Genomic DNA, 70671 nt, shown 5'->3' with positions numbered 1-70671 from the left:
CTCCGGCACATAATTTATTCATTGACAATGAACCGTGTCTCCAAATGTCTGCCCTTGGGTCACCTGGTTTTTCATTTTTATCCACTGTTTATAGAGTTCTCCGTCACAGGAGGATACTACACTACATACCAGACATCTTTTTTTCCTCTTATCAGCTAATCAAGTGGTGTAATTAATAGAGAAATCTACCAAATGAATTCTCCTACATTAAAGGTGGAGACACTGTCCTGCTGACAACTACACTTTTCAGGGAATTTATTAGAATGTAGGGAATGTAAAAACAGACTGACTTTAAACGTGTAAAGTTAATTCACTCACACTGCAAACCTTTCAGAGCATTAACTCAAACATTAACAGTTTGATCCAATCCAGCAGAGGAGGAGGAAAAGTGTCTGACTTACATGGTTTCTGCCTCTCTGTTGACTCTCTGATTATTATACTTGCCCATACTCTTTATCTTATAGTCCATATGTTATTACATCATATATTGTTAATGTTCTATGTCATAATGGTGTATTATTTAATGTGATATGTGATATTTTACACTAAGGCCAAAAAAGAAGATCATATCACTCCAGTCCTCAGATCTTTACACTGGCTTCCTGTCTGTCAAAGAAGTGATTTCAAAATACTTCTGTTGGTTTACAAAGCACTGAATGGTTTAGAACCAAAAAACATTTCACATCTTCTGCTCAGCTACAAACCATCCAGATCTCTCAGATCCTCTGGGACAGGTCTAATCTGTGTCCCCAGAGTCAGGACTAAACATGGGACAGGTCTGCTCTGTGTCCCAAGAGTCAGGACTAAACATGGGACAGGTCTGCTCTGTGTCCCCAGAGTCAGGACTAAACATGGGACAGGTCTGCCCTGTGTCCCCAGAGTCAGGACTAAACATGGGACAGGTCTGCTCTGTGTCCCCAGAGTCAGGACTAAACATGGGACAGGTCTGCTCTGTGTCCCCAGAGTCAGGACTAAACATGGGACAGGTCTGCTCTGTGTCCCCAGAGTCAGGACTTAACATGGGACAGGTCTGCTCTGTGTCCCCAGAGTCAGGACTAAACATGGATCAGGTCTGCTCTGTGTCCCCAGAGTCAGGACTAAACATGGGACAGGTCTGCTCTGTGTCCCCAGAGTCAGGACTTAACATGGGACAGGTCTGCTCTGTGTCCCCAGAGTCAGGACTAAACATGGATCAGGTCTGCTCTGTGTCCCCAGAGTCAGGACTAAACATGGGATAGGTCTGCTCTGTGTCCCCAGAGTCAGGACTAAACATGGGACAGGTCTGCTCTGTGTCCCCAGAGTCAGGACTAAACATGGGACAGGTCTGCTCTGTGTCCCCAGAGTCAGGACTTAACATGGGGCAGGTCTGCTCTGTGTCCCCAGAGTCAGGACTAAACATGGGACAGGTCTGCTCTGTGTCCCCAGAGTCAGGACTAAACATGGGACAGGTCTGCTCTGTGTCCCAAGAGTCAGGACTAAACATGGGACAGGTCTGCTCTGTGTCCCCAGAGTCAGGACTAAACATGGGACAGGTCTGCTCTGTGTCCCCAGAGTCAGGACTAAACATAGGATAGGTCTGCTCTGTGTCCCCAGAGTCAGGACTAAACATGGGACAGGTCTGCTCTGTGTCCCCAGAGTCAGGACTAAACATGGGATAGGTCTGCTCTGTGTCCCCAGAGTCAGAACTAAACATGGGATAGGTCTGCTCTGTGTCCCAAGAGTCAGGACTAAACATGGGACAGGTCTGCTCTGTGTCCCCAGAGTCAGGACTAAACATGGGACAGGTCTGCTCTGTGTCCCCAGAGTCAGGACTTAACATGGGGCAGGTCTGCTCTGTGTCCCCAGAGTCAGGACTAAACATGGGACAGGTCTGCTCTGTGTCCCCAGAGTCAGGACTAAACATGGGACAGGTCTACTCTGTGTCCCCAGAGTCAGGACTAAACATAGGATAGGTCTGCTCTGTGTCCCCAGAGTCAGGACTAAACATGGGACAGGTCTGCTCTGTGTCCCCAGAGTCAGGACTAAACATGGGACAGGTCTGCTCTGTGTCCCCAGAGTCAGGACTAAACATGGGATAGGTCTGCTCTGTGTCCCCAGAGTCAGGACTAAACATGGGACAGGTCTGTTCTGTGTCCCCAGAGTCAGGACTAAACATGGATCAGGTCTGCTCTGTGTCCCCAGAGTCAGGACTAAACATGGGGCAGGTCTGCTCTGTGTCCCCAGAGTCAGGACTAAACATGGGACAGGTCTGCTCTGTGTCCCCAGAGTCAGGACTAAACATGGGACAGGTCTGCTCTGTGTCCCCAGAGTCAGGACTAAACATGGGACAGGTCTGCTCTGTGTCCCCAGAGTCAGGACTAAACATGGGACAGGTCTGCTCTGTGTCCCCAGAGTCAGGACTAAACATAGGATAGGTCTGCTCTGTGTCCCCAGAGTCAGGACTAAACATGGGACAGGTCTGCTCTGTGTCCCCAGAGTCAGGACTAAACATGGGATAGGTCTGCTCTGTGTCCCCAGAGTCAGAACTAAACATGGGATAGGTCTGCTCTGTGTCCCAAGAGTCAGGACTAAACATGGGACAGGTCTGCTCTGTGTCCCCAGAGTCAGGACTAAACATGGGACAGGTCTGCTCTGTGTCCCCAGAGTCAGGACTAAACATGGGACAGGTCTGCTCTGTGTCCCCAGAGTCAGGACTAAACATGGGACAGGTCTGCTCTGTGTCCCCAGAGTCAGGACTTAACATGGGACAGGTCTGCTCTGTGTCCCCAGAGTCAGGACTAAACATGGATCAGGTCTGCTCTGTGTCCCCAGAGTCAGGACTAAACATGGGACAGGTCTGCTCTGTGTCCCCAGAGTCAGGACTTAACATGGGACAGGTCTGCTCTGTGTCCCCAGAGTCAGGACTAAACATGGATCAGGTCTGCTCTGTGTCCCCAGAGTCAGGACTAAACATGGGATAGGTCTGCTCTGTGTCCCCAGAGTCAGGACTAAACATGGGACAGGTCTGCTCTGTGTCCCCAGAGTCAGGACTAAACATGGGACAGGTCTGCTCTGTGTCCCCAGAGTCAGGACTTAACATGGGGCAGGTCTGCTCTGTGTCCCCAGAGTCAGGACTAAATATGGGACAGGTCTACTCTGTGTCCCCAGAGTCAGGACTAAACATAGGATAGGTCTGCTCTGTGTCCCCAGAGTCAGGACTAAACATGGGACAGGTCTGCTCTGTGTCCCCAGAGTCAGGACTAAACATGGGATAGGTCTGCTCTGTGTCCCCAGAGTCAGGACTAAACATGGAACAGGTCTGTTCTGTGTCCCCAGAGTCAGGACTAAACATGGATCAGGTCTGCTCTGTGTCCCCAGAGTCAGGACTAAACATGGGACAGGTCTGCCCTGTGTCCCCAGAGTCAGGACTAAACATGGGACAGGTCTGCTCTGTGTCCCCAGAGTCAGGACTAAACATGGGACAGGTCTGCTCTGTGTCCCCAGAGTCAGGACTAAACATGGGACAGGTCTGCTCTGTGTCCCCAGAGTCAGGACTAAACATGGGACAGGTCTGCCCTGTGTCCCCAGAGTCAGGACTAAACATGGGACAGGTCTGCTCTGTGTCCCCAGAGTCAGGACTAAACATGGGACAGGTCTGCTCTGTGTCCCCAGAGTCAGGACTAAACATGGGACAGGTCTGCTCTGTGTCCCCAGAGTCAGGACTAAACATGGGACAGGTCTGCTCTGTGTCCCCAGAGTCAGGACTAAACATGGGACAGGTCTGCTCTGTGTCCCCAGAGTCAGGACTGAACATGGGACAGGTCTGCTCTGTGTCCCCAGAGTCAGGACTGAACATGGGACAGGTCTGCTCTGTGTCCCCAGAGTCAGGACTAAACATGGAGAGGCAGCGTTCAGTTTTTATGCTCCACATAATTGGAACAAACTCCCAGAAAACTGCAGGTCTGCTGCAACTCTCGGTTCCTTTAAATCAAGACTAAAGACTTTTCTCCTTTCCGCTGCCTTTCACTAAATCATTTTAACTGCATGTACTGTATTTTAACTTCTCCTGATTTCCTATTTATTGTCATTTTATCTGTGATTTATATCCAATTATATGTGTTTCGTCCAAATGCTTTTAAATGTTCAGTGTTAAAAAAATTTGACTTGACTTGACTAAATTATAATACTGTGTTATATTGTTGCTTTCAGTCTCCAAATAAATGTGTAGAATTGAAATAGTCTTATTTCAGATTTTGTTGTTGTTGTTGTTGATAAATACACATTTATATTAACTGTACATGCAACAAACACTTCCACTACTTGATTTGAACTGTCATTTATGGACTGTAATGTAAGTAATGTTCAGTTGGTGAAGCTGGTGCCCATTTTAAAGCGTTCTGTTGCCTAGCACATGCTAGGCATATACTAATGATGTTAATTTTTTAATAAAAAAGCTTTCAGTGGTGAATTCTAATATTTCACTCCTTGCATTTGAGACTAAACTGTGCATTTTCGGTTTGTGATGCAGAGGTTTCAGCTACAAGATTTAATAACACACACATGTAACTATGATAATTTGAAGACACTGACTTAAAAGAGCTCGAAGATACATACAGAATTGTCAAAAATGGTACAACCATCCCTGTCTCCCCTACACTGTTTCCATATTGACACCACTCACTTTACTGTCATTTTGTGTCTAAATACTAATACTCTTGTATTATATTTTAGAGTGTATGCACCTCTTGTTGTTAATCTGTTGCTTTCTATCTGTATGTATTTCTGTTGGTTCTATTGTTCTGCTGCAACAAACAAATTATTGTTGGGGATCAATACAGGCATATCTTATCTCCTCCTATCTTTACAGAAAAAACAGCATATAGATACCTAACACTTATACACAGCAAATACAAAAACCCCACGTATAGTTTAAATTAACCATAGAAATACATTTAATAATGATAAAATATGTACACACAGCCCTGATCACACCGCAACAGACAGAAAACGCTCCTATAAACAGGGTAAAACCTAATTAAAGTTCTTAGCCTGCTTTTAAAAAGGGTGAGTGTTGGGGCACATCTTGTGTCGTCTGGCAGCAGCTCAGAGGGTAAAAACAGCTTCACTAGCTCATAATTTAATCTTTGAAAACATTTTTTTAAAGGACCTGACAGACTCTGGTCTCCAGTAACCACCTTTTTACATTCAATGCTTTGTGTGGAAGTAAAGTTCACCAGAACCTCCTTTGTTTAGCTGATTGATTTACTTCTACGCTCAGCTCCAAAACACAAAGCTTGTTTTCATTCTAATTAAAGTCTGTATGCTGGGGACATTATCATACTAATGAGGCAGGATTCTCAAGCGAGATCTACACTGCAAAGTCTCATAAACCTGATTATAAATCCTCATTTTACTCTAGACGTTGTTGTTGTTAATTGCGTTTCCCTTGTTCACAGTTACATCTATTTTCTTAAGAGGTAACGGTTAATATTAATGCCCGGATTACAAAAACGAGAACTTGCTCTGCAACTGGAGCTAAGCCTGTCATAACTAAACTAAGAAGATTTAAAATTAGAATAATTCAAAATAAAACATAAAGAAGAAATGTGGGAAAAGCAGCTTCCAACACAGTCAGCAACATGCATTGTATGTGCAGTGGACTGTATATTATATAAATATATATGTAAATAGTGCAAATAGACAAAACAACCATGCGGCAAATCGTGTCGTGCCGCAAGTGTTTCTATTCTGGAAGGTTTGACTCCATCGTTGGTCAGAGGTTGGAGAACACCAAACAGCAAACAAACGTTTTGCCATCGCTGTGTCTTCATCAGAGTCTAACAGAACAAAGACAAGGCAACCGCATTTATAGTCAACCTACAACAGGTGAGCAATTCTCACTGGATAATTGGTTGAACAGGATTTCAAATCTATTGGCTGATGAATCCACAAGTGGGAATTATCGTTGTCAGTGTCCAAGTGCCACGCCCCACAACCCACAATCACACCTTACAAAAGAATACAGAGACCTTTTAAAGTTACAAATATAACATGTACAGAAAAAAAAGTACAGCATGCATCACAGATTCAGTTCATCATTTAGTCCCGCTGTGTTTGATTATGAATCCAATGTGCCTCTCTGCAGAGCAGGAGACAGGTAAGTCTTCTTCTATTCACCAGAACTTTACTGACGTTACAGAGTCATGGTTAGTCTGGTCCTGGTTAGCCCAATAGCATATTCCATGTTTGTATTTATATTGCACTTTTTAGAAACAGGTACTGTTACCTCAAGTGGAAATCAATTCAATTCAATTTATCATTTCAATAAATGTCAAAAGAAAAATCACCTATAAAGCAGAATAGTGTGTTTTTATAGAGTGTTAAATGTATTTCGGACTGTTGTTGCATTAAAATGTAAGCATCATTTTTCTGTGAAGCATGTGATGCATTAGCTTCTCAGGATAAGCTGTTTCTTTCATGCTTCTGTGTACAATCATCAGCTGGGAAGCCAATCATATTCATGTCTGCACAGCTTTTTTTTTTACGTATTCTGCTCATTTTCAGGGTTGTTCTTGTAGTGCGGATTTCTTCCAGAACACGTTTACATGCTTTAATGTTAAAAAAACACGTTCTTTTTTTCATACCGTCTGTCTGAGACGCTCTGTTCTAGCGTGTGTCTCTTTAAGAACCCATCCTGAAAAAGCCCAGGGGGCTTCTGCATCTGTGCTCTCAGCTTCTCTGCACCGTCACTGCAGCCTGGGAATGACTGTAACGGCACTTTAGCATCACTTTCTACCTATTTATAGTGTAGTTGTGCAGGCTGGTCTCATTCCAATTTTGTATGATATTGTACGAAAAGTAATATACTACAATTTGTGTGTATTCAACGTGTTAAAATGAGATGACGTAGTATAAGAGCGCTGTTCTCTGCATAAGGAGGAAGGTTGGGGTGTTGGATGGGTCCCAGAACACAGGACTTTCACCCAGTGGACTGGTATTCGTGTCCCGGTAGTACGAAGTCTAACCATGACCTTTTTTTCTAATCCGAACCAAGTCGTTTTGTTTCCTAAACATAACAAAACATAACCATTGTGATCAACTTCCAGGCACCGCTTCGGGCATTAAATACTGTAGAACGTCATATTTCGGAAGATATCATAAACATTTTTGTGCATTACTTTTTGTACGATATCCTTCGAACCCGTTGATCAGAAAACGTTGAGTTGTGACATCAGAACTGTGCAGAAGTTCAAAGGTTTCTGTATACGGGCTGTGTGCATTTCTCTGTGGATTGAGCATTTTGATATATTGTTTTGACAGTATTTATAAAGCCCCTGGACCTGCTTTGTAAAGATTGAATGCATCTCTATTAAAGGGCATTAGATATCCAGCAGAATCCACATCCTTTGCCATAAACAGTCAATTCCCTGCATATAGTGTTCATGACTCAAGTATTTTCTTTTACTTTTCTCAACTGCTATTTGCTGTCTTTATTGATGTTAAACCCCAGTAGGGATCTAACCTTTAACCCTGATGGCGTTATAGTGCATTTGTGACCAGGATCCAGATCATCGGCACTTTACACTTCAGGCAGACACAACCTTTATGCACTCAGCAGAGAATGTGGGTCAAGGCCAAGACACCTTTCTCATAAGTGATCTGAAACGATGTCGTTGCTGATTCCTCATCTCACTGAAAGATAAAGCTACATCCCCCACCATCACACAAAGGGTAGTCGGAACAATCTTACGATATGTTAAATGTTCTCAGAGGCCCATTAAGTGATAATATCCGTTATTACAGCATCTCAGAAGCAGTAATGAAGCCTGTTATGTAACGCTGTGGGGTCCAGCCACAGTTCTTGGTTCACTTGGCTATTTTAACATGATGCTGGCATAAAAGAAATGAAACTGCCTTTGGGGGATAAGGCCGCATTTCATACATCTCTACATGTACTCTTTACAGAGGAGGAAGGGCTTCCTTTAGTGTGCACGTTGTTCAATACATCAACGAAAGCCATCTCATTCATCATTCACACAGCCAGCGAGCTTCTTCATATGTGGGTTAAGAGTGAAATGATGACCTTTAGCCGAGATCTGAACTCACACAAAATGAAAAAAGCAGTCAGGTTCGATCAGCAGAGGGGAAAAAAAGCATAAAGCGAGGTGTGATCTGACGGCTGACACGACTTCACATGCTGTAGGAAATCACCCGTTTTGATCTTGCAAGCTCAAGTACACATAAGTTGGGTTGTATAAGAGCTAAAAAAAATGAAGTACATTTACTCAAGTAGCTACTTACAAACAAATATAAGATACCTAATTTAAGCATTATCTTTCATGTCACTTTGCTTCTTCTCCACCACCACTTGATTGTTTTACTTTTAACTCCAGTAAAAATATCTGATAACTTTACAAATTAAGATTTTTGCTCACAAAACTTATGCAGAGGTTATAAAATATGCTGATTTGTTGTAAATTAGACTGCTCAACAGTGTATACAAGTGGATGATTGCTTCTAATGTGTTCTGAATATCAAGTACAGTGCCTTCAAGTCATTTTTCATGCAAAAACATTTCATATTTCCAGCTTCTCAAGATTTTGTGCTTAATTCATTTTTAATGTATTTTGTTCTGATGTCTGGACAAACACAAACATAAGGTGTCACTTTGGTTTCTGGGTAATTGTGACAGCATTTCTCATTATTTTCAGAATTGTTTACCAACCAAACAATCAATCGGTTAAAGGGATAGTTTGGCTTTTTTGAAGTGGGGATGTATGAGGTACTTAACCATAGTCAGTGTATTACTTAAACTAGATTACATTAGATTACATTAGCACGTCAAAATCAATATCAGTTTAAGTGTACGCTATATTTAGAATATTTTCGCAGCTTTACCTTGCGATCAAACAGCCCTGTTTAAGTTTATGCAGCAGGAACTAAAGCTGTTATCTGTGCTCTCATCAAAGCCACCAGACTCCATTGACAAATAAAGTCATTTTGTTAGTAAGTTTTGTTAGTCCCTAAACCTTTAAATCACAATAATCAACACAATAACAGAAACTAACCAACAGCTCAAGGCAGCAGCAGAACAACAACTCCTGTGTTCTGTGAGGTTAAATGACTGTTTTGTCAATGGAGTCTGGTGGCTCTGACGAGAGCGTAAGGCTTCACTTGTATTACACTGTCTGTGGATAAGTACCTCATTTGACCCCACTTCAAAATATCAGAACTATCCCTCTAATGGAGAAAATAGTTATCAGGTTAATCCATAATGAAAATAATCATTAGTAAATAGCTTAGATCAAGCTCCACCTCATCTAACTACAACAGTAAAATCCTACTTCAACATCCGTTCATGAGCAATAATCTAATGTCTAATGTAATATCATATATGATAGTAACAGTCACAGGGGACATTTTTCTGCACTAAGTACTTTCTGCTAAGTTCAGGTCAGTTTTTCTTACCAGTGTGCTGTAGTTTTGGGGCTAAAGGCCTCTGAAAAGAGTGCCGTCCTGCTCTTTTATTGAGATGTACATGGTGTTTTTTCTCCCCACTCAACCGTGATGGATAGTCAATGCTGCCTCAGGCTCTCGGCTTTATTTGTGTCCCTCGTCTTGCAAAAGGAAGGAATGTCCTGTAAGATCTGAAAGGTTTGAAGCAGACTTGAGTCAAACTCGTATATTTTTAGCATTTGTTCTGAGCTGCACGGAGAGATTAAAGGATGGTTTAGTGTTGTTTAGTGTCCTGTTTACTCTGGATTACTGTGTCAGAGTCCGAAAGGTGATTCAGCTCCTTTTTTAGATGTTTTTAATCACTGACGGACAAAATAAGCGAAAATACTCCAACCCATGAACTGTCCACTCTCATCATTACAACGACACATTTTCCTACTCTATAGTGGTTCAACCTCTATCCAGTTGACATTTGCTTTTCTCAACACCCACTGTCTCTTCTGACACTCTGGCAGTGACGTGCTTTACATTTACAGCTCATGTGTTCTTAAATATAAGCTGAATAGCAAATATAAAGAAAAAGAAGCAGAGAGAGCAAAAATAAATGCACAGAGGGAGATGTCACAGAGTAGCAGGCCTCCCACCCACATGGGTTGACTGACAGCTGCAGAGCAACCACAGTGATCTCATTTTTTATGTCAGTTTGTGATGTCCCAAGGCACTTTGGGAGATTTTTACTTGAGGCAATGCGTTTAATATGAGTAATGCAATCAAATATTAAGTGTTTGTAGACACATTTGCAGAATATAAAACGAACAAAATAAATAGATCAGTCAATAGATTTGAAATTCTTCATTCAAGCATTGTACTCGAACTAATTTACTCCTCGTTTAAAAGACCTGCGATATAATAAACTAACATCCTAACATCCTCATGTCATTATCCTTCCCATAATCTTCCAGTAATTCAGATCCCTGGGATCCTGTTCATGCTGTTAACTTGCTTCTTGCACTAAATAAGTTAATTGTCGCACAAAATTAGGATCTCCTGTTAATACAGACGATTGCAGGCATGTTCATGTCATTCAGGATGGTAAAAGGGAATGTTTTTGTAAATGCAAACTGTGTATCCATGCCCAAAGCAGATGGCTCCTCAGTGAGTGAGGAAGTGGCGCCACCTTCTGTTTAGCAATGAGCACAGGCCACGGTTTCAGTCATGCTCTGTTTTTCTGCTAGAAACTTGTGTTTTAGCCATAATTCAAAGTCAGGTGATTCTTATGTTTTTAATATTCAGCAGATCTCGGGACTCATAGAAAGCCTGTTTGCTGCCTCACTTATTGTTTTACCCTTTTACACACTAACTTACACACGTTTCCCTGCATGGTATCAATAAAATCTTATCTTGTTTCCATTGGAACATTTTCAATGATCAAGCTTCAACAATGTGACAGTAATAAAAAACACATAGAGGGTTTTCCATAAACGATATTTTCCTTGTTGTGAACATAAAACAAACAGTTATGAAACAAAGGAAATGGCGACATTACAGAAACAACAAAAACTCATGGCTGCAACACTTTGGGCAGATTCAGATTTATGGAAACAGCTGCTCAGTAATTTAGCAGATTTAAACAGTTTATAATATAATGCAGAGCAACAACGACAGACTTGGGCCACAAATATTATCATTACCAACTGAGCAAAGCTGCTCTGGGAACCTAGATCCTGATGGGCCACAGTGACCCCAGGTTCACTGGAAGTACTTTGTTTAGTCTGCCTAACTGCTCATTTTTTTTGGTAATATGCACCAATAAGATAGAATATAAACTGAACTTATAGGTGCCTTAAAGCAGTTCCTTCATTTCTGCAGAGTCTTTCAGCCCTGTCTTCTACTGTAGAATAATTTACAGGTGTTTACGTTGTTGTATGTTCGCTGCTGACTGTATATAAAAGGAGAAGTGTTGAATAATGAGGAAAAATACATACGTAAACAAATACTGCCACTGCAGATTAGTCGTCATGATTAAATGTGGATTAGTACATTCAAATCTGTGCTGCATACTCAAATCAATATCTAAACAGAATGATAAAAGCACAAATAATATCAGCAGTGGGGGAGGACATTTAGGTTGAGGTACTTGAGTGTTGTCACTTTACTTTATATACTTCCACTCCACTATATTTCTGTAGTTACTTGTTAATTTACAGATAATAATTTTACTTGGTAAAGTTTTATTCAAAAAATAGTATAGCATTGTATTATTATAATTAATATTATATATATATATAAATAATAATATTAATATATATATATATATATATACTATATATATATAGTATACATTTGTACATAACATAAAATATACAAATAAGGATAAAATATACAGATAAATAAGAAACGCGGCTGAGGTAATATCGCACAGTAGAGTTGTTTGTCAAGTTTTTTTAAGGTGCTTGGAAATTATATGTAATTGTGAATGTATTAATTTATATTTTGCATAAAATTAAGTAATGTGTAGCGGAGCAGAAAGTACAATATTTATCTCTGATCTTAAGTAAAAGGTCATATGAAATGGACCTCCATTTTACTTCAACACTACTGTTATTGAAAACCAGCTTCATTTCTATTAAGAAATACAAGTGCAGTGGTAATATATTGGTTGTATGCTCCTATATTTTCTGTTCCGTGTATAAACAGGACAGATTGCCCCCTCCCCTCTGTGTGTTTGTGTCCATGTGAACGGATTAGGAGCAAGGATTAGAGACAGATGTAAACCAGAAGTCTAGATCCAATCTAATTCCGCTGCCATCCCAGCACAGCACAGCAAAAAGTCACGGTGAGGGTCAAGATTAAGCGCGCCCCGCCTTCTTTTTCCAGCCTGACCTCAATCCTATTGGCCCGCCCTTTGATTGACGGCACTATCGTCCAATGGGCTTAGAGAACAGAACCGGAACCGCTGCGCAGATGTGTGTGAAGGAAGACAGCGCAGGTTTTATTTGTGAGAGCAGGAACAGCTTTGGAGAGGCAGTCACGAACAGCCGAGGCACCAAAACACGAAAGGTGAGCCTTATATCGTTTGACATGACAGTAAATGAAGCTTTATTAAGTGCTTGACTGCACTTAATTAAGCTTCATTGGATAAATAAGAGAGTGCCAACTCAGGAAACAGTGGTGACATTGTGTCCTATTATAAGTGTCTACTGTCCTTGCTGTTCCTGTGCAGCCTTTTTTTTAATGTATATAACCTTCACAGTCAGTTATTAAATACAAAAATAGGCTTGAAAGTACATTTTATAAGCTAGTTTGATATATTATAGTCAGTTATAGGTCTCTATTGTCCTTGCTGTTCGCGTGCAGCCTTTTTTAATTAATCTAACCTTCACAGTCAGTTATTTAATATAAAAATAGGCTTGAAAAGTATATTGAACGAGATATTTTACTATTTTATAGGCAGTTATAAGCCTCTTGTTGTTTGTGTGCAGTCTTTATAATGTATCCCAACCTTCTTAGTCAGTTGTTTTACACAAAACAGGCTTGAAAGTTATTTACAGGCATACATATATATGTATGTATAGGCTTCATTGTCCATATTTTTGTGTGCAATTCTACCCAACTTGTTTTGTCAGAAGCTTTACTCCAAAACTTGTTTGATGAGTTATTTCCCAAGCTTCCTGCGATCTGTTCGGCATGAAATCTGACCCGCCGTCTTTGAAAGCCAAGGAGGCTGGCAAGAAAAGGACTGTCATGATGACCTGCCAGTTTAGAGGTCATTCATTTGGCTCAGCTTTGCATAATTCAGCCTCGTGTCAAGGTGCTTTCCCCCCTCTCACACACCACCGTCCTTGTCTTGTTAATCTGCAGTCTCTCACCACTTTACACTTAGATGTATGCTTGAAAATAATACATACAAGCTTACCACATTCCTTTTTATCTGACACTCAGACTCTGTGTGTGTGTGTGTGTGTGTGTGTGTGTGTGTGTGTGTGTGTGTGTGTGTGTGTGTGTGTGTGTGTGTGTGTGTGTGTGTGTGTGTGTGTGTGTGTTAAACCATGGCCTCTGAGGGCTAATGATACAATGAGGAAGACTTTGCTCTTTGGTTTCTGCCCCTGACATTTCTTCCAGGCCGCTGCTGCTGCCTCCCACGTTTACACTAAACTTTAACGTACTGCTCTGTTTGACGTGGCCGGTGGTGACAGATTATAAATCCTGTGTGTGTGTGTGTGTGTGTGTGTGTGTGAAAACGTTCCCCCTGACTGAGCCTGACAACAGATTACTTCACCTGACTGTTTAGGTACAAACAAAGTGATGGTTTTAAGGTGTATTCAATACAAAAAAAAAGTGTGCTCAAGCTTTTTGACCCTGAAAAGCCAGAGGAATGAATGTGTGGGCGTGTTTGTAGTGAGACATTTGAGACGTTCATGCTGCACATTTGAAGTTAGGATATTAAACTGGAGTCTGAAGGTGATTAATCATTGACTAATCACCTTCTTTGTACTCAAGAAAACTTCAACCTTGAAATGAAAGAGTTTTGTCCTCCCCTTGAAAAAGGAACAAAGCGTTTGTGGCTGTTAAATGTTTCTCATACTGAACCTTTTACTTTTCCCCCAAAGCTGCAGCATGCCAGATCTTCACTTTCACTTTCACTTTCATTCATTAAAAATTTCCTCAAAGGTGTGTCTGACTGAGATCATTGCAGACAGTGAAAATGATGTTCCACTAATGTGTTTTTAGGTACTTTCACATGTAACATGTAGTAAAATGAAATAGGGAAATAGGGATAGTGAAAGTGGAAGCTTTCCTTTTGCAATACTACACTGTACAAATTACAATGTACAAAGTGTGTTTACACACTCTGTGTCCTTTTTCCACTTTCTTATTTCACAGATGTCATTTGCCAGTGACAAGCTGTACAATGGATACTTGCGGCGGAATATGCCGACAATTGTGACCAGGGTGAAAGTGAGAGAAATAATGGTCCACCTGCCTTGCTTGACTCCTCACGACAGGGTAAGTTTCATTAGCTACAAGTACCTACTGTAGGACTAGGAACGGGGATTGTTTGAATAATATTGGATTAATATCACGTATTGGCACTAGTATCCACATTTATCAATACCAGTGCCAAAACGATACCTGGTTACACTTAAAGTGTAATTCCGGTGCAAAATAGTCCCATGGTCTTTTTCTGGACTTACATACACGAAATAAGCCATCAAGACAGTTTTTTCCATGTAACAACTATTACCTGAGGAAAACGGGCGAGTCGCTAACAGCCGGACGTGGCTAACACTGATTAGCTCGGGCAGCACGGTAAAGGCATTAAAACAGCGTCTTTAACCACAAATACTGCTCAGAATAACAGCAAACCTCTGCAGCAGCATAAGAAGAGTCCTGACACATAAAACAAAGCACCAACAACGTAGTTAGTGAACCTGGAGTTTATTAAAAGAGTGTTTTAAAGACTTACCTACTGGCCCCAGTACCAGCTCCTCTCATAGTAAAGTCCATTCAAGTTGATTATCAAATAGAATCTAAAAGAAAAGAGCCCATTGATGCTTCGTTTTATGACTAGAGATAGTATATAATGCGGTGTGGAAATCAGAAAAAGACTTATTGATAATCACCGGATCAGAAGTGTGGCTGCCGTCCGGTAGTTGAATTTTAGAGATCAGTCTGGAAGTTTTAAAAATATTTTTAATGAGGACACTCAGATTTGGTTATTGTAAGGTGTGACAGTTCAGTACAATTAACTTTATTATCAAACTTCAGTCACTAACGAGAATCTACTTTAATTCATGTGTTTTTTCCCCTATGCTTTTTTCTTCTAATTGTAGGAGAACATAGAAGCAAAAAGAGAGACTAATGGGAACTTTGACGCCATGGTGCTTCTTCTCGACTCTCTGAAGAGACGAGAAAACTGGCCGGAGCAGTTTATCGAAGCACTTGAGGCGTGTGAGCAGACATCTTTAGCAGCTGAGATGAGAGCGGAATACAACGCTCTGAGAGGCAGTAACAGTGAGTCTTTAGATCAAGAACCTATTACTGTGCATTTTAGGGTAGAATGGAATTTAGTTTTTCGCTTTTGACAAGCAAATATAAGCATACCTCAAATTAATTTTCAGGTTCTCTATGATCTCAGTAGCATGTGAGATATTAAAGGAACACATAATGTTATTATGTATAACAGTTAAACCACAATTTTAGTTTCGCAAAAACAAAAAAACAACAACAAAACAATGTCTATTAAATGTTCTTTGTGTTTTGTTCTAATATTTCCATTATTATTTCATGCACTGTACTTCATGGTTGAGTGTGTTAACGATGAAGCACAGTAAATTGGACTCGGGATAGTATATTGCAGTCATTTGGAAACAAAAGTTTGCATAAATGTTCATATTTTAGCCACTGCACAGGTGAGCAAGTGGAGCTTTATAAGCTCATTTATACAGTTGAAGCAAAACAATTTCTCCTTGCTGTGTGACCTTTCTGTTGTCAGAAAGATGTCTGGAAGGCCTCGGTAAATGAGATCGGAATTACTGTATCATTACCGTGTCAGCTCATCCCTCAGGAACTTTAGTCATATTCATTCGAAATGGATTTAATGACAACATTGTTTGCTTTGCCCTAGATTCCAACCCCAGCTCCCCTCCAACGACTGTCATCAGGGCACATGTCCATCCAGCCCCATCTGCCAGTAATGTGTCTGTCCCAGAGAGTGGTGAAAACAGTCAGGCTGATGTTGTACCACCTGCTGAAGCATTGGCTCCTCCAGAACCCGCTGCCCAGGCCTCACCCCCTCTGGAAATCCTTGTGCAGCCACAAGGCCTCCAGAGCTCAGCAGCCCAAGTTTCTGAGGCTGTGTCTCCACCTGACGCCGTCCCTGAGCCTCCACAGGCAGCTCAAGTTGAAGTGGCACCCCCTCCATCAACACCTCCTCCTTCCCCTGTGACCCCACACACTCAGGCGACTGCAACCCCACCGTCTCAGAGGGAGACTAACTCTCACCCAGAGCCGGTGGAAAACTCTGAATCAGACATTCAGGACATCTCTGGTGATAATGGTGTGATCCCTGATGAGGTGAGCGCAGGAAACGGAGAGGTGTCTACTCAAGCACCCAGTCCTGTTGAGCAGTGTGAGACAGACAGTCCACCCAGCCCCGATCCTCTCCAAACAACCTCCCCAGCGGTCAGTCCACCACGGAGTCCATCTCCATCTCAGATAAACTCAGATGTGACCGATGGATCCTCTTTCCTCACGACGACCCCAGAGAGGCCTCCAGTCCAGGACACCACCCCTCCTGTGGACCTAAAACCTGCTGCTGTCCTGGAGCCTGAAGAAACGTCTGAACCTCCTGCTACACAGGTGAATACCAAAATATGCTCATTGAAAGGCTCACTTTATTTGTTTCAGTCCTCCTAATTTTACCTGGAGAGGGTGCCAAGAACACGTCCTTGTGAACTTTCTTTCTCTGACAATTACTTTACTAAAGCTTTGACTAAACCTCCATTTAGCTCAAAATGAATGATCTCAAGTGACATACCATTGTCATTATATTGGAGGAATCATCTATAGAACAACAGAAATACACCACTAAACCACAAAACTGATCAACTGTTCTGTTAATAGCAATGAAGTGTTGTGTTTCAGGATGGATTATTCCCACATTAATATATGACTTGTGGTTTTAAAATGTTCCTGAGGCCAAAGTCAAAGTTACCGTGTTGCGTTTTCCTGTAAACAAAGCAGATTTAAATTCAGTGTTTCAGACCAAGACACAGTGGGCCTCATTTATCAATCTTGCGTGAAAACGGGCGCAGATCTGAGCGCAGAATTGGTCGTATGACAGGACCCACGTGTGATTTATGAAACATTTGTATCGGACCAATCTCATCGTCATTAACATGCTACGCCCTTAAATATTCCTGGTTCGGAGGCCTCGCCCACTGAGGTCAAACATGCAGAGGAAGCTGGGAAGAAAATACACTTTTTTTCCGACACACAGATCTGCATCCTGAGATGGAGCAAAATAAAGATATGCTTTTTGGCAGTCTTAAGAGTGGAATAAAAGGGGCCCATAAAAACTCTGTATGGAAAAGAATAACGGAGGCAGTCAACCCGAAGCAGCGCTCCACTGTGACCCGTGTGCACCTGTGCGTGTGTGCGCACTGCTGAACCTGCGCTCCTGCTCTGTAGCGGGGTTTGCCAGCGGGGTTATTAGGTATTCCGTTAGAGGATAACCTTTGTCACCTAGAAGAACCATACCAAGATGTTAATCATCTGATATCTTGTTTGATTTAATGCAATTTATCGAGGATGTGACTTTGGCTCTGCAGTGCGCTTTCCTTTTCATTCATTCATCTTCAACCTTGTCGGGGTCGCGGGGGGCTGGAGCCGAGCTGTTTTAAAATATAAAAGAATCGTGTGTCTCCCCCCCCTGGCCGCCACGTTAAAAAGTGATAGCTTGGCATTACAAATCACCTGTACATTTATCGAGTGGTAGTTTTTGCGATTGATGAATGCGTAATCATTCATGGATGGTGCCTTCAGACGCACATGAGTACAATCAATCGCTACAACCACAATTTTTTTTTTTTTATTCGTTTTAAGAATACGTTTTGATCTGTTCTTAATATGTGACTGCTTATGCTTAATGACAGCTGAGGTTTGTTCATTATTTTCAGACAGATTTTGCTGTTCTGCACCGCAAATACACAGGCTCAAATGTGCGTACACGATCTCCGACCACACGTGAGATTTGATCGTAGCTCCCGCTCACGTCCAAATTGATAAATGCCGAAGTTTGCCAGGAAATGGTCGTACGCACGTTTTTCTGCCGTACATTCGTTTGATAAATGAGGGCCACTGTGTGTATCCTTAAAGATATGGTGTTGAATGGATTTCCTTTCGTGTAAAAACACTTGCAAATCAGATTTTTAAAATAATTTAAATCCTGCAGTTTTAAAATTCATGTTTTCTAGCTTGCCGTCTTTTTTTTTTACCTTTGCTGACACAATGCTGCACTTATTGGCTCGTTACAGCCGCCAGCTGTTTATCAGGGGAATAGTGTGACACCTTTGGCAGAAATATGTATTACGTAGCAATATGCCCATGCTTGCACATGACATACAAAAAATTATATTGCTCCTTTGTGCTATTCGTCGCCTGGCACTCCTCAGGTGACTTTAATGAAACCCATCACATACATTACTATGCAAAAGCAAGTTTTTGTAATGGCATTTTCACCTAACAGCATAATATTTTTGAATAGAAAACACACATACATCTGTACTAATGACAGGAATCTAATACAACAGCCCTGAAACACAGTAAATGTGTCTCTGTTGTACCACTGTGAAGCTTATAATGACCATATTTTGGTCAACAGTTTGTCAGAGAGGGACTGATTCAACTAAATGTATTTTTAAAGTATATTTGCTCTGGTCCAAATCAGTTGATGAGTTTGTAAACTTTTGTGTTTTCCGTGCAGGTTTTTGAAAGCAGCCCGCAGACAGAGACGGCAGCTACAACTTTCCCCCTGCCAGGTACTGCAATGGACGCCTCTCTCTGTGATGACGTGTGTATGAGCAAGCCTAACCAACTCATCAGCATCCACCCACAAAATGAGGACAGCCCTACTATCCCTGCACCCAGCTCACCGGTGCAGCCATACTCGGGTAATAGTGAGCGCCTGGAAATAAGCAATGCTCCCCCGGACGCTGTGACCCATCTCCCGGCATGCTCTGTTGTCAGCTCTTCCGTGAGTACAGTGTCTCCACTGCCATGCCTGGAAAACGGAATTGCTCTTAATCATAACGAACCGGAGGAAAACCAGTATGATTCTCCTGGTCAGAGTTTGGAAATGCAGGGTGTGCTTGAAAATGTGGTGCATGTATCCGAGGAGCCGTCTATCCTTAACCTAGACGGCCAAAGCTCGGCACCACAAGCTCAAGTCGTCAACGGGGAAGCAGCCAAAGAGATAACCTCTGCACCGCCACTATCCACCAACACTGTTGATACTGCATTGAGTGTAAACACCACCTCCTGTGAGAACTGCCAACCTTGTGAGCCTGCGCCCGCTCATATGTCACCAGAGCAAAAGTCACTGCATGATTCTGAGGAGAAGACGGCCTCTCGCACAACTAATACAAAGTATATTCTGACCGCTGCAGGAGTGGGGGCCTGTGCACTGCTGATGGCGTGGAGGTTTAAGAATTAAGGGGATTTAATACATTTTAAAGGACGAGAAGATTAGGCTTTAAGGCTTTTGAAAGGATCTTGAGGTTATGGTGCCTTGTTGTTGTCACTGGACAAGTATGGCGTGAGGCAGCTGTTTAATAATTACCTTTAGTAATAATAGCTGACTTGCCAGACCTTTGATCATGTCATTAATTACAAGTATGTTAGTTTGTACTTTGTTTTATCATTTTACTGATGAAAGAAATTGAGCAGAATCCAAATCTACCCTTCATATTCTAGTTGGGGAACTTCATGAAACTGGGTTGAAATCTCAGGTTATGTTTGCACTTGCTGCAGATATGTGGTTTGTAAATGTACACAGATGCTGTGTAATAATGATAGAAATGTTTGAATGTGCACTTGTCTGATAAGCACTTTTAAGATAAGACTGCTGGCTGTTGTCCAGTGAAGATTAGTGCACCAAGGACCTGTATTTGACTGGATGGGGACTGTGAAACATAGTGCAGCATCACACTGTAAATGATGGCCCGTGCACTATCTGTATTTATTTGTACATATATATATATTCACTATATAGGTAATGTATTCCCAGAAAACCTGATGTGTCAAAAACATTCCAAAGCACCAATAATGTCTCAAAGAATCAGTCCACTAAAAACTGAATAATTAAATTACATACTTGGCAAATATATCTGGTTCATAGTCACATCCTATTTTTTCCAGCGTCTTAACCATGAGCCGTCATGTCATTTGATGCATTATTTAAATGTTTTGTGGGCATTGCTTATTTATTATGTTTGAAAACATAAGAAAATGTATTTAGTATAGCAATGCCTAGTTTGCTTTTGCAATGAGATCATTTAAAAAATGCATTATATACAGATTTTGGTGCACTTGGCAGGCGGCGGTGTGCTTTCTGGTCATTCTCTGGTGTAAATGTTTGAAATTATATTTTGATGTATTTATTTTTAAACAAATTTGAGAGGATAATGAGATTAGATTAGATTGTAAATAACATTGTCAATAGAAATGTCTGTAAAAAATAAATCTTAAATTTAGAAGGTTTTGCACATTTTAAGAGGATATTTTGGGCTGCAGAGATGCTTTTGTAGATTAAATATTTTGTCATTATGGAACACGTGAATTGTTTTGTTTTTTCAAAATTTTAGGCACTGTCTATAGCTACTTGAAAATGATATCAATAAACCTGACATAAAGAGTGCTTTATTGTGTGTGTATTTTGATTTCCCTGCAGAGAAACCACAAGTTAATGTCAATTTTAATAGAATTATGTCACACAGAGCAAGGGTGACACAACAACCTGAATAGGAATCCATTGTACATTAAATAAATAAATGTAAGTGATTACAAACTAAGAAAATATAAACTAAGTAAGACTGATAAACAGACTGGTTAACTGTGTGTGTATGTACATGTATTTTTATATTCATAAATACATGATGGGGTTTTTTTTTATGTGAAAAAAGTGACATCAGCCTCCGTTTTCTTGACTGGCGGATTCTCCTTCTGATTGGTTCTGGCGTCCTTCAGTCACCCGCTTGACCCCGCCCACCTCTGTCTTGACAGAACATAAAAAGAGACCGCGGCCGTTATAGCGACACAGCTACTTAGCTAGCTAATTAGCGTCACTGTCCACATTAATTATTGACGTTCAAATGGTTTTATTTGTTATCATAAACTGCAGCATATGTCGTGAGTTAAGTCATTTTAAATGGCGTGGAATGGCCACCAACGCGACGATGAAAGTATCGACGAGGACGAAACGCCCACGAAGCAGCCGCGGTCCAACAATGAGATGCCCGGTGGTTGTTTCAGAAACGAGCCCGACACTGAGGCAGCCGCGCCCGCAGGAAGAGCCGCATCCGACCGGCGGACCTCCAGCTCGACGGCGAGGCGTCGGAGCGACTCTGTGAAGAAAACAAGGCCGCGTAGGTGTAGCATGGGCTCCGTGTATTTACCGGAGAAGATGCATGTATACAAAAATCTAAATAGTGAAAGTACAAATTTGGAAAATAAACTGTTAATGGGCCGCATAAAATTCTTTAAAAATGTATTGCATATGGCTATGTAATGGTATGATGCGAAACCTGACAACTGTAATTTTGGTGTTGCTATGACAATGTAATACAGTAGAGAGATGTGCCAGTAAATAGCCAGGGTCTGTTTTGCAACAAGATGGCGTTCTTGGTACACGCTGTACTTCTGCCTCTGATGGTGATGAAGCTGCAACATTAGAGACATCCAGCTCTGTCTGTCCCCACTGCCATCAAAGCATTTAACAGGACGGGTGCTGGGAATCCTTGGAAACACTTGAATTTTAGTGGGGTGTTTTCAAGGTGCATGGAAAACTGCTTGAAATGTATGTTATAGGGAATGACATAATATGATTTAACAAGAGACAAGAAGATCTCTGTATTTGAGAGGCTGAGAACAGCGTTTTCTGACATGTTTGCATGAAAAATGACTTGATAAACGTTATAAAAAAACAGATGGTGATATATTTCTGGCGAGTTTTCGTTTAATTTGTAGTCCTTATGTGGAAAGCTGACTCAAAACATCAGGTTGGTTGTTGATAGGACAATAAAATTTAATTTTAATGTGATGGACAAGTTTTATAGTAAGTATACTGAAAATACTGTATACAAATATGTAGTATACTACAGCTGGTACAGGAAAAACATGAAAATACAGCTTAAAGTGCCTTAATTTGACTCTGGAAAAGGTGTAGGAAACATGATTTAAATATTAAATTCAATGTAAGAAAAATAAAGGGATTTTTTTTTCTACATATATTATCTCACAAAATGCAGCATTTCCCTGGTTTGGGATGGACATTGGAGGCACTCTGGTGAAGCTGGTGTACTTTGAGCCCAAAGACATCACAGCAGAGGAGGAGCAGGAAGAGGTGGAGAACCTGAAGAGCATCCGCCGCTACCTGACCTCCAACATCGCTTATGGTAAAACGGGCATCAGGGACGTACACCTGGAGCTGCAGGACCTGACGCTGTGCGGCAGGACGGGCAACCTGCACTTCATCCGCTTCCCCACGCACGACCTGCCGGCCTTCCTGCAGATGGGCCGCAACAAGCACTTCTCCAGCCTTCACACCACCCTCTGCGCCACAGGAGGGGGGGCTTACAAGTTTGAGTCTGACTTCCGCTCGGTGGGTCTGCATTTGTTCTCTTCTGTTTGCTTTTGCAGGGCTGGAGAGGGAAGATTGACAGGAAGGAAAAAGGAGAGATAATTGTGGAGTCGTAGCATATTTTTAGCATGTGATGAGAACTCATGTAATCAGAACAGCCAGTGATGGAGAGCGTGTGAAAATCCACAGTTAAAGATGTAGCAGTACTGCCAGTGGATACAAGGACACAGAGGGCGTGTTTATCCTCATGCAGTTAGCAAGAAATAAAAGCAAATTCAGTATCAGACACATGGTTAAGATAATCTATTTTCATAACTTAAATAATTTGGACAAATTGAACAGCGACTACAATGAGATAAAGAACCGTTGTTGCACTAAATGTCCATTTTTAAGTGCGTTAAAACTGGAATGTACAATTGCACAATTACAAAAATATGTATTTGAGATCTGCATTTTCTTTTTGTTTCTTTGATGAGATGTATTCCAATGTAATTAAGGTTCCTGTTTTCTCACACCCCAGTTTCGTACCTCTGTTCTCCTGACCACATCTCCTCAGTGACGTTATCCGTGTTCTCTTTCCTCTCACCAAAAAGATGGCGGACCTGCAGCTTCACAAGCTGGATGAGCTGGACTGTTTGATCCGGGGCGTGTTGTACATCGACTCGGTGGTGTCCAGCGGACCCTCGGAGTGCTACTACTTTGAAAACCCCACTGACCCGGATCGCTGCATCCAGAGGCCCTACACACTGGAAAACCCTTACCCTCTGCTGCTGGTCAATATAGGGTCTGGGGTCAGCATCCTGGCCGTCTACTCCGAGAGCAACTACAAACGAGTTACAGGGACCAGGTAATTATCAGTGCTGGAGATTTAATGGTCACAAATGGCTGGTGGACTGTTTGACATTTAATATATGTCATAAAATGGGATTGTTTACATTTAAGTATTATTTTCTGATGCTTCTCATGTTGGATCTTAATCCAAATCCACAGGGCCTGCTGCCCCTATTTAATTTAATTCATATGGAACATGATGTCTTCCATATTTATTTTTTTGCTAAAAGGTTGGACCCAGCGGGAGTACAGGGGCTGAAGGGGTATACTTTTAACACACAGTCCATTTTAAGTGACGTTAAAGTGAATTAACAGATTTGACTATTAAAATGGTTTTCATGATGAGTCAGGCCTTGATTCATTTGGAGGACACATAATATTCTACAGTCTTATAATGAGCAAAAGAAAACCGCAAAAGTAGATTTTTCAAGTGCAGCATTACGGTTTTTATATCTGTTGGTTTGCTCTGCGTGTCAGCAGAAAAAAACAGAACAGAAACCGAATACATGTGAAGTGACACTAGCCAACCACACACAGACTGAGAACAGGTTAAAGTGATGCAGGGGTTCGCAGGTGGGTGCACTCCAGTCAAGTGGGTGGCCTGACTCTGTGTCTCCGTGGTGCCTTGGTGTGAAAAGTAGCAGCATTTTTTTTTAGCTGTTTGCAACCAAACCATTTCCATTATTTAACCGTTTGCTTGTGAGTTGAAACAAATGGTTCTTTGTTAGTTTGATTTGGGTTTCTTGTAGTTTAAAATATGCCACTTGAACTGAGAGTGTTCCCTCCTCATACTCTCTGCACTGGTTTGTTTTCACATGTGGTTTCTCTGTCTGGTGGCTTTGAAAGGGAATCATGAATGCTTACTTCTCCCTCAACATAATGGCCCTTTGTGCTGTACACTGAGCACTAGAGTGTTTTTGAATTGGCAGTCTGTACAATGTACATAACTTATCTTTTTTTTTTTTAAGTGGTCAATATTACTTTTGGCAGAGACATTTCTCTTTGCCCTTAATTTTAGACTCCCTACCCAGTTCAGACTGGTGTGTTTATACATTTCCAGAATATTAATGGCATATTTCTCATATCTCTGTTCATCTGTGTGTGTTCACAGTCTCGGTGGTGGGACCTTCCTGGGCCTGTGTTGCCTGCTGACTGGCTGCTCTACTTTCGAGGAAGCTCTAGAAATGGCTTCTCAGGGGGAGAGCACGCGAGTGGACAAGCTGGTTCGGGACATCTATGGAGGAGACTATGAGAGGTTTGGGCTGCCAGGCTGGGCTGTAGCCTCAAGGTGCGGTTTACAGCAGCTTTTTTTTTTTTTTTTTTTAAAGTTTTTGTTGGATTCCAGCCTAAACACAGTCCCTGCTTTAATGAAACGGGGAACCGGGACAGTTCTAAATTTCCTCCTGTTCCTATTCTAAGCCTTGATTTCAATTAGATGCTGTTTGAGCAAGATATTTTCACCAACAGTTCCTAAATATGTTTTTAAAGGCCCCATATTGTAAAAAGTGAGGTTTCCATATCTTTTTTCTTTATTATAAAGTAGGTCGAAGTGCTGCATAAATCCTGTGAAAGTATCAAAACACTCAATCCACAGAGAAATGCACACAGTCCGTATTCAGAAACTGTGCTTTTAAACAAGCCATCAGGACTTCTGTACGGTTGTGATGCAACAACTACACTATATATAAATAGAAAGTGCAGCTTCAGTGCTGTTACAGTCATTCCTGGCTGTAATGACGGTGCAGATACATCGAGAACGCAGATACAGAAGACCCAGAAATAATGGGCTTTAACAGTACGAGATAAAAGATGTGTTTTTAAATATTTAAGCATATAAACATGATCTAGTAGAAACCCAAAATACAAGTATGAGCATGATATGGGACCTTTTACAAAATAATTAAATCTGAATCTTGTTTCCGGGTTGTCTTGTTTGATGCGTAACACTGCTGAATCTGAAAAGACTTGTGAAGTATTTGTTCATTTAATACGGCTCGTGTTTTGATTTGATAGTTTTGGCAACATGATGTCCAAAGACAAGAGGGAGTCGGTGTCCAAAGAGGATTTGGCCAGGGCAACGCTGGTCACCATCACCAATAACATCGGCTCCATCACCAGGATGTGTGCGCTCAATGAGGTTAGTAACGGTGTGGGGGGTAAAAACACACTGTAGTTGCTGGAGAGTCATTTATTGGCATCTGTGTTTTACTGGCAAAAAGACTGTAAAGATGTAATTGCGAGGAAGAGTCTGAATTCTGGATTGGGGGCAACACAGTTGGTATAGAAGTTATATTAGTCTGTGGAAGAATCCATTCCCCTCCAGTGTCACTGCTGGTCGTTTTCTCTTTGCGTTCAGCCTCTTTACGGTGCTGCCTTGTGGCGTCTTGATCAAGCAGCATTGTACAGGGCTATGAAGGCGGAGAGGAGGTACGCTGCATTATCTTTGTGTTTTTCAGCTTCAAAGCAGAGGATGTTTAACTCAAAACAATTTAAGATGCAAACAAGCAATTATTAATTAAATGCGTTGTTAATTTAGCAGTAAAATACACAGCCTTAATCAATAGTCAAATAAATGTATTTGTTTAGTTTATAAGTTTAAAAACAATATATGTTTATCTAAATGCTTTAGAGGTAAGCTAAAAATGCAGTTAGATTATTAAATTGTATACAAAAGTGAGAATGTAAGCGTATTGGAGAGAAATACAATAAATATAGGCAGGACATATTTATGTCAGTATGATTTATTAGTTGAGTTGTAGAGTTACGACTTTATTGACTGCTTTATTATGGCTTTAACTGTTGCTTGCTGTGCTGTAAGGTTAATAAGTAATAAAATATACAAGTTAATATGTCGTTACATATAATCAGCGTCAGCATTTTAGGAGAGAGTATTTGCCTCAACTGATGTCACAGTTTGTAATGATTTGATCCCCATTCTCTGTCATCAATAAGAACATAGAGAGAGTGGTGTTTGTGGGAAACTTCCTGAGAGTGAACACCCTCTCTATGAAGCTGTTGGCCTACGCCATGGACTACTGGTCTAAAGGACAGCTCAAGGCGCTCTTCCTACAGCACGAGGTAAATAACTCAACCTCAGAGAAACAAAATGTAGTGTTGTGCTTTGATAGGCTCAAGGATTTTTATCTCAAAGTTATTTTCTGTTTTTTTAAGGGTTACTTCGGAGCGGTTGGAGCCCTGTTGGAGCTTCTGCATCCCTCTTAATCCGTCCAAACTACAACCAAAGAAGCACATGTCACTCTGCTGCTAAGACCGTTAGCACTTTAAACTGTCCAGAATTAATTCCACAGTGGGATGTTATGCCAGCCATCAGCCAGTTACTGGTAAATTTTGGGTGTGGCAGGCGGATTGTCAAACATTTGGAGGTCCTAATATGTTGTCAGAAATCAAGCTGGTTTTGTAAAATGGTGAAAATCTCCTAAATTGTGGTTCACGTCTGCTGTAGTGGCCAGCGCATAGCAGTCTGTTTCCTGCCCTGACCAAAGTTGTATGCAGCAAATTCATTGTTTGCAGGATGTTAGAGGAATAATCCAGGTTTGGTCCGAAACATCTCAAGGAAATTCACCACAGTTGCCTGAAATAGTACTAAAAAGTACTCTGCATCACATAGTCTAGTCTTGTGGACTGCACTTACCCTGCAGTGGATATCAGGTCCTTGGGCATATATTTTAAGTACTTTTTAGGGTTTATTTGACCCTACTTTGATACCAGGTGGATGGTTGGGCTGTAGTGTATGAGTCTATATGATTGGAACATGGAAACAGGAAAGATTTAACCAGTGAAGCACCATTTATCATTACTAATTTGTCGAATATGTTGTTTATTGATTGATTGGTCTATAAAATGTCAGAAAATAGCTAAAATATCCGGCTTAGGTTTCCAGGACCAAAGATGACTTCTTATAAATGCCCCATAAAAACACCAAACACATGAAGTTTACTGTCATACAAGACAAAAAAATGCAGGTAATCATCATAATTGAGAAGCTGGAACCAGGACATTAATACGATTATCATGTTGCAGATTAATTTTCTGTCTATTAATTGACTAATGCTTTAAACTCTACATACCTGTAGTTCTAAATAACAAAGTTTTGTAAAGAAAACAGCACAACTTGAGGAACTTATGGAGAGTTGAGATGATTTAAGTCTAAAATAGAACGTACTCGGTCAGTCGATTCAGCTGATGATTTTTGTGTTTGTGAAAGTTTGTAATGTTTATGAACCCAATTGTTTACTCCTAACTGTATTTTTGCAACAGTGCTGGTATCAGGTAAACTAGACAATCAGTTTGGGGACTAGTGAGACTGCACTAAGGCCCTTTATGACCCCAAACCTCTGCCCTGCTGAAGTGCCCTTGAGCCACTGCATTACTTGTAGAGGGAAATCAGATTAGGTGAAAATATATGCATCGGTAAGTGTGAAATTTGAGGCAAATTTGGGCATTATATCCCTGAATTTCCCCCGAGTTCAGTTAAAAAAAGTTATTTTAATGCAGAAACATGACGCATCCCTAATGGAGGTTTTAGGTCCTGTGACCCCCGAACCATTTCTGTCCTGTTCATGTATGTTGATGTGTTTTTAATGTGAATTTAATGTATGTCTTGGTCAGGCTTCCTAAAGCTTTATGTTTTTCAAGAGCCACTTAAGAAGGTAGAACTTGAGAAGTTTTCAACCTTGTGTCTCTTAGTTGTGTGTTGTCAGAGTTGTTTTTTGTCCCATCATTTCATTTATTGCTTATCCGTCCCATTTTAATGTCATCAGTTTGTTCAGTAACCGGTCTATTGATGGGTTACAGGGACCATAATGAATCAACTACCTAAGGAAGAGACTTGGCTCCCAAAACCGTTTAAATACAGTGGACACAGTATTCAGCGGACAGTATAATATGTCTGGCAGTTGTTTATACAGCAAGCTGATTTAAATTAAAGTGCCTGTCATGTTTTTGTATCAAATACAATAATGTGTTCAGCAATGTGGTTTAAATTGAGACAAGCTGGTCTGAAACTTTTTGGTAAAAGAGTCATTACAGAATTCTTATTGTGTCCCCATTAAATATAAACTTTTAATACCTATGTGACACCTTGCAGCTTTTTTTATTGGAGAACTTTTAAAGACATTTGAGGAAATAGGTTTATTCACTTTCTTTGCTGAGAGTTAAATGTGATTAATACCTTTATGTTTGGAAGCTAAATATGAGAACAGCATTCAAGATTTAACTTAAGTATACAAAAGTTAGCCTGAAACATGAGCTTGATAGAAGTGTCTGGTTTCCAGGCTATACAAAAGTATTAACATTAAAATATACTTAAAATACAAAAAAAGTTCTCATTTCAATGGCCAATTTCAGAATTTTCAACCCAATTCTGTTGCAAGCCTATGGAGGACTAAACATGTCTTAAGTCTCAATAAATAAATGTATAAATAAGTACATGAATGAATAAATGGGACAGCCTACCTCATTAACATATTGACACAGATGGTGATAGGTGAACAAAACTAGAAATAAATGTAAAGCATGTATTTATACTTGTATTTATTCATTTATGTATGCATTTAATTCTGCATTTATACGATTGTTCATGCATTTATTTTTTATTTTAGCATTTATCTCAGCATTCATTAATTATTTATTAATACATCCATTTATGCATTTATTTTTTTAGATTTAATCATGTTTATTCCTTTAATATATGTAGAGACTGAGTAACGGTACAATATTTGCCTCTAAATTAGAAGTTTAAAGTAGCAGAAAATGAAAACATTAAAGTATAGTACAAAAAAACTCAAAATTGGAGGCTACATGAGTAAATGAGTTAGTTACCATGGAGATGAGGGTTACCGCAGTGCATTGTGGGACGTAAGTGAAGTTCGCCTGTAAAGCCCCTGTTTACCTGTTGATCTGCGGTTCATGTCTGTAGGGAGGGGAAACTCTGAGTGCCGCTGTTTTCACCCATTAAGGTGATCACGGGACATTAAAGTAACATTTTAACCTAAGTTTAAAGTCACTTTAACATCCTAATTAGCAAAACTACAGGTCAATGTAAGATGACCAGGACATTTAATTGATTTGAATGTTTTAAAAGAAGCTTCTTCGCAGCTATTTTACGGTTATATATATTCTTTTACATTTTTTAACTTGGTTTGGATTACTCATATGTGGAAAAAAAGTAATACATATTTTTAAGTAGTAACTAGAAAATACATTTAAACAAATGAGTAGAAAAGCAAAAAAATAAATTGACAAATACAATTACAAAATAAATTAACTGACAACATTAAATAGGGAGCACAATCAAAAAAGCCATTACAACAATTTATTTTTGTATGAAGTAATTGTCTTCATATTAAACACCATTTCTTTTTTAAACACATTAAAGTGAGCTTTCACTTTGGCAAATCTACATTTCTGAATAAAAAACCGAATGATTTCCGGTCGTAGATCATCTGCAGACACGTTGCGTTTCGTAAGACACGTACCCTGCGTGTGAAAGAAGTGAAATTCACGTTGTCTCAGGACCGCCTGTTACAGCCGCCCATGAAAGAGTTAGTGTGTTACCCAGGAATAAATCCAGTCCTCCTCCTCCTCCTCCTCCTCCTCCTCCTGCTCAGTGAGGGCTGCGCAGCGGGCAATTTACACACAATACCGCTTAAGGAGTAATTGGCTGCTGGATGGACCACTGCCCCGCACACTGGACCCGAGTTTGATGGAGGACATTAATTAGCACAAGAACCGGGATATTTATTCTTTTGAGGGGGTTCAGTTCACGATCTCATCTGGACCACCAGCTCCTTTACTCCACTGGAACCGTTGTAACCTCCTCATACTGGAACCATAAGGTAAGGCACATCTGTTTGAGACATGCAGGGGGATTTTGTTGCAGAACTTGAGTCTTTACAAAGTGATTTTGCTGTGTTTTCGCAGTAAAAGTTAAAAAAAAATAATTAAAAAAACAGCTACATTTTTAGCACTCAGTGTGGGTGTGTGTGACTGTGAGGCAGCATTGTGCTTTACAGTCTGTGGCTTCACTTATGATGGCTATTCTACTAAAAGAAACTTTCACTTTTATACTGGAGATGGAAAATGTGTGGAATGCAGCAACAGGAAACAAAATGTGTTCCCAAAGACAAATATTGACTCTGGGGGAAATAGTCTCAAGTGTCCTCACAGGAATCCCAAATCTAGTGTGCTGAAACTTTTTTAAATAGGCCCCACTTTCTAATAAGGCACACTCATTAAGGATCAATGAGTTAAAGCTATATTTACTAAGGGATTATTTACTAATGTTTAATGTAAGAATGGGTTGTGAAATCCTTTCTGAGGGCGTTTTCGATTTGCTATGTCCATATGCATTAATACATCGTCCCTCTCTAATAAACCATCAAGTCTGCAGTTTTAAATGTTTGTAAATTGTCAATAAATAATAAATCTGCAGCTGTTTTCCAGGTAAGTGGCGAAATGGTGCATTGGTTGTGTTTTTCTGATGTCTTAAAGAGCTAGACAGACTTTTATGGCATTTCCTTTAAATGCCTTATTGGAAAGTGGCACTGCTAAATGTTTCTGTTGATTTTGGAAAATTATGGTTTGAGATTTGCGTCTTTACAAAATAGGTGGATCAGAAAGCCAACAACCCCTAATCAGGCTTCACTTTCTCTGAATTCTAGAAAAATTGTTTGTCCACCATATGTTTCCCTTTCGGAGCAACAATCGCATCCATTTTGGTGTGGTTTATTCTCACGTGGACTAGTTTAGGTATAAAGTCTCACAAAGTTCCTCTGAGGTCAACAACGTTTTCTTTTGCTCCCACTTTAACAAAACCACAACAAGGTAACAGACCTCTGCTAGTGATTATCAGATCATCAGAGTTGGGTTTGTTTTCGTTTGTTGCCTATGCATGCGGCATCTCAGGAAGACTTTGTGATGACCCAAGTGTTCTGTATGTTGAGTCGGAGAACTGCTGCTGCTTGATTTGATCCTTTCACAAGACCTGACCCATGAGCACATTGGTATGGAGAGTTCCTGCTTCAGCGAGGGGCGAGAGAGGAAGATAAGCAGCTCAGTGTGCGTGTGAGAGAGAGAGAGGGTTGGTTTGAATTAAAGATATAATCCGTAAGTTTTTCATCAAGTTAATGGTCTGTTAAGTTCCTCTCTATCAAAGAGCAAGTTAGAACAATGGTGACTGATCATATGACCCACTAATAAAAGCACTTGTTGCTGAGTATTCCAATCTGTGTGTCTGTGGAGACATCCCCTTTATAAATATGAACACGGCCCCATGTTAAGGCTCATTTATGCTCCCATTTCATGCACAAGTAAAGACGTACATGGTCAACGTTCTAATCGTCACTGCCCTCGTGCTTTCATGCATCCTCTACGTTGAGCAAAACATCCTCTAGAGGGCGTCTCTCAGATTTTTTGGAGGAAAAAAAGTTTGACAACAACAAACGTGGAGACGATGGAGGAGATAGCAATTCTGCGTCTTTTGAGAAGGAAGCAAAATGGCGGGCAACGTTGTAGACGGCCAGACATTAGTTTTACAGATGAGAGAAATTGACAACAAACGTCCCTTTCAGTATTTCAGTATGTCCGTCTGGGCCATGGTCGGGGCTTTTGATGACTTGCTCGTTGCTGCTATTCACGGCACTTTTTGTGTACAATGCCCGACACTGCCCCCACGATTTCTGGTGGTACTGCAACATTTGGTCCATATTGGCACGTATCCGCAAGCTCCAGGATACGCACAGAAATGAGGACGGAATGTAGGACAGAGGGCTCCATCCGTATGCATATGCGTATCTAATATAGAGCATATATAACGGGTTCATTAGCACATTCAAATCATATATACTTGCAGATCTGTGCATCCTAATGAGATGGAGTTTTCCTGTAACAAAAGCTACCAAATCAATTTGTAAATAACCTTTTTATATTCTGTATCAATACGTCAGGTTCCCTTTCCGCTGAATGATTGCAGTGGGTCAATCTCAGGATAATTCAAGTTAATTCAGTTTGGGTCGTATTTTCGTGGTTTCAGTATGACAAAGGCAAAGGCAGCTTTCAGATACAGAATATACCTGTGTCTCCACATGGCTTCAGTTCAGACATGTTGAAAGCTCCTGCTGACTAAAGCGTAGTGTGAACGTGCGTGTCCTTCCATACACTGTGAAATCGGACTCAGACGACGCAGTCATTCTCACAGACGTGTTTTGGAAAAGGGCACCTTAAGTTTGTGGTTTCTGTACAAACACATCACACTACTGTATTTGTGTCTCTGAAGGAACAACCCCCCACTTGATAAAAAACTAAATAGTGTAGCCGGCAAGGTATCAATAGCAGGCTTATGTTAGCATTCTCCAGAGCCGTACAGGACGGGTTAAGAGAGAAGAGTGAACATTTTTTTTCGGAAAAAAGGGGCTTATTGCATCAAGAAATATGAATGAATGATAAAAAAAAAACCTGCACAGAAAGTTGCACAAAGGGCCAAACATACTGTGAAAGTGCAACTGTTAGTTTAATAAATAAAAGCATTCATGTAAGATTTGTGATCAGACTGCTCGTGCTGCTACTGAGGCATCCGAGTGGAGTAAACACTGACCAGATGGTTCCAATCAAACTGCTGGAGAAACTACACAGTTACATCAAACCTCCTTCCATACGCTGAGTGTATTTTCAGCTCCACTGGTTTTTAACTGCAGCTATTTATGAAATACTGTACATTCAGATTATCGCTTAGGGGACCAGGGCTGAGTGCCACCAAAAAAGGGGGCAACTCGATAATAACTTGGGCTGTTCAGAGAGCTCCCTCTGCTATACTCTTTTAGCACAGTATGGTACCTTCAAGGTTCCCTAAACAAAACACACTTCTGCTGGGGGAACACACATTAAAAAGGGGGCATTAAGACACTAAAAACCATAACAGGTGACTTACCCACCTGTTTGTAAAGGTTAAGTGTAGTTTGACTTTATCTTATTCAAAGATCGATTTGACTCTCACGTCTGTGAAGCTGGAGCCATAAAGACTGGAACAGGTGGAAACAGCTTATGTCTGAAGGAAACAACAATTCTTCCAGTAGCTCTAATGCTCACTAATAAAACTTTATATATACTTTTATTGTTTGTTGATTCCATACAAAAACTTGGATGTTGGGGTTTAATGAAAAGTTATGTGTCAGACCATGTCAGCAAGTGAATAAGTGTATTTTTTCAGAAATAATCAATAGATGAACTTTATTTATTTAGCACCTTTTATGCACAAAATGCACCGCAGGATTTTGTAGATGTGTGTAGCGGAGAAGCGACTGTTGTGATTCAGACAACAATGGCGGCTCGCATCGAAGAAGCAGGCGTCAACATGGATGCTGCTTTTTCATCCGTGTCGAACACCAGAGAAAGGCTCTGAAGGCTTTTGTCGGTGGAAACCCTGTCAGATGTTCTGTTTTAGTTTTTTCCTGCGTCGCTCTCATCAGCATCACAGGTTGGTTTCGATGTGAGTGGTTGAAGTAGCACGTCTGTTAAGATGATGGACAAGTGGTTTATCCAATCATATGCAAGGATTTTTGATAAAGCCCAGCCTCCTGAAATCACTTTCCTATGGAGCGATCCCAGATGGATGAGTGAAGCAAGGCAGAACCAAATTCATCTGGAGAGAGTCACGTTAGCTAAAAGTAGCATCCCCAAAGGTTTTTGTGGCCCTTTGGGAAAATGTAATTTAATGTTGTACCCACCATGTTTATCTCCCCTACTGAGGAAAGTGACATTATATCTGAAGAAACCTTTTGCATACTAAGAGTTAAAGTTAATATGATCATCTTTTAGTTTTGTGGTGATATATCCTGGTGTATTAATGCTGGTTTGTCAGTTGTCTGTTGCTCACCTCTTAAACTGATTATGACACCTGATAAAATCTTCCTGAATGGGCCCAATAATCAGTATTTAGACATATAGAAAATCCTGAAACTCTTCTCGTTTTCTATTTTGTGCAGCTGAAATCATGGAGAAGTCAAGACGCAGGCAACGTTTGGCATTCAGCCTTCTGTTTGGCTTGTGGTTACCGTACTGTTTAGCCCAGACCACACCATCAAACACAGCCACGCGGACACCCACGCGAGCAGCCACACCATCACCCACGCCGTCCCCATCCCCCCAGGTCCAGACTGAGCGGCTAAGGGTCAGACTATCTGGATACCCCCGAAAACACAATGAGGGTCGGGTCGAGCTTTTCCACAAAGGAGAGTGGGGAACCATCTGTGATGACGACTTCTCAATAACAAACGCCAACGTGCTCTGTCGCCAAATGGGCTTCGTCTCCGCAACAGGGTGGACCCACAGCGCTAAATACGGCAAGGGCCAAGGTAAGAGGGACCTCAGCTACATCCTGAGATTCAGTTTCTGGTTTAAGACGCTGTCTGCTCTGCCATATGGGTGTTCATGGTGTTCATCATGAGCATCTCTTTATATTTATTGGGATATTTCCACCTAAATGATACTTTAATGTTGTGAAATTAGAAAGATGTTCATTAGGAGGACTTTTAAACATATCAGACTACATTTTAGGCATTAAGCTGATTCTAATAAGTTCCCCAAGCAACCGAGTGTCACTTCCAGGCCTGGACCCATTACATAATGCAGGCCTGGGAGTGTGCCGGAGCCACACTGACATTCTGCTGCCTGTCCAGGGAAAATCTGGCTGGACAACGTGCAGTGTAACGGAGGTGAGAAGAGCATCGAGCTCTGCAAGTCTCGCGGCTGGGGCAACAGCGACTGCACTCATGACGAGGACGCCGGAGTTGTGTGCAAAGACGAGAGGATTCCCGGCTTTGTGGACTCGAATGTTATTGATGTAAGTTGATAAATTACATTTAAATATGTTTTGGTTAATGGTCTCATATTTATATAACACCTCTCTAGTCTTCCTACCACTCAAAGTGCTTTAACAATCTCCCTTTCACACACACATTCCCACGCCATGCAAGGTGTTTGGATCACTGTTGGCACAGTCTTCAGGAGCAGTGTGAGGTTTAATATCTTGGGGATCGAACCGTTGATCTTCTCAGGTCGGCGACCCACTCTGCCTCCTCCACAGACGCCCCTGTTTTTGTAGTTTTGTTGCTGTAAATGAACGTCCATTAAGAAGCTGTTCCAAGCCCATAAACTCACTTTTGTGTTTACAGCGCTGCTGCTCCACAGCCTATAGACTATAAGACTGAACCCACCTGTAGCTGCCACACATGGTGTTAATTCGCTCTGCTCCATACCATGTGTCTGAGCCTGTTAAAAGCTAGTATATTGTGCTAAGGTGACGTAATGTGTTGAGAGCTGGCATACCGTCCGTAACAGCATCAGGTCCTTCGACTTGTTGTCTGTGGGGTTGTGACCTCAGGGTCACCGGTTCACATGTGGAATTCTGCTGTTGTGATGTTGTGACCTCCTTCAGCAGCAGCAGCTCTGTTACAGTTTAGTAACATGCACAAATTATAAAGGATTGAATCAATAAAGCATTGTCTATCATTGTCTTTTTCGTTTTTATGGAGATAAACAGCTGTTTGGCATTCCTTTGGTAGACTTTAAATCCTTCAGATATGTCTGTTTCATCAGTAAACATTGCTGTTGAGTTTTTAAATGTAATGTTTCCAGAGATTGTTCAGTAAATGTCACGGTGGGTAATAGAGCTGCAAGGATGAATTAATAAGTTATCAAGTATTGAATAAATCACCAACTGTTTTGATAATCGATTAATTGGCTCGACTTTTAAGAAAGAAAAGTCAAAATACTCTGATTCCACCTTCTTAAATGTGAATATTTTCTTTTTTTTACTCCTCTATTACAGTAAACTGAATATCTTTAACACTTGAGGACATTATCTTAAGCTTTTTGAAATACTCACTATTTTATAGACCAAACAACTACTAAAACAATAATTGACAATAAAAACAATGGTTAGTTGTTGCCCAGCTGGTGATGCAGGAGAACAGGGGTTGGACACAAATGCAGACAGTTGGAAGCAGCAGAATGCATTCTGAATGGCACAAAAAAGTGTCCAAATGGCAGACAGAGCACAGTGGAAGTGGACAAGGATATGTGGAGAGTGGCTGATGAGGGAATGGGAGGCAGGTGGGGAGTCGGGGGCGTAGGCCAGGCAGGGCTGATAAAGGAAGTGGGAACAGGCGTTAATGATGGTGATGGGTAAAGGGGGAATGTCCCAGGACATCTGGTGCAAAATAGCAATGACTGAATTTTGGGAGCTAGATGTGTCTGGAGAATAGGGACAAGAGACAAAGTGTGACACTAAATGCAGTTGAAGCTCCAAATCTAATTTTTTGATTTGTAAAAAAAATAAATGCTTAAATTGTGGTGTAAACTGAGATTTCTATTCTTTTGTTTTTTTATAACCATTATTTTTACAGGTAATCTCAGTGAGACACAGAGTCTCATTCTCAAGAGAGACCTGATGAACATACAACAACAAAACAACACACAGTTACGTAGAACAGGACATTCACACAAAGAGGAAACTGCACTCCTCACTATTATGGACTGTTCTAAGTGTCATGGCTGTTGTTTAAAACTATCTAGAAAAACAAGAGCAGACCCCCACAGATGATCACGTCAGATTTCTCAAAGTAAGTTTAAAATCCTCCAGAGTAACCACGCTGGAAAGGCCTTTTATCCAAAATCTGTCCGCACAATAAGGACAGAGAGAGTCAAGAAGTCCTGGGATCACAGGCTGTTTATGTGACACGTACGTGGATAAATAAGGGGGCAACAGACCAAGCATGGATTTGTAAATGGTACAAAACTTATACTGGGAACAGCCTACAGTACATGCTATTTGTCTTTTCTCCTTGAACTTGGCTTTTCTTTACGTTTGTTTCATGTGAATGGTGAGTGAAAGTGAAGAAAGTGTTTCTAAAAAAGCGGAAGTGTGCTCAGTAAACTCTCTTTGGATAAATAAAGATTTAAAGCTGAGGGATGCCGGCTTAGCCATTTCCATTTGGCCATAGTTTTTTTTCTTTGATTTCCACTTGTATAACTGAGTGGTCCGAGGTGAACAAGGTTAGACCGGAGACTCGTCTCCACAGACCACTGGAAACGTCTTGAGTGACTGGACGAGGCGTCTCTGTTACATAGAAGGCTCTTATGAAAAAAAGTTTCATAAGAGAAAGTGGGCGGCCTTTAAGACGCACGACTGCTCTCCCTCTTTCTGCCTGTTGCTGCGATTCAGGCTCAGTCAGATGTGGCGTCCAGACTTCAATCTGTGACCACAAGCCTGTTTTTCCTTTCCAAATAAACCACAGCGGAAGTGACTCATTGCATGGTTACCACTTAGGGTCTGTTTAGAGCTAAAATGACTGTCTGTAAAAGCTGCGACTCACTGTTTTGTCTGTTCCTCTCATTCAAGAGTCTTTAAGAGACGTGCATGGATGTGTCAGTATGAACGTTCAATGTGTACTAACATTTTATATGATGAATTGATCCATAGAGAGATTTTAAGGAAATCTACAGTAAAATATTTAAAAGTAAGAAAGAGTTACTGTGTCAGAAAAGTAGATTTATATAAAAATGTACGTACAGGTTTTCTTTGACTACATCTGTGTTGTGTAAAATGTCTGTTTTTAGTCACAAAACAAGTATTTTACATGCAAATAAGCAACTAATTCTTCATTAATGCACAGTAATTAGAGGCAAACTTAAATCTGACAGTCAGCCCTGATTTTCTGCAAACAGACTCAGGTGGATGAGAACAAGATAGAGGAGGTGCGGCTCCGGTCCGTGGTCAACATGTCCAAAAAGAAGCTGCCGATCACCGAGGGTGTGGTGGAGGTGAAATACAAAGACAGCTGGGCGCAGATCTGCGACCTGGGATGGACCATCAAAAACACACACGTGGTCTGCGGCATGCTGGGATTCCCACATGAGAGAAAAGTCAACAAGAACTTCTACAAGTAAGTGAATTTCTTTCAACCCACTTAAACCTGATTCTGGTTCATGAGGTTTAAAGCTGCAACCGTCAGAAAGATTTTAACTTCATTTAATCATAAAAACCATAGATCTATATTCTCTCAGTTAGTGGAAACGGACCGTAGCTCATCTTCATGGTTACTTAAAGGTGTAGTTTGATATTTTGGGAAATGCGTATATTCACGTTCTTGCAGAGAACTGGATGGAAAATTTGATAGCAGCTGGTTAGTTTTACACTTTTCAGAGGTCTTATCGGTGCTGGAAATGCTGGAAAGCCCTTGAATTTAATATGGTTTGATACTTTATGCACTTTATATGTTAATATATAATTCACTACAGAAGTGAGGTCCTGGAAAAGCTTGAAATTGCCCCTTGAAATACTTAAAGTGCTTGAATTTCACTTTGTTAAAGGCATAGGAACCCTGGACTTTGTAAATAATAATAGTAAGCTCTATAGGGGCTGGAAGGACTCAGTGTCGACAGTCTGCTGCAGCACATGAACTTCTGATTGTTCTATTTCTTATTCCTTCCCTCCACGGATGTTTTTGTTTTTCCTGCATAGACAAAAACATTTTTTTTTTGGGTCACATATTTCATGTTCCCCGCCTCGGTTCATTACTTTGCAGAGGAAGTTGAAGAGCGATTATTAACCTCCTGCAGAGCTGGAAAATCACTAACCTGTGTGTGTTTAGTCCCATGTGTTTTTACATCTACAGAGTGTGATAGTTACCAGTTCAGAAAAGGAAAGTGAAATATTTGCATTTAAATCTGAATATTTAAATGTGAAAAAAATGGCAGATTTGAGACAGTTATCGACATAAAAAAAATAATATGCCACAAATTTGATTAATGACTTATCGTATAATTTGTTTAGTCTGGAAAAAATGTCAAGCTGGAACGTCTCCAATGTGACCTTCTGCTGCTATTTTTGAGTTTCGGTGTGTTAATCGTCAAATATAACTAACTGTATTGGACAGTTGGGACATGATCAAAAGATCAATGGTCCAATTACAACACTAAAAACCTGCGCACACTGTTTTTTTAACAAATTAAAATTATATGGATTCTGGATTGGACAGATCAGTAATTACCTCGTGGACTCTCAGAGCTCCACTTCTCTGTTCCCAGTTTGTCCGTCCAGTATGACTGCACACATTGAAAGTCGAAGGCGTTTTATTCATCCCCTGCAGAGGGTTCACAGTAGTATGAGGGGAAATGTGTGTTTTCTCCCAAACATGTGTGAAGGCTGAGGCTCAGGGGGATGATCCAGGGTTTGGGGCGGGGGGGCTGTCACATAATGCACAGACAACAACGACTGGAGAGAGGCCAACCTGCGCTGAGCTGCAGTCAAATTGCTTTTTTTTAGTCTTTTTGGTTAAACCGTAAGAGTGTAGCTGAGAAGAAGATGGACAACCAGCATTGAAAGGTTTACTTTTTACTTCAATACTTAAAGGACCTATGTGCAGGATTTAGAGGGATCTTTTGGCAGAAATGTAATATAATATTCATTAGTGTATAATCACCTAAAACCAAGAATTCTTGTGTGTTTGTTGCAAGTGAAGCTAACTTTGTTGGTAGCCTACAGCGATGCTGCGAGATCACGCGAGAATCCATCCTGTCAGTAATGCGTTTGTGGACGTAGGCCTAATCGACGTCCTGTGAGGAGCTACTCACAGCTACTCGCAGCTCCATGTGACAATGTGGAGAAGCCACAGCGGCTCCTAAAGAGGTTAGCGTAGCTGCTGCAGTAACATCAGTTATTTCACAACTGCAGAGTATTTCTTCATTGAAAAAGGAGCAAAGAACGACACTGAAGGCTTTTCTCAATGGAAAAGATGACTGGCTTTGGCGAGGGTTTGATTGACAGGTTCATCCATTCACCTATCAAGTATTTTTTTGTGTGCCTGCCTTATTTCCAATGATAGTTTCTCAGATTGGTCTGTGTAAGTGAGCGCCACAGTGAATGAGGAAAATAAAGGCTTATTTTTGCCGTTTCATCACTCCTGGAAATGCAGCTGTTTCTCATTATCACTGTCTTCGTTCATATTTCAAGAAGCTACAAATTATATCCAGATAAAAAAAATTTAAAACGGAAGTACAGAGAGTTTTTGTTATTGTCCCGTCTCGTAACATTGGCAGGTTTCAGAGTGTTGCACACCTGAACATTTTTTAACTAATCTTGTTGTCTTTGGCGGAACTTGGCTTAATAATAGCGTGTCAGCTTAGCACGCACTACTGTAGAAACATGGTGGGCTCCATGCAAAGAATCCCCTCCCTATGTAACTATGAATGACCAAAACACATTGATTCTCAGTTTCAGATGATTAGACACTAATGCATACATAATTAAGAATATCTTATTACATTTCTTCCACACTGGTCCTTTTAATGTTGTGTCGTAGCTGCTGAATGAGACTCATTTTCTGAATAGTTGGAATAGTTGCTTGATTGTGATCATACCGTGGTGACCTGAAGTCGGTAACATAATATTCTGGAGGACTTGTGGAATGTCAAACATGTTTTTCACTGCTGACCCTCTCCAGTACTTTACCTTAAAGGTGAGCAGCCCAGAGACAGTATGTGTGTGTATATGTGTGTGTGTTTGCATGTAGTCTCTCTTCTGTATGTGATGGAATTTGGATGTCTCACTGTTGCAGACGTCTGAAAAAGCGAGCAGCTGAGAAGGTCTCCAGGCCAAAGGTTAATGTTTCCGCCGGTGGAAGGTACACTGTCACCGGGAAAACCCACCGTCCACCTCCGTCTGCTCTCTGTTCACTGTAGTTTCACTGTGGGTTTCCTGTTGGTAGTAGCTCGTAGTCCCCTCTTTCTAATATCATATTATTATGATGTGCAGCATGTGAATGGGTTGTAGATTTTTATTTTACAGTTGCCTTGTGTGGAGGTTTAGTTATCTTCTCTTCTCTTCTTTACATCTTTCTCTCACATTTCCACTGACATGGCACCGATTGTAAATATCTCTTATTCAAATTTAAATTCAGTAAATGCATGTGAATAATTCTTCTTTGCTCTCAACATAAAGTTATTTGAGGGTTTTATCGTTTAGACCTTTTGGAGGCATTTTTTGACGGGACAGACGTCATCAATCTGTGCTCTGTCAGTGACGGGGATTCATTCTTTCCAAGGATAAGTCCTTTAATGCAACAGCTGGAAATCCCATTCCCTACTATGGCATGCTTTTTGGAGGAGGTCAGTCACTCTTCATCCTGGGTTCTTCAACTAAAGAAAGTCACTGGTCTGAGTCTCCTGAGTCACAACAACAAGAACCAACTTAATAACCGATTAATATCATTAATGCAGTTTACTAGTTTGTTATCAGGACTGAGATCATCAGAGGAAAGTGAACAACTGTGTGTCATTGACATACAAATGGTGGGATATATTGTGTTTCTTTATAATACATGTATAGACTGAAGTGCAATGGCCCAAGGACTGAGCCTTGTGGAACCCCACAGTTTCTGCAGATTTTTTAACTGCCTATTGAAGCATTAAAGCATATATACTTTAAGAGGAATGAAAACCAGTTGTGATATATTAAAACAATATAATAGTCACTCATCTGTGGATTCTAACTGACTCAGTCCTGGACCAGAGAAACAAAATATCCTACGTTTATGAAAAAGTTGAATAACTTATTAACATGGACTCTGTGGTTTATGATATTGCCATTTAATATCATGCTGTAATTATTACACCACACACCTCTGTAACTGAAAAGCCATGTCATGCATTCAATCAATGTGGTAACTTGAGGTTCACATTGGCCTGATAAAAAAAACTACAATCACAGTAGAACAGTGTGTACTAACAAATGATGAATGATCATGCCTTACATATCATACGCTATGTGGCCAAAGGTATATGGACACTTGAAGATTACAGCCATGTGTTCCACTCCCAGTTTATCCCAAAGGTCAGTTGACGTTTTCCACACCAAACTGGGAAGATCATCCTTAAGAACTGGTTTTGCATTAAAATGCCACTTAATTGGAACTAAGTGGCTTTTCCAAAACTAAAAAAAACAGCCACTAAGCCACATAAGAGTATGTAGAAAAGTGTCCATATAATTTTGTCCATGCAGTGTATATGAGCCTGTGTTGATGAAATGTGTCAACATAACAGCTTCATGTCCAAATGTTCTTGGTCACATTTGTTGTTTATTTAAAGGATATAAATAGATTTGTTAAGGATGTGTCCCTTAACAAATCTGTGTGTCTTATATAAAACATACTTTATAAAAGTATGGGATTTACGTGTTTCTGTATATGTCGACATCTGTATTTAACAACTGTGTTGAATGAGACGCATCCTTTTATGAGAGTGTAACTACAGTACTGTTTTTAACATATTTGTGCATCATGTAACTTTCATGTAACCTTGTCTCCTCATGTTTCTTCTAACTGTGCAGTCTAACCCGTGTTTACCTTGCAGGCAGACATCCAAAGCTAAAGCTAACTCTAAGTCTAAACAAAGCAGCCCTGGCAAAAGGTAATCTGAGGAAAAACAGAAATCCAAGCCGTCTGAAAAGACCCACACACATGCTGCTTCCACAAACCTCAAACAAATGCCATTTAAACTGATACATTTAAGGATTTGCCATAAATATGTTGGTTGTGTGTTCCCAAGAACAGAAAATTCTCAAGGCCACATCCATACCTTTCAGAGTACCTGCCCTGTACATGTGGCTGGTTAGATCCATGAATTTCAGAACAAAAGCCTGTAGCTAAAACCAACAAAAGTTGTGAAAATATTTAGTGGAATTACTAATGTGACGGAGACTCTTTAAAACACCTTATGCGTGTTCTTATACTGTGCAAATTATCAAATGATTTCTGATGACAAAGAGCAACTTGCTGTAGAGAAGTTAAAGGAATACTTTGAATAAGAAGATTGATAACCACTCTCATGTCTGTACGCTAAAAATAACTCTGCAGCTAGCTGCTGGTTAGCCTAGCTTAGCATCAATTTCTCTGCTCCCTCCAGGTTGTCTTTAGCGCGTCAGAAGAACCACTTCCACATACACTCTGTGGCGTGTACGGGCACCGAGATCCATCTGGCCGCCTGCCCTCTGGAGTTCAGCAAGCCGAACGCCACGTCGACCTGCGAGGGCGGCATGCCGGCCGTCGTCAGCTGTATGCCGGGGCCCCAGTTCATGCACAACACTGGCTTGAAAAAGAAACCCAAAACTTCGGTAAAGTATTCTTTAACTTTACGCTTTAACTAAAGTGCCATTTTTTTTTTTTTTTCCAGTGTGACAGCAACAAAATAGAAATATTTGTAATTTTGAGTTATGAACGTAGTTTAAATTAAAACAAGATCTTCTGTATAGATATCTCCATTACAGAAAAAGACATTAAATATATATAAATATAGATTTATACATTATCAAGACTCATGGTTATTTCTCCGTAAATATAATTTTTAATTTAATTTAAACCCTGTTTTTATGACTGTCACTCTGGTGGATTATGTGCCTTTGAAAAAGCTGAATTGAATAAATGATTGTGCATGAAATGTCATTCTTGTTATTGGAAATCTGAAAATCTGACCTCAGCAGAAGGAGATAACTCCGTTTTTAGTTGTGTAATGTGGTTAAAAGCTCCAGAAAAAGTTATTGAATGGACCCTGAGTGTTTAGTTTTATCGACCCACAATGGTCTAATTTCTGTTTTCCAAAATGACAAGAACACTTTAGGTGAAATATGTGTATAATTTTTTTATATATTGGAAGCAATCTAAATCAGTGTGCAAACTATACCAGGCCTTTCAGAGAAACTCACTTTATTTGTTAGGGGATGTAACTGTAACAGCAGTACATGAGTGAAGTTCTGAATATTGCACCGCCACACTTCAAGGATACAGAAAAATAGAAATGCATCACAAAAAAAATCACATTGTCAATATTTTAGGGACCCAGAATTGTACAAATCATGTGTTCAGGCGAGCTCACGTCTTATTAAGAAGAGCCAAACGTAGATTAAAGTATTGTTTTGTGCATCTCCTTGTTGTCCAGAGCAACGTGAGGCTAAAGGGAGGCGCCAGGCTGGGCGAGGGTCGGGTGGAGGTGCTGAAAGACAACGAGTGGGGCACGGTGTGTGACGATCGCTGGAACCTGCTGTCGGCCAGCGTCGTCTGCAGGGAGCTCGGCTTCGGCAGCGCCAAAGAGGCTCTCACCGGAGCTCGCATGGGACAAGGTTAGGAAAAACACATAGCTACAGCTAGTCATACAAAGTGTCAGTAGTCAGCTGTGTGTTTAAAATAGTTGTAGCAATGATGATCTGCGTGATATTAATTCTGATCTCATTCGATTCTGTGCTGTCCGTTGAATCCCTTTGAACGCGTCAAGATGAGTTTAGTTCTGTCATCAGTCATCAGCTGTCTTTGAGCAGCCCTTCTTATCTCTCAGGTCACCTCTGACCTGAACAAGGAGGACACATTCCTACTCATTTTCCTCATTTGGAGCTTTATTTGAATAAGTGAAGGAATTCTGTGCACGGAGAAAGAAAAGAAAGAAAGACACAAAAACGCTGTTTAATTTCCAAGCCAACTTACAATAACAGACAAATCTTTGTGTATCATTAACATTTATGACTATGTCTTTCACACAACACCCCACTCTACATTCCTGACATTAATTTTCCCACAGAGTTCCTCATTCATTAAATAGTTTTCCGAGTGTCTGTCAGGCGTTTATTTTTAGAGCAGAAAACCATCTGTGTTATTCCAGCGGGGCTGTGAACCATTTTATTTGAAAGTAAGTCATTGGACTTTTAGTTCTATCTTGTTTACAAAGACCCTGCATAGTTCAAGTCCTATCCCAAACCAAGGCAGCGCTTCTTGGCCCAGAGTCCGAGTCAATGAAAGTCTTTTCAGAGTAGTAACAGACGTTTCTGACACAATCTCCTCATCTAATTTTCAGCACAATTTTCAAATCAATCCAGAAGATTACGGGCAGTCAGTGTAAGTTGGCTAGCACAGAAGAAATGTGTTTCTATTTCTTGGTTCCTGTTAAAATTTGGGCAGCAGTGTTCTGTCAGTGCAGGGATCTTTTGCTGATACCAACATAAAGTGCATAACAGTAGTCCAGACGCGGAAAAATAAAAGTATGTATAACCTTCTGTAAATTGGAGACAGAAAAGATCTGATTTTAGAGATCTTTTTAGGCCGAAAGAAGCATGACCAAACAACATCTGCATCACATATTACGCCAAGACTCCTGGCAGTCAGCTTCATGTTTTTAGTGAAGGGCCCGAGCTATAAAACTTGCTATCAATACGGCAATAATCAAATGTCGAAATTCAAATTATGCAGTAAGTTATTGATTATAGCACAGGTGTTCCTGTTCAACTGAAAATAAAAAAAAACACTGGGAAATTACCACAAACCCGACCCGATTAAAGCCCAGGGGAATCTTGAGAAATTACAGCCAGTCAGCTCTGACTCAGGTTGGAGAGAGAATCAAAGCTCTAGTCTGAGCAACCTCAGATAAATTCATTTTAAGACAAAAGTGACTTTTTCTAGACATTTTATTATAGATGATTGGGGCTGAAATGCTTAATCTCAAACTGATTTTAAAAATACAGTTGACAAAATCACAGAATTGTGTAAATAATAGCATGAGGAAGGTAAGGAAAGTGAAACATTTCTGTGGAATAAACAAACCTGAAGGTGTTGTTCAAGTGCAGTCATATCACTCAGAATAAAAGTGCAAGCTAAAATATTATAAAAGTGTGTGTGTGTGTGTGTAGTTTTTAAGTAAACTATCCTGAGATTCCACCAAAGAAGAAACAAGCAGTCTTTTGAAGGGCAGTTCTCAGAAATGCTGGGTGGGGATGTCTGCTCTGGTGTGTGTACATTATGATTCCACCGCAGAGGAAGTCGGTGGAGGGGACTCTTTGAGGCAGCAGCAGAACCTGCTCTGTGCTCACATGGATGTCAGACCACCACCTGGCTCAGTGAATCCAAGATACATTCCCTAACATCACTGCTGAAGAAATTCCTCCCAACTAGATTTCGTAATACAATCACCTCATGGTGCTGTGACTTAGGTGCTGCTGACGGAGAACATGCACGCTCAGCAAACACGCCTTAGGTTAAAAAAGCTATATGCAGTTTGAGAGAGAGGACTGAATCTTGGAGGTAAATATGTTTGAAATTAACATCAGAGCAATCAAAATCTGAAATAATGTCACAGTCAAATTCTCCACAGAAACACACTGTACATCCTGGACTCCTGGATGAGCAGATTTTTAATGATTCCCCTTTCATCGAGTTCATTCAGAATTTTACTTTTTCACGATTTGTCCAGCGCAAAGTAGGAAGAACATTGGTAACATTAGTATAATTTGTATTAAGAAGAACATGCATGACCATTGACAGCTGTCATGGTTAATAAAAACTCATTATGTCCATTAATAACCCCATTTTTTGGACTGCAAACTTGCAAGCGTGATACCGAATCAATAAATGAACGGCAATAAAGGAGAAAACATACAGGAGAGAGAATAAAATCAGCTCAGATGATAAAGAAATTAAGATAATATGATAAAAGTTTAATAGTTAGAATGATAAAATCATAAAACCCTAAAATATGTCATTGACTGTGGTCATGTAGTAAAGTAGTAGTGTTTTGTGGGGCATCTACCTCATGTTACCACATTGTTGAGAAAATAGACGTAGATAAAAGCTTCAGGTTGTGTTTTCACGCTTGTGAGACGCAGCAGAGCCGTGAGTCTGCACAGAGCCACTGGAGACAAATGGGAGCGTATCTGTCTGAGACGTGAGAGTGAAAAATGCATCTGACGAGCTTGCAGTCTAGACACGCAGTAATACATCACTGTTTTTTCTATGTGGTGCCTTTTATCAGGAAGAATGTCAGCAGCGGATGTTCATTCGTTTTGTCTTAGCCCAGATTTTCAGTCTGAGACCAAAAAAACATGCGTGTACTGACCTGGATCGTTCTAATCTGATCTAAGCACCTTATCAAATGGGTTCAGGCTTATTAAAAGCTGCAAGGGTTTCTACATGTAAAGAGCCTGTTAAAATCCACACGTTTTTATATAACTTGCAAAAAGTTATATAAAAGATTACCTGGCTGATCACCAGAGAAGGTGTGATTGCTGATGTCTGAAAAAATGGGCTTAAACATCAATTTACCTCTGCTCTCATCAGGAACTTGAAACCAGTCCATGAGCAGGTCTACGTTCTTTAACTTTGAAGCTTCTGTCTGTCTGTCTGTCCAGGAATGGGTCCCATCTACATGAACGAGGTGAAGTGCGTCGGCCACGAGAGGTCCATCTGGAACTGCCCCTTTAAAAACATCACATCAGAGGACTGTCAACACGTTGAGGACGCTGCCGTCCGCTGCAACATCCCCCACATGGGACTGGAGAACTCGGTCAGAGCTGAACCTCCTACATACAGTGTTTCATCTTCAGATTGTACTGTTAACTTCAGGGAAAGTTGATTGAATTGTTCATACTATTACTATACCATTTGTTGCATCAGATTATTGGTGAAAAAGAACTGCATCAGATTTCTTTTGACCTGCTTTTGCTTTGATACGTGTAGGAAAGAACTTGTCTGTTTATTGTGCTTTCCATTCATTTAGTTGTTTGCTGCTCTGAAAGTGTTTTCCATTTGCCCTAACATAAGATTTAGAGCTGATATTAATCTCACATTTCCACTCTCAACCACTACTTCTTCACTGTTGTCACAGAAACAGTCATTTTGTCATTTCCATTGTTGTTCATGTTTGTATGAACCAAATTAGGTTAATGGCTCGGAAACCAACTCAAACCTCATTTAGAAGAGTATAATTATTTTTCTGTATGACAACAGTGATCCCCTTTTAACACAGAGTATTTCTGGTTGTGCTGTTAGCATTTGACCAGATCACACTCTTCCATGTTTCCTGTAGATACACATAGAGGCCGGACTAACTGGGATAAAAACTCTGCATAGTTACACTTTCATATTATCGATGGTTTTCAGTTTCAATTCTATTTTATTTGTAGTGTCAAATCATTACAAAAGCGAACTTTAACTCTATATAGAGTAGGTCTTGGCCACACTCTGATTTGTTTATGATTTACAGAGACCCACAATTCCCCCATGAGCACCAACCGGACCTCTAACAGATAAAATCAGAGTTTATACCCAGCCCGGCTCTTGTGTATCTACGCTCTGCTTTGTGGTCTTTAACCCCCTCGGCCCCACACAGATCCGACTCACTGGAGGGCGGACCCGTTACGAGGGCCGCATGGAGGTGCTGGGATTAGATTCCAATGGGACGCAGAGCTGGGGTCTGGTCTGTGGCGAGACATGGACCACCAAGGAGGCCATGGTGGCCTGCAGGCAGCTGGGCTTGAGCTACGCTAACCAGGCGGTGCAAGTAGGTTGTTAACACCACTGAGGCCAACTTTCTGCAGCAGAGCAGAGCTGCCTTTTGGTATTTTTGACATATGCAAATATAATATACTGTCATGAACATTCACAAAATCTATCATTTCATTTCAGTCAATACGGTGAAATTCTATGCATACATGTTCAAATATATTCAATATTTCTGTTCAGCATACTAATACTTTTTATTAGAAGTGGTAACACACTCAAACATCTTCCTAAAACATTACCATCATAATCCATTTAGCTGCTATATGTGATGTTTTTGGAATATACTTGAACATGCATGTATTAATGTCTGACAGTACATTATAAGTTCCATATGGAGTAGATGTTTCTGTTCCTACTGGGAAGAACACAATACCGTTTTGGTCTTTTCTGTGTGGGCAGACTGAAACAGACTAGAAGTTTCTAATCAGACTTTAAAAGCCACTCACCACTGAAGCCAAGTGGTGACCTCATCTGGAAACCACGTTGACGATCCCCACTCCTAGAAAAGTCTAACCAAAACTGCACAACAACACAGAGGATTGCATATGAATTGTTAGTTTCAGCCCAGACAGTTCAAAGACAGGACAGGAAGCGTGTCCCTTCACTGACTCCCAGCAGGGCATTTCTGCAGGTCCGGATAGCGGGCGGCCGGACCCATTATGAGGGCCGGGTGGAGATTCAGGTCGGCTCCAAGTGGGGCACAGTGTGCAGCACGGGCTGGACCACAAAGGAAGCCATGGTGGTTTGCAGGCAGCTAGGGCTTGGCTACTCCATGCATGCCATCACTGTAAGTAGGACCAAAAAAGTACATTTACTCAAGTACTTAAGTACAACTCTGAAGTACTTGTACTTTACTTGAGTAAACAGAATCAGAATTTATTGCCAAGTATGTAATCAGAGTACATACTAGCATAGCATAGCAGATGCAGAAAAATACAGAAATACACACAAAGATTACAGTAAATGTAAAATTACACACAGAAGCAAAGAAGAATCTACATGTTATAAATATATATAAAATATACCGCCATTCCTCATATCCCATTTTATAATGCACTACACTTTTTACATTTCAGAGGAAATATTGTACTTTCTACTCTACACTAAATGTATTTGGCCACTTCAGTTACTTTACTGATTCAGATTATTAAAACAAGCAGATGCAACATTAAAGTGGTATTTAAATTAATCTCTCAGTAATTAGAATCCAGTAATACATTAAACCAAAAATTAAAAACATTTCCTTCAATAAGATTTTGATGCAGGACTTTTACTTGTAACAGTATTTCTACAGTGTGGTATTACTACTTATCCTTTACTAAAAGCTCTGAGTACTCGGTGAGATGTTGAACTAATTTATTTTTACTGGATGAACCTCTTGATATGCATTATTAATAAAACATACACATGCAGAAAAGAAAACATTAAAAAAAATAGTTAATAAAGAGTAGCATGACAGAATCTTTGTCATGACTTTGTACAAAAGTAAACATTAGAACTTAAGCTCAAACTAAGCACCAAACCAATGCAACATGTTCCAATCTTCAGAATTGTATAAATACATTTGTAATGGTGTGGAAGTAAGTAATAGGATTATTGAATCATTTGCTATCTGCAGAGTATTTTGTCCCACAGTGATCTTAAACTCAGCATTACCGTGTCCTCAGCCAGCAGCCAGAAATGAGTCACGCACATCTGTTTTTCAGAACATCCCCCTGAACTCTTTGCAGCTCTAGTTTTGAACCATTCTTTCCTGATCGATGCTCTGGTGTTTGTTTCTGTTTGCATGTTTGTCTGTTTGAACCCCATCCAAGGAAACGTGGTACTGGGACAGCAGTAATGTGACGGAGATGATCATGAGCGGCGTGAAGTGCACAGGAAGTGAGATGTCTCTGAGTCAGTGCCAGCATCACAAAACCGTCAGCTGCCAGAAAGCGGCAGCAAAATTCGCAGCGGGAGTCATCTGTTCTGACAGTAAGTGACGAGAAACAAGTGGAAATGTTTCAACAAACTCCAGGGGCATAAAGAAAATCACAACAGAGAAGAGAAAAAACAAGATCCAACAGACAGATGGACAAATAGATGGATGTATCATTTATCCCAGGAGGGAAATTCACACGTCACAACAGCAGCACATCAAAATCAAAACACTATATTAATATAATTTAAGAAATAAAAGTGAAAAGACAGTAAAAGTACGCACTTTAAATGTGCATGCATTCAGTGTGCAGCATCCTGTTGCAGACGTTGAAGCCTCTGCAGACAGTGGAGCTGCTGTTCTGTGGATATGTCGTGTCATGACACTGTCATGCTTGACAGTAGTATTTGATGGAGGATTTGGTCTGCAGGAATAAGCTACCCCTGATTGATTAAAGACATTATGATAGAGTACCAGGACACATGGAGTGAGTAGTGGTGTTATATAAAATAATTTTGTAGTGGGAGCATTATTTGACAGGGGATTTTGGTCTATTGAAGTACACTGAAAAAAGATCAAATATGTCATAATAGAGTATAAAAATATGCTCCCCGTCGTTTTACAGTACACTTACCCCCCTGTTTGTAATAAAAAACATGAATAAAGATGTCAACAGTGGTGGAAATACACTTCCTCTTTCAGAAAGGGGAGCACTCTATTTAAATGTCCTCTCTGCCCTATATTTCTGATAATGTAGTACTGCATTATAATAATAACCTAACTCTACCGCTACCCCCGTACGCAGCGGCCTCCGACCTCGTCCTGAACGCTCCTCTGGTCCAGCAGACGGTTTACATCGAGGATCGCCCTCTGCACATGCTCTACTGCGCTGCTGAGGAGGACTGCCTGTCAAAGACTGCAGCAGAGGCCAACTGGCCCTACGGACACCGACGCCTGCTGCGCTTCTCCTCCCAGATCCACAACATCGGCCGGGCTGACTTCAAACCGAAGGCCGGGCGGCACTCGTGGGTCTGGCACGCCTGCCACGGGTAACGTTCTCCTCACTGACTTAGTTTCTGGAGGAGCGCTCTATTTGAATGAACTGCTTCAGCATGATAACAGACTGGTGTTTTGATGATGCAGTGATAAAATCTCTCCTCTGCATTATACAGCCACTACCACAGCATGGATATTTTCACCCACTATGATCTGATGAACGCCAACGGTACCAAAGTAGCCGAGGGACACAAAGCCAGCTTCTGTCTGGAGGACTCAGACTGTCAAGAGGGTGAGTCTGATGCTGCAGAGTCATGTCATGTCGAAGGACTGTTTGACCCACTTCAGGACTCTATCTGAGCTGAACCACCTACTTACACCAGAGACTGTATATAAAGATCAACGGCTTGAAGGCTCCCCAAAGGGGAAGCCAAAACATCTGGATTGCCCCCTGGTGGCTGGTTCATAAGTCCCGCCCCCTCCATGTCAGCAGATTGGACATGAGCCAAACTAAAAACTAAAAGTACACCTCAAATGTTTTTTTTTCCCTGAAGATGATTTCAGTCATTTTACTTTGACTAATTAAATATCACTGAATCAAAGGGTCGTTTCTGAGGATTACTTCAATTCTAAACATATTATTTAAGTCTGACCTGTGCTTTCACTAACAGATCTTTAAGCCCATGAATCTTTTTGACACTCAGGAGTTTCTAAGCGGTACGAGTGCGCCAACTTTGGCGATCAGGGCATCACTGTGGGCTGCTGGGATCTGTACCGCCACGACATCGACTGCCAGTGGATCGACATCACAGACGTCAAACCTGGAAACTACATTCTGCAGGTGAGCACGTGCGGCTCAGTTTGTAGAGCAAAAATACTGCACGGTTTCTTAGAGGTAAAGTAAATAAAACAGTGTGAATATAAAACAGCAACCCACACACAAAAAAATGCATATTTACACTCAATAAAAGTGTATTACATACAATTAAACTCTACACAGTTCCAACAGCTTTAACATCAACTCAGTAGACTAATAAATATAATATACCGTATTTTTCGGATTATAAGTTGCAGTTTTTTTCATAGTTTGGCCGGGGGTGCGACTTATACTCTGGAGCGACTTATGTGTGAAATTATTAACACATTACCGTAAAATATCAAATAATAGCCCGGGCTATTATTTATCTCAGTCACGTAAGAGACTAGGCGTATATCAGCAATCCTCACACACACGTCAACCAATCAAAATTCGGCAGGGGCGGGTAATGGCAGAAGTGCATTGTGAAATAAAGATGCTAGCTGCTACTTGGAGTTGGCGGAGTTGTTCAGAAGTGACACCGAGGAAGAAGAGTTCAGGAGGAGTCATTAGGAGACAGATTGTTTGGTAAACGTATAGCGTGTTCTATATGTTATAGTTCTGTGAATGACTCTTACCGTAATATGTTACACACCAGGCACGTTCTCAGTTTGTTGTTTATGCGTCATATAACGTACACTTATTCAGCCTGTTGTTCTCTATTCTATTTTTATTTTAAATTGTCTTTCAAGATGAAATGTCTATTCTTGGTGTTGGATTTTCTCAAAGAAATTTCCCCAAAAAATGTGACTTATACTCGAGTGCGACTTTTAATCCGAAAAATACGGTAGTGTAGCTGCAGTATTTGACTTTAGCGTTTGCTTATAATTCTTATTGAGGGAAGTTTTCTTTTTTATTTATGTTTTTTTGCGTTTCTGCTGCTTTGTTTTATTTTGAAAATAAATCAAACTGTCATAAAGAAACAGTCAGTTATATCTGACCTCTGTGGTTATTAGGTATATTTTAGTCTCTTGTTTAATCCTCTCCTCTGCTATTAAACATAGATAAAAGTTTACAGATGAAGAGACAAAACATGGCTGCAGGACGTTGTATAAAAACGCTGCTTATCTTTTCAGATTGTTATCAATCCAAATTACGAAGTGGCTGAAAGCGACTTCACCAACAACGCCATGAAATGTAACTGCAAATATGACGGCCATCGGATCTGGCTCCATAACTGTCACACTGGTGAGCACTTAAAGAACACCACAACATACGCAAAGTACTTACGTGGACTGTTTAATCATTTTATTGGTTGTTGTTTTTCTGAATCCCTGAAGGTGATGCGTTCAGCGAGGAGGCAGAGAGGAGGTTTGAGAAATACCCCGGGCAGCTCAACAACCAGCTTCCTTGATCAACAATAATTTCACAACAAATATGACACGCAGAGTCGGGAATGAATAAAAACACACCTCACTAGTCACAAGACACAACCCCTTTTTTGTTGTCAGGCACCAAAATGGATTCCCCCACATTTTATTTTATTTGGACTCATTCAACACTTATTTTCCTGCGTTGAATGTGTTGTATTTAATACTTGAATATTCAACTGTTTCTTCTTTTCCCATTCTGTGTATGGAAGCCCTGAGAGGAAAGGGAGATTTCTTGTTTTTTTCTCATGTTTTTTTTAACTATTTGTTGTTGTAATGGTCACTTCAGCCACAGGAGGCTGAAATGCATCAATACCACGTTTTAAACCGAGCGCCGCAGGGATGACGTGTTTTTGTAGGCCGACCCTGAAGGTAGCATCACCCTGCGTCCCTTGAGAAAAAAACAGCTGGATTATTCATTGGATTGGAAAACAATTACATGTGAGAAATAAGCTGCTGAATCTTTGTGTATTTTAGGTCAACAACGGTTAGTTTCAAAGATTTTCAAGAGTTTGGAGCGGCAGGGAGTGGCGCTGGATGCCCATGATTTGCACAAAGTAACCTGGACCTCAACTTTATGCAAATGAGCAGTGGAAAACTCAACACCCTGTCACGCGAAAATCGTCGCCATGCTACCACAACACATTGCACGGTGGCTCATGTCCGTCCTTGTGGACCCAGAGGCAGGCAATGACGACGTATTTTGTTTTTTTTCCTCCCGTTAAAAGCAACGTGCATGATTCAGTTTAAACAAAACTATAATGGTGACGAATGCTGGTTAGAGGCCCCCTGCAATTTTTGCCTAGGGCCCCAACTCTCTAGAAGCACCTCTGCACATACCTTTAGAAAAATGAGGGGGAAAATGTTTTTACAGATAAAAAGCAAAACAAAACTTAGAAAAATGACCCTGATTAAATGAAATGTCTCTCTTGCCTCTCAGGGCTTCTGTAAATGTGAGCTGATGACGTGTTTTTACTGCAGAATAGTTATGAGTGTTATGAATGTTCCAAGTTATGAATGAGATGTTATTTTCTATCATTTTTTATAATCTATGTTAGTTTTTTCTTGGAGCTGTAACACATTTAAGAACTTAACTCTGTGGCAGGAACTTGAACTTGAGCAGCTCTGTGAAACTTCATATTCTGGGTACTATGTCCCATTTCCTCAGGGGAACAAAACATGAAACATTGCCTGGATCATTCACTCTGGATCCGAGGTATTCACATCAATTACTGTTCAGTTGTCTGCCGTCTTGTTCACAGTCAAATCATAACTCGCCTGCCTCCACAGTTACAATACTTTGTGAATGTATTTATTGCTTATATCAAGGTGCTGAAGAACAACACTTGCTCAGTAGCATTATCATCAGTTTGAAGCCATCTGTAGCTTTAGTCTGTACGTATTATTAATGATAGTCATTTAGGGTCAGAACATAGATAAGAAACTACCACAACGATGTCTGTTTGTATGCTGATGTAATCGCACACGCTGCACCAAATAAAAAAGGAGAAATGATAACCGCTGCATCTGAGAGACTCTTTTGTTTAGAAACTCGGGGAGTTGCGAGGCCTTCTTGATTTTAAGGGGAGTAACTTTTCAAAGATATACAGTTGCCCTTTATCTCAGCACGTCATTCAATGCTGTGGAAAATAAATGTATATATTATTTTGTAACGTTTGTGTTTAAGATATAAACTTTTTCTTTTTTTAAAGAAGAAGGAGAAGAATTATTACTTTATTACACACACACACGGGCCCGAAATACACACACACATGCACAAACAGAACCTATTTACATGCAACTAATGGAGCAAGGGGGCTGCTAAATGGATCGGTGCCCCGAGCAGTTGGGGTTATGGTGCCTTGCGTAACAGCACCTCAGTAGTGCCCAGGAGATGACCTGGCACCTCTCCAGCCACCAGTCCACGCTCCATTCATGGTCCACCAGCCAAGTCACCTATGGACTGAGCTACTGCCGCCCCCTAAAAACCGTGACAAGGTCACAGTGAAGACCCAAACACAAACGCACTCGTCCTGCATTAGAAAAGTAGGCAGTTAATACAAACTAGAGAGCTCGTCTAATAGAACGATGGCCAAGCATCAGGGAGAAGAAAACACTTAATTTGTCCACAACAAAAAGACTGGAATTGAATTTAACTTCTATTTAAGAAACAAAAACATTTACATATGTACCTCCTAATAAATAAGAATGAACGGTGTTGTGAGAACAGCAGCCAGTTGTTTGCTGCTAATCTGAGAGTTAATTTCACTCTGCTCTGTCGTGTTAATTGTAATCCAGGCCTTCGCTGCCACAGTTGAACAATCCCGTTAACCTCACTTACCGATCACATTAACACAACAACTCAGGTCTTATCCTGTGATGTTTAACACTAAGTCAGTATACAGAAGAGGTCCTGACAGTGAATAACACCCTTAAAATGCATTAAATACTTCATTATCTTTGAGAACATTAGTAATCAGACTTTATTTAAATGCATGAATTGATTCACAGCTGCAACGGTTAATCTGCCAATTATTCTAATAAGTGGTCGATCACTTATTCCATAAAACATCTGAAAATAGCGAAATATACTCATCACGACGTCCTACAGCCCAAGGAAACTTCTTCAAATATCTACCAAAAAATACTCAAATTATAAATGATGCAAAATTGAAGCTGAGACCAGAGAAAGTTTGTCATCTGTGCTTGAAAATGACTTAAATGATTTAATCAATTATCAAAAAATTGTTGCAGACTGTCAGCTCTACTACACATCCTAAATTAAAACTTTATTAAATATAAATATATAAAGTTAAATATTGAGGGATTTGACAGGACAAGATTGTTCATTTTTTCCCCAGATGTTTTGTGAAATGAGTGTAAAAGTATATTTTCCTAAATTTTCTATACTTTCTGTTAATGAGGCACGAGCACTGTGGAGGCTATTTAACCAAGTGTCACGTCAGTTTGAAGGCCTCGTTTGACCCTTTTCACACTTCAGCTGCTGCAGGTCGCCTGGGTCTCTTCACCTCTGATCATTGTCATCCAATCAACCTGCACGGATGACCCGACCGAAGAGGATTACTCAGGCTCAGCAGCACGTTGTCACACATAAGATTAATACCTGTGAGTGTAAACACTGACAGTGAGGAGAGCTGCACACAGCGCCTCCTAGAGGGGGAGACAAAAAAATCCAATTTGGGCTCCAAAACAAATAGACATGTTAAATATAAAGGATATTTCTCCCCATGATGAACATGAAAATCTATGTTTTCTGATGCATTTCAGTTTCTTTATGCAAATGTACTGTGGATCATCTTTTCTGTCACTGTCTGACGCCATGTTGTTAAGACAAAATGTTAATTGTTAGACAGTTTCCAAGTAGCTCTTATTCAGTTTTGAAAATCGATTTCTTGATAAATACAAAAAAAATCTAATTTTCACCCTATTTTGTTAAAAAAAAAAGATTCAGACGGATTTCATGGAAACTCAAGTGAACATTTACTTTACATACATTACATATGAAAAGACAGTTTTACGTTTAAGGTACAGCACTCAAATAAGGAAGAATGTGAAACAAGACAAATAAAGGCAGGAAATCAAGTCCACAAGTGATCTGCTCATTAAAAGGTCTCAGATATTTCTTAGTTTGACCACAATCTTCTCACAATAAAGGTTTTCTGTGAGAAGTTGAAGAAAATCTGCTTCCAATTCGGATCGGAGTCCTGCGCGATGTCCGTTTGTCCGCTGGACTTATAAGAGGTCGGCCCCGTGCTTCACTGCAGTATTGTCTGTTTCACAACTCTCCCTTCTTTGTCGATGGCAAAGTTGTAGTTCTTTGGATTGTCCAGAGCTTCTTCTATACGCTGATCCAAGTTCTCCAAGGTGATGAAGGTCTTTGCCTCCTCCTGGAAGAGATTGAAAGGAAAAATGTCGTTTAGAAAGATTAGAGAAGACCAGAATCTGTTTTCACATACAGCCCCGCCACACATGGACGTATTCTGAGCGGTGGGCCCCTGAGCACAGACATGTAAGAGGCCCCCCACTCTGTCTGCGTAGGAACAAGACACCCACATTCAAAGAGTCGACTTTTAGTTGTTTTGTCTGTTTGTGGTCATTTCACATCCATTTTTAGATGTTTTTTATGGCTTTGTAATTGTAATGCATCTATTTATTTTTTGCCATTTTGCATCTTTTTGTGGTGGTTTTGCATCTATTTTTAGACATTCTATGTTTCTATGGCATCATTTTGTTTCTTTGTGGTCATTTTACATATTTTTTAATCGTTTTGCGTCCAATTGTCTTTCTGCGATGTCTGTGATGTCGATCCACTGTCCTTTGGCGTCATTTTTTGTCTCTTTGTGGTCGTTTTGTTTGTATTTTCAGTCATTTAGCATCTCTTTGTGGTCATTTTGAATCCCTATAGTCATTTTTCGTCTCTTTGTGGTCATTTTGTGTATACTTTTCATTTAGCATCTCCATTTCCGGTTTGCAGTACATGTGCAAACAGGGCACGGATGCTATTTTGACGCAGAATTGAACATTTCCTCTCTTTTTATAGATTACAAAAATCATGCAACCGTAGCTTGAAGAATTAACTATTACAATAAACAGTTTCCTCTTCAGTTTGGAAGGAGAAAACGGAAAGATTGAGAAAAATCATACCTGCAATCTCAAAATTTCGATCTCTTTTTCTTTGATGAATTCTTGCTGCTCTAGTTCACGCTGAATGATAGCTTCCACCTTCTTGCGCTCAGCTTCCTCCTTTTCCTTTTGGACCCTTAATACCCTGAAAGACACAGAGGACAAAGGTGAGCTGTTACTTTTGGAAAATAGGTAAAATCACACGAATGGAAACGAGACACAAAAACCAAGAGCAGTCAGAGTTTTGCAGACTTCATGTTGTTTTACCGGAGTTTGAGCATGCGGATGTTCTCCTGGTTGTTAAAGGCCATGAGGACAGAATGCTCCTCCGCCTCTTGCTTCTCCCTCTCCGCTGCCATGGAGCCCGTCTCCTCCTCGTACTTCTTTCGAAGAACCTCCTCCTTAAACTCCAGGCTGACAAACAGAGAAAAGAACCAGGTCAATTCAAAATGACACTTGTAGTTTATGGAAGGGTGACTAAAATTCACAAAGTTCAAAAAGGAAACCAGCGAGCGTGTAATGATGGGAAAAGTCAGAGTAAAGTCAAGTAGCAGAAATAAGAATTTGAAAATTCTAGTATACAACATATAGAATGCTTCTCTGGATTACTTAATATGTGAATAATGTTTTCAATAATTTGTTGATTGTTTTGTCTAAAACATGTCAGAAAATAGCGAGAAATGACAATCACACATTCCCAGAGCCCAATTGTAAAATATTTAAATTGCTTGTTTTGTCTGACCAATAATCCCAAAAGCCAGAGACATTCAGTTTACTAATCCAATAAAACTATGAGAAGCAGCAAATAATCACATTGCCATTCACACCAGTGAAGTCTTGGCATTTTTCCTGCGGATTCACTTTCCTTAAATTGGCTAATCCATCGTTGCCTAAACCTTTCTACTCTAATGTGCAAATCATGCTGTTCATCTTAAATTGGAAACAAAATTGATTACTTTGAAGACAAAAGTAATGTGACATTAAAAATCTGCCGATTGTAATTGTTTTTGTTTTCAACCATATTTGGGATACTCACACTAACCCCCCCCCATTGGACTGATTTGTACACATTTGATATTGATACACACATTCACTTTTCTTCTAGTCTAATATACAGCTTAATGTTTATTTATTTTTCAGATTCCAATACAGCTGTACATATTATGTCCTGTGCTGCTGCAAAACCGGAGTTTTCGCCTCTGAGGATCAATAAAGGCTTTTCTCATATTGTTTACCAGCCAATAATATAAACAAAAACGCCTCAGAGGTGACATTCGGTATTTGCAGCAGCACAGAAGTAGTACAGCTGAAAACTAATAAATATTAAGAATATAAGAAAATATGAAACCCATACGAGCAATTGAAGACAAAATTAAAGGTGGTAAGGGGATAAATGAGTATAGTAGCGTATCTAACAATATAAAATATGTATATAAATTAGCCCAGCAGAGAGAGCCAATGGAGTGGAATTATTATTATTATTATTTTTTTTTTTTTTACCAATTATTTTGGCACATGTATTTATTGGATGGAGATTGTGGATAAAGGATAAACAAAAAATAAAACAAACATTATATTTGGTAGTAAATGTTGAAAGTTTGAGGAATAATTTCCGGCCCAACATGAATTAACGGGAGACAGATATTTCCAGTACACCAGGTCGACGTGTAAATGAACGTCCGTGACATGACCGTTACTAACGGTTGGTGTTATGACATACCGAAGCGCCCTCATGATCAACTGGTACTCCGAGAATCTCTCCTTGAGGACGACCATCTCCACCGGGTCGACTGGGGGAGGCACTTTTATTCGCCCCTCTTTGGACTTGGCCACCGGGTCCGTGCGGGACTTTCTGCCCCGGACAGCCTCCACGAGCACGGCGCTCCTACTGGGTGCAAGGAGTCGGGCCGCCGCCTGGACGCTCCTCCCGCCGATGACCTGAAACATGTCGGCGTCGACAAATGTGGCTGCAGGTGGGGGACGTTAGTCGCTCAGTGTAACGGTTAGTTAACGGTTAATTAAAGCATTCGGACGTTAACATTGAGACAGAAATGTTATCGGGAAGAAGGCGGCGGCCATATTGGTGCCCTCTGACCGGAGGAAGTGATTAGCACAGTAGCTAGCGAGGTTAGCTTAGACGCTGTTTAGCCTCTACCGCCATCTGTAGGTAAAATCATAGACATAAATAAATGTATATCTCTATGGGTAAAATGCGTTTTTTTCATAGTCTGTGACTCCCTAAGAATGTAACATAAATAAACGAGAGTTTCCACAGTCTTTGACGCTCCTACACTGATGTTGTTGTAAGTTAATATTACGTCCCGTCAGTAAGCTAACTATAGTGGCAGATGGATAGTTAACTGTTGGTCAGCTATGCTTCTTTTTTTACTTAGCTAAGCTACTTTAGCACTCGTTAAACAGGTAGCTGCCAGATTCATTTTTTTAACATTTTATTTGAACTTGGTGTGCATTACAAAAAAAACAACGATAATACATCTGTTCTTTTTTAAGTAGATAAAGATATAAGAAATGTAAAATTAAATGTATATATATGTATATAGTTACACAAAAACCAACGGGTAGAACTGTAAAAAAAAAAAAAAAAGTAAGACACAAAAAATAAAAGATGCTAGGTGTCATTAAAGAATAGAAATAATAATAATAAATTAATTGAAAACACAATCTTACAGTTTTAATGGCTTTTTGCTTTTTGACAAAGTTTTGTTCTGATAAATATAATACCATTTATTTTTTGAACGCATTAAAGTGAGGTTTTACTTTGGCAAATTTACATTTATGAATGCAAAACCCTGCAAAGAATATTATGAGATTGATAAGAAAATGTTCTTTCTCACAAATACAGTATCATATCTGACAAACCAAATATCACACTTTCCAGTAAGCCCAGTGTGAGAATGGAATAACTTATTTTTTAAGATGTGAAATTCCAGTTATGACAGTACTTCTAATTACTTAAATGGTATTTTATGTTCTCAACTGCAGGGACCAACTGGGTCTTCTAGAGACAGCAGCACAACACTTAATTTGAGTTCCTGTCTTGCACTCGTATGCGGTAAAAATAAATGTGAAAACTGTTATTTTCTGCATGCATTTCTTCAGGGTTCAGTGAGAACGCTGAGTGTCAGCCTGCTGACTGATGATCCTGCTGAGGCGAGGCACCAACACATTACAGATACAGCCAGGAGCATGGCATGATGGGAAATGGTGCAGTGCCGCTATGTATCGCTCACTGTGACATTGAGAGCTGTAAATAAGGAGAAATTTAAGCAGGATGAAACAATTAGAAAATATTCTCAGCAGTGACACATTCAGCCTGTCAAGTGACAGACGCAATATCCATACGTTTTACTATAATACTATTTATCATTGATTTATTGCTTAAATTTCATAATATTTTGTGTGTAAACCATCACTGGTGTTGTAAGAAAAGCCCTGTGATTGGAATTTGAGTCATGATGACTGAAGTATTTATGCATTTAATAGATTTTACATTTTAAGGTCACATGACATACTTTCAAAACACACAGGTGATTAACCAACCTGTAAGGGTACCTCTGAAAATATGTCTCTTTTTGTCTAAATTGCATCTATAAAATGTCTTTTATAGAAGGTTTCGTCCAACAGCAGACCCATTTTGAACTCCATGTTTACACTTTGATTGAATATCTAATTAGCCGTTTGCTGATTGGTCTTAAACTAGACGTCAAATAATTCAGTTGCATATAGGAGCTACAGTGGAGACACGACATTAAAATGATGTCTGTTCTAATGTCCTAAACATCCTCAAAAGTGTCAAATGAAAACAGGAGACATGAACTGATTTGCAGGTCAGTTATATGTTTATTCAGCTTGTTGTCGGCTGTTACAGGTACAGCGAGTGTAATGGTGCAGACTTTGTATTAGTTTCACAGGTGTAAAGCACCATTTAGATCTAACATTAGCAGACAAACAACAAGGAGCTCCTGCACTTTATCTTTCAGTTTTGTCGTTTAGTTTTGAATGAACTCACAGAACAGAAAACAAATCTAATGCAGATAAGCTGTGAGACACACTGCATGAATATAAGGAGAAACCAGTAACAATTAATCTTCCACAGCATTTACCTGTCCCAGATCTTATGCAAGAAAAGACAGTTTTATCAGAAATTAGAAATTTAAATAACTGGCCAAATAGAAAGACCCAAACCCACTCTAATTTTTAAAACCAACAAAACTTGTATTTTTTATATAAATGCAGAGGAAGAATAACTTAAAAAGACAACAATGGGTCTTTTAATATAGTGAAAATAATTTTTAAGGTTACTGGTTCACTGACTACTAGAGAACCAGGGGTGCAGGACAATGCGCGATCGATTGGTAGAGTTCCCGGTCAATAATGCTGCAGGTTTCTCGCATCACTTCAAACACAGATAAGGTCCAAGCATCAAGAGATAAAAAGGGATTTTTCCTCCTTCACAAACAATTGGTCAAATGTTTGCACAACGAGGGGTTCAGAAGAGTCAAATACTAACTCTGCTGCTTGGACCTCAACGTGTGTGACAGGGAGGAACTCAGCCAAAACAATACAGCTGTCCGGCTTAGCTATGTTAACTAATGCAGTGCAACCACTCTGCATGTTACAGTTTTCCATCTTCTTGATGTGCGGTGTCAGAACGTGTGTAGAAGAAGGGGGACTTCTGGTGGACCTCTTGTTTAGCACAAGGGCGCATTTGCTTTGGTTTGCATTTTTGTCTTGGGAGGAGTAAAAGGATGGAGTATTAAGGGGGGCGGGGATATAAGAGGATGTTAAAGAAATGAGGGAGGGAGAGGGGGGATGTTCAGGGCAGGGAAGAAGGGGTGTGAAGATTTCAGGTTGATGCCAGGCTGGTGGAATTCATGGTTTAGATCATGGCGGTAGGGGAAGGGTAAGCCAGACGAATCTCTTCTCCCTCCAGAAGTTTCCTGAGAAGGAAAAGAAAACAGAATATCATTGAGCTGTCCATGCACTTGTAGTAGTAGTAGTAGTAGTAGTAGTAGTAGTAGTAGTAGTAGTAGTTGTAGTGCGATTAACATGATTAAACACAATTTTTTTCAGTCAGATGAGATTAAAAATAAAATAGAAAAGGTATTTCAAAAACCCATTACCCCAGAGAAAGTCATACAGTTACATGTATATTTATTTTAGAGAATCTAAATGTCTGATAATAGTGGAGACAAAAGCCAGAACTCACCTGTACGCAGCTATTTCAATGTCAAGGGCCATCTTCACATTGAGAAGGTCTTGGTATTCTCTCAGGTAGCGCGCCATCTCCTGCTTGGCGTCGGTGATATCCCGCTCCAGCTCACTTATCCTCATCTATGAATAAGAAAAAAACAAAGAGTCTTTCATTATCAACTATCAGTCAGTGACGCTTGACACGAAGTCTTTAACAGCTTTATTATGCATATTTTATTTAAGGTTATTTTTGCTTGAAGAGATTTGCTTCAAAATAATTGGAAATGGTCAGAAAGTGGTAAATTATCATATAAATAAGCAATCCCGATGTCTTTTTTGAGTGTGCAATTACGTTGTTCTCTCTGTTCCTTCAGACAGCAACCTTGCAGCTTTTCACCTCTGCTGTAGGTCTGCCATCATTTCCTGCTGAGCACTAAAGTATGTGGAGGGTGTAGCTGCTGCAGAGAACCTATCTACATCTTATAGCAAAGAAGCTTCTTCCTGATGTTTCTCTACTTTCTGCACATAGACTGTCATCTAAGAAAGATTCATAAGAAGAAGAATGCTCTTGATATGAAGTTATATTGGAGCAAAATGGGCAGATAACCAGACCAGGTACCACACATTGGTTCACATTCTCCTACTGAGTGAATATTGATGCAGCTCAGGATCCAGTTATCCCTCATTCACCTGGTACTTTGCCACCTCTTTGTCCTGCGTCTCCTCCAGATCCTCCAGCTGCTTATTGAGGGAGTCAATGACGTTCCGGAGCGATTCGATCTCAGAGGAGCGGGACTGAAGCAGCCTCCTGTACTCCATAGTCTCCTCCCGGATGGCGTGCACGGCCTCGTTGTTTTTGCTCGCCATCTCCGCTACACTGGCGAACTTGCTCTTGTACCATTCCTCAGCGGTCTGCATGTTCTTGTTTGCCAGCCGCTCGTACTGTGCCCGGATGTCTCGTAGGGCAGTGGAGAGGTCTGGCCTGGACACCACCTCCACATCCACGCTGATGTTAGCCACCTGCAGCTGGGCCTGCAGCTCTGCTTGCTCCTCTGCAAAGACTTTCTTCAGGAACACCATCTCATCACACAGAGAGACCACGGTGGCCTCGGCATCACAGTTGGAGAGCGTGGCCCTGCTGGCCTCCTCCCTGGCCCTCTGCAGGGCCTCCTCAGCATCCATGCGCCGCCTCGCCTCCTCCTCAAAGCGCTCCTTCATCTGGTCGTACACGTCACGCAGGTAGTCTCTCTCCGCCTCCATCCGCATCTTCTCCCCATTCTCTGAATCAATCATGGCCCTCAGACTCCGTGACTGCCCCTCATAGAGGGTCTGCAGACGGGACGGGTCGTTCTGCCGCCTCCTCAGCGCATCTAACTCGGACAGCAGGGCTCGGTTCTGCAGCTCCAGGTGCCTCACCTTCTCGATGTAGGTGGCGAAGCGGTCGTTCAGGTCCACTAGCTGCTCCTTCTCCTGGGAGCGCAGGCCCAGCAGCTCTGTGTTGAGGGAGCTGGCCTGAGCCAGGTCCATCCGCTCAGACCCGTCTGGCAGGGAAGAGGAGGCCAGCCTCAGGATCCTCTTCCCAGACGGAGGAGCTCGAGAAGAAGAGTAGAGAGAGGAAGACATGGAGGATTTGGTGGTGAATTGGGAGCCTCTGTAGCTGTCCCAAGGGCGGCGGTAGGAGAAGAAGGTATCGTAGCTCATGATGAATTTTTTGTTGTGGATTTTTTTTAGTTTGTTTAAGAAAAGGATGTGAATGTTTTAAGTTTCAGAAGATTTTTTTTTATGTCCCCCTTGTTCTGCACACCATCGGTGAGGATGAGCGGGCGTTTTGCACTGCACCAGCTCAGTGATGCTGCAGATCCCTGGCTTTTATAGAGTGAGACTGCCCCCCTCCTCCACCACAGAGACGCATCAGTGCTGTCAGCATCCACCAGGCCAATAGCAGACTGCTGCAGTGAGGAGAGAGGAGGTTGGTTTTCAGACTCACTCTCACCCTCGGCAGGCAGAGTTGATGTGGTAGAGCAGGTTTTCTTTTAATCTGCCCTATAAATGACAATGCACTCAATTACTCTCATTCTATGCATTTGTGTATGTGATCGTTTTGCTCAACTTTATGCCCTCAATGCATTCTCAGATGCATCTATCAAGCAATGAAGACATCCACATTAGAACCTTGTGAAAATGACTTGAAACAAAGTCTTAGAGAGAATCGATACGTAGTACATTAAGGGGCATGTGCTTTAACAGAGAGGCACTTAAAGGTTTTAATGTTGTAGAAAACAATAAATTAATTACCACACATTACTTGGTACTTAAATAGATTGATGTAGTTGATAAGTACCCACTGCTTTATCTGAATAATATGAAGGATATTGATGAAAAACCCACATAGCCTACAAGACCCTTTCGTGCTAATTGAACATTACAGAGATGGCTGGTGCTTTCGTTTATTTTACAAAAACTAATATCTTCTCTTTTTCATCATCTCCTTGCTTCATTGTTTTCTGTAGTGCTTTGAGTGTCCTTTAGACTTATACTTCTCTTCATAGGCAGATACCCCTTCTCAATGTTCTATATACTGCTTCTGTTCCCAGAGTATCTTTAGACGTATCTGTTTGATCTATTTAGATTACAAACTGATGAGTCACTGATGTGCTGTCTCTGACAGTGTGTGTGTGGGATATGCTACTGAGGAAGAATCTGTGTGTGCTGACACAGAAACCACTGCTCCTGTTTAATACTCAGATGAGTCAGCTTGCTTTTTAAGTCACCATTAGTGTTGAAAAAGAGGCACCAAGCTGATGTTCTAATACCAAAATCAATTCATATTTCTGCTCAAGGACACATTTCTCTTCCACCGGGTGACAGGATTTTTCATCCTGCTGCCCTGTAAGCACTCACTATTTGACTCCTGACTGATAGATAAAAAGATAAACTAAGTTTTCTAGCACAAAAAGACCTTAATTTAGACTGCTGATTGAGTAGTATTAATCTTTTCCAACTTTCAGAGTGCACGGTACGTTAAAATCGCCACCCTGATCAAAGCAAGATAGCCACAGCTGCCAGCAGCAGGCCTAAAAAGCAAATGATGAAGCAGGATTATTGTGCCAGCAGGTGGCACCATTTAGCCAGGCAAACCCAAACTGATATCCTTATACCTGCCAAAGTAAAAGATGAGAAGTTTCTGTATGTATCTGATCTAATTAGTTAGATTACTTGCAAGAAATGTGATATTATTGTGCACCCAGTGGCTTATGTAGAGGAAGATGATGTTTATGTTGTTGTATTTCTTGCCAAAAGAGGTCAGTGACACTCAATGATTGCTTGACATTAAAAGGGACAGTTCATCCAACAAGACAATTAAAGTGTTTCTCTTCACTTACAGCTGCAGTTCCTTGATTTATCTATTTCATAGATGGTTTAGCAGAGAGAAGCATTGCAACAAATTTATTGGGGCGACTCCTGTCCCTGGTTAGCTAGTTAGTTAGTGTCACGAAATCACGGATAAAATGTTAGTAATAATAGTAACTAGTTACAATATGACATTTTTGTTACCACTCAATCCAGTTAAACCCCCGGATTCATTCAATTTGAGCCACGTGTGCTTTTCATCTAGACTGTAACTTTGATGGGCTCATAGGCTGCAGGGGAAAAAAATGCTAGTTAGAAACCTTAGATGTGCTTACTGGCGATTACAATGGTTCAAATGCAAAGTCTAATTTTGAAGAGAATTAATGCAATTGCAAATTTGGTGAGTGTAACAGCAGCTTAACGGCAGCTTAGACATTAGATGAGGGTGTCATCTGTCAGGGCGCCGAGTAGATTTGGCCTGTTGGCATGGCCTAATACCCACTGCAGGTACTCATAGGTAAAGAACTTTTGCTACATTTCACTGTGTATTGTTGTACAGTTGTAGAGGCTGATAAGGTTTGTTTATGTTGTTATTTGTAGTTGATGTCAATAGAAGTCTGTGAAATACATTTATACCTTTACATTTAAAAAGGCAACTCACCAAAAAACACTATTTTCTCCTTCTTGTAGCTGTTTCTCTCTGCACAGAAAGAGGAAACCCTCCACAATAAGGCCTGTGAATGACGTATAACTTACGTATAACTTACGTATAACATTTGAAATGTAAAGAGGAAAAGGGTTTTATTGTTTCCCTCAATGCTAAATATATAATATAATATATATATATATATATATATATATATATATATATATATATATATATATATATATATATATATATATATGCAACACTATTTCAGTTGTGTATATATATATATATATATATGTATATATATATACAACTGAAATAGTGTTGCATGTAGACATGATTTTAAAAGAAAACTAAATTACAGAATTACTTTACAAGTACAGAATTACTTTACAAGGTGCGCTGCTGCACGGGTGGCAGTGAAGGTGAGGGGCCTCGACGGACCAGACACGGGCAGCAGAAGCTGGCTCTTGGGACGTGGAATGTCACCTCTCTGTCGGGGAAGGAGCCGGAGCTTGTGCGGGAGGTGGAGCGCTACCAGTTAGATCTGGTGGGGCTTACTTCCACACACAGTCTCGGTTCTGGAACCGTTCTCCTGGATAGGGGTTGGACACTATTCTTCTCTGGAGTTGCCCAGGGTGTGAGGCGCCGGGCGGGTGTGGGGATACTCACAAACCCCCGGCTGAGCGCCGCGGTGTTGGAGTTTACCCCGGTGGACGAGAGGGTCGCCTCCTTACGCCTGCGGATGGTAGGGGGGAAAACTCTGACTGTTGTTTGTGCATATGCACCAAACAGCAGTTCAGAGTATTCGGCCTTCTTGGAGACCCTGAATGGAGTCCTGCATGGGGCTCCAGTAGGGGACTCAATAGTTCTGCTGGGAGACTTCAACGCCCATGTGGGCAATGATGGAGACACCTGGAGAGGCGTGATTGGGAGGAACGGCCTCCCTGATCTAAATCCGAGTGGTCGTCAGTTATTAGACTTCTGTGCTAGTCACGGATTATCTATAACTAACACCATGTTCGAACATAAGGATGCTCATAAGTGTACGTGGTACCAGAGCACCCTAGGCCAAAGGTCGATGATCGATTTTGTGATCGTATCATTTGATCTGAGGCCGCATGTTTTGGACACTCGGGTGAAGAGAGGGGCAGAGCTGTCAACTGATCACCATCTGGTGATGAGTTGGATCAGAGGATGGGGGAAGATTCTGGACAGACCAGGTAAACCCAAACGAGTAGTGCGGGTGAACTGGGAACGTCTGGAGGAGGCCCCTGTCCGAGAGATCTTCAACTCACACCTCCGGCGGAGCTTTTCTGGCATCCCTGTGGAGGTTGGGGGCATTGAACCGGAGTGGGCAATGTTCAAAGCTTCCATTGCTGAAGCTGCAGCGGTGAGCTGTGGCCTCAAGGTCTTAGGTGCCTCAAGGGGCGGTAACCCTCGAACACCGTGGTGGACACCGGTGGTCAGGGAAGCTGTCCGACTGAAGAAGGAGGCCTTCCGGGATATGCTATCCCAGAAGACTCCGGAGGCAGTTGCAAGGTACCGACAGGCCAAAAGGGCTGCAGCCTCTGCTGTGTCAGAGGCAAAGCAGCGGGTGTGGGAGGAGTTCGGAGAAGCCATGGAGAAGGACTTTTGGGCGGCACCAAGGTGCTTCTGGAAAACCATTCGACATCTCAGGAGGGGGAAACGGGGAACCGTCCAAGCTGTTTACAGTAAAGACGGGACGCTGGTGACCTCAGCCGATGAGGTGATCGGGCGGTGGAAGGAGCACTTTGAGGAACTCCTTAATCCGACTAACACGCCCTCTTTTGTAGAGGCAGAGCTGGAGGCTGATGGGGAATCATTGTCAATATCCCTGGCGGAAGTCACTGAGGTAGTCAAACAACTCCACAGTGGCAAAGCCCCAGGGGTTGATGAGATTCGTCCAGAAATGCTGAAAACTTTGGGTTGGGAGGGGCTGTCTTGGTTGACACGCCTCTTCAACATTGCGTGGAAGTCTGGGACAGTGCCAAGGGAGTGGCAGACCGGGGTGGTGGTTCCTCTTTTTAAAAAGGGGGACCAGAGGGTGTGTGCCAATTACAGGGGTATCACACTACTCAGCCTCCCTGGTAAAGTCTACTCCAAGGTGCTGGAAAGGAGGGTTCGTCCTATAGTCGAACCTCAGATTGAAGAGGAACAATGTGGATTCCGTCCTGGACGTGGAACAACGGACCAGCTCTTCATTCTCGCAAGGATCCTGGAGGGGGCCTGGGAGTATGCTCATCCAGTCTACATGTGTTTTGTGGATCTGGAGAAGGCATATGACCGGGTTCCTAGGGAGATACTGTGGGAGGTGCTGCGGGAGTATGGGGTGAGGGGGTCACTTCTGTGGGCCATCCAATCTCTGTACACCCAAAGTGAGAGCTGTGTCCGGATCCTCGGGAGTAAGTCGGATTCGTTTCCGGTGGGGGTTGGCCTCCGCCAGGGGTGCGCTTTGTCACCAATCTTGTTCGTGATTTTCATGGACAGGATTTCAAGGCGTAGTCGTGGTGGGGAGGGGTTGCAGTTCGGTGGGCTGAGGATCTCGTCTCTGCTTTTCGCAGATGATGTGGTCCTGATGGCATCGTCGGTCAGTGACCTTCAGCACTCACTGGATCGGTTCGCAGCCGAGTGTGAA

General features: G+C 40.9%; 5 protein-coding genes across 7 annotated transcripts; 3 read left to right on the top strand and 2 right to left on the bottom strand.

Moving 5' to 3' along the window:
- The first annotated feature begins 12446 nt into the window (after positions 1 to 12446).
- mavs (mitochondrial antiviral signaling protein) lies at positions 12447 to 20795 on the top strand. Of its 2 annotated transcripts, none has more exons than XM_083924766.1 (5): positions 12447 to 12495; positions 14320 to 14442; positions 15270 to 15450; positions 16064 to 16797; positions 18923 to 20795. In XM_083924766.1, exons 2-5 carry the CDS (start codon positions 14320 to 14322, stop codon positions 19649 to 19651), a joined length of 1767 nt encoding a protein of 588 aa, XP_083780892.1. In that variant the 5' UTR covers positions 12447 to 12495; the 3' UTR covers positions 19652 to 20795. The 2 variants fall into 2 exon arrangements, with proteins under 2 accessions (XP_083780892.1, XP_083780893.1); XM_083924767.1 differs by lacking the exon at positions 12447 to 12495 and adding an exon at positions 13110 to 13246.
- Positions 20796 to 21227: 432 nt separating this feature from the next.
- pank2 (pantothenate kinase 2) lies at positions 21228 to 28700 on the top strand. Its single transcript, XM_083924980.1, has 7 exons — positions 21228 to 21581; positions 22464 to 22816; positions 23389 to 23642; positions 24738 to 24914; positions 25640 to 25763; positions 26579 to 26704; positions 26798 to 28700. Exons 1-7 carry the CDS (start codon positions 21365 to 21367, stop codon positions 26846 to 26848), a joined length of 1302 nt encoding a protein of 433 aa, XP_083781106.1. The 5' UTR covers positions 21228 to 21364; the 3' UTR covers positions 26849 to 28700.
- Positions 28701 to 30296: 1596 nt separating this feature from the next.
- On the top strand, positions 30297 to 55644 carry loxl3b (lysyl oxidase-like 3b). 2 transcript variants are annotated; one of them, XM_083923700.1, is made up of 15 exons: positions 30297 to 30483; positions 34627 to 34995; positions 35320 to 35483; positions 38369 to 38586; positions 43604 to 43811; positions 44633 to 44813; positions 47862 to 48016; positions 48842 to 49012; positions 49646 to 49801; positions 50829 to 50988; positions 51738 to 51981; positions 52105 to 52220; positions 52633 to 52769; positions 53861 to 53972; positions 54065 to 55644. In XM_083923700.1, the coding sequence occupies exons 2-15, from the start codon at positions 34635 to 34637 to the stop codon at positions 54136 to 54138; spliced, it is 2457 nt and encodes an 818-aa protein (XP_083779826.1). In that variant the 5' UTR covers positions 30297 to 30483; positions 34627 to 34634; the 3' UTR covers positions 54139 to 55644. The 2 variants fall into 2 exon arrangements, with proteins under 2 accessions (XP_083779826.1, XP_083779825.1); XM_083923699.1 differs by lacking the exon at positions 49646 to 49801.
- A 1994-nt stretch (positions 55645 to 57638) lies between these two features.
- On the bottom strand, positions 57639 to 60881 carry mrps26 (mitochondrial ribosomal protein S26). Its single transcript, XM_083923743.1, has 4 exons — positions 60519 to 60881; positions 59066 to 59212; positions 58820 to 58943; positions 57639 to 58062 (listed from the first exon to the last, which is right to left on the bottom strand). The coding sequence occupies exons 1-4, from the start codon at positions 60743 to 60745 to the stop codon at positions 57931 to 57933; spliced, it is 630 nt and encodes a 209-aa protein (XP_083779869.1). The 5' UTR covers positions 60746 to 60881; the 3' UTR covers positions 57639 to 57930.
- Positions 60882 to 62669: 1788 nt separating this feature from the next.
- Positions 62670 to 65840, bottom strand: neff2 (neuronal intermediate filament family member 2). The gene is made up of 3 exons (XM_083923728.1): positions 64703 to 65840; positions 64029 to 64153; positions 62670 to 63759 (listed from the first exon to the last, which is right to left on the bottom strand). Exons 1-3 carry the CDS (start codon positions 65711 to 65713, stop codon positions 63699 to 63701), a joined length of 1197 nt encoding a protein of 398 aa, XP_083779854.1. The 5' UTR covers positions 65714 to 65840; the 3' UTR covers positions 62670 to 63698.
- Between the last annotated feature and the right edge of the window lie 4831 nt (positions 65841 to 70671).

The sequence above is a fragment of the Echiichthys vipera genome (genome assembly GCF_963691815.1).
Source record: "Echiichthys vipera genome assembly, chromosome: 12".
NCBI lineage: Eukaryota > Metazoa > Chordata > Actinopteri > Perciformes > Trachinidae > Echiichthys > Echiichthys vipera.
Note: the sequence above shows the minus strand (reverse complement) of the source record. Positions and strands in the feature narration are given on the sequence as shown.

Excerpts from the sequence above, each read along its gene's own strand:
- pank2 (XM_083924980.1), top strand. The coding sequence starts at position 21,365 with ATGGCGTGGAATGGCCACCAACGCGACGATGAAAGTATCGACGAGGAC. Across the intron at positions 24,915-25,639 it reads GGCTGGGCTGTAGCCTCAAG|TTTTGGCAACATGATGTCCA; the intron begins GTGCGGTTTACA and ends TTGATTTGATAG. Across the intron at positions 25,764-26,578 it reads GGATGTGTGCGCTCAATGAG|AACATAGAGAGAGTGGTGTT; the intron begins GTTAGTAACGGT and ends GTCATCAATAAG.
- loxl3b (XM_083923700.1), top strand. The coding sequence starts at position 34,635 with ATGGAGAAGTCAAGACGCAGGCAACGTTTGGCATTCAGCCTTCTGTTT. Across the intron at positions 50,989-51,737 it reads GGGAGTCATCTGTTCTGACA|CGGCCTCCGACCTCGTCCTG; the intron begins GTAAGTGACGAG and ends CCCCGTACGCAG. Across the intron at positions 51,982-52,104 it reads GTCTGGCACGCCTGCCACGG|CCACTACCACAGCATGGATA; the intron begins GTAACGTTCTCC and ends TGCATTATACAG.
- neff2 (XM_083923728.1), bottom strand. The coding sequence starts at position 65,713 with ATGAGCTACGATACCTTCTTCTCCTACCGCCGCCCTTGGGACAGCTAC. Across the intron at positions 64,154-64,702 it reads AAGAGGTGGCAAAGTACCAG|ATGAGGATAAGTGAGCTGGA; the intron begins GTGAATGAGGGA and ends TCTTATTCATAG. Across the intron at positions 63,760-64,028 it reads ATTGAAATAGCTGCGTACAG|GAAACTTCTGGAGGGAGAAG; the intron begins GTGAGTTCTGGC and ends TTTCCTTCTCAG.
- mavs (XM_083924766.1), top strand. The coding sequence starts at position 14,320 with ATGTCATTTGCCAGTGACAAGCTGTACAATGGATACTTGCGGCGGAAT. Across the intron at positions 14,443-15,269 it reads GCTTGACTCCTCACGACAGG|GAGAACATAGAAGCAAAAAG; the intron begins GTAAGTTTCATT and ends TTCTAATTGTAG. Across the intron at positions 16,798-18,922 it reads CTGAACCTCCTGCTACACAG|GTTTTTGAAAGCAGCCCGCA; the intron begins GTGAATACCAAA and ends TTTTCCGTGCAG.
- mrps26 (XM_083923743.1), bottom strand. The coding sequence starts at position 60,745 with ATGTTTCAGGTCATCGGCGGGAGGAGCGTCCAGGCGGCGGCCCGACTC. Across the intron at positions 59,213-60,518 it reads TTGATCATGAGGGCGCTTCG|CCTGGAGTTTAAGGAGGAGG; the intron begins GTATGTCATAAC and ends TCTGTTTGTCAG. Across the intron at positions 58,944-59,065 it reads ATCCGCATGCTCAAACTCCG|GGTATTAAGGGTCCAAAAGG; the intron begins GTAAAACAACAT and ends TGTGTCTTTCAG.